Source organism: Suricata suricatta, chromosome 5, assembly GCF_006229205.1.
Source record: "Suricata suricatta isolate VVHF042 chromosome 5, meerkat_22Aug2017_6uvM2_HiC, whole genome shotgun sequence".
In the NCBI taxonomy this organism is placed as follows: domain Eukaryota; kingdom Metazoa; phylum Chordata; class Mammalia; order Carnivora; family Herpestidae; genus Suricata; species Suricata suricatta.
The window spans coordinates 80,059,640-80,130,368 of NC_043704.1; the positions used below are offsets into that span (position 1 = coordinate 80,059,640).

The window sequence follows — 70,729 nt, forward strand, 5'->3', positions numbered from 1 at the left end:
GCAGGCTTCTTGTGTTCTCTGGCCCTGCCCGTGACCATTCCCAGACTTACCACTTCCATCTTGTGATGGACTGCTGCTGCTTCCCCAACTTGGTGGATTTGACAGAATGCAGCTCTTGATGGGTAAATCTGGATACTTGGTCACTTCATGTCCCATGGGTAGGTGCTTAGTCTATACCAGGGTTCACTGGCACATGGGAATCTCTTTTCCAGAGGATTCTCTGCTAAAGAAGAGTCCTAAAGGCTTGCTTCAAGACCCTAGGGCTTTATGTTGTCCTGCTCTTCTCCACATGACATCTCTTCTCACCACAGATAACTCGGATACCACAGAATCTATGTTGCTTGTAGCCCACTGATTGTATTGCCCCAGCGGCAGGGATGCTTGCACCTCAGCCTGGATCTGCTGAAAAACCCTTTTCTGCTGACAAGTTTCCTTGTCACTAAGTAAATGAGAGTAGTTATTTCTAAATATGGAATCTGCTGCCTCCAGAAACCAAAAGGACTGCCAGGCATTGTGCTTTCTTCTCAGCTGCGTGAGATGTGAGATAGTTTGTCCTGATTTGGTGCGGATGGGAGAAGATGCACCAAACTGCTGGATCTCTAAGAACTCCGCGGATGGGGTGATCCCCTGAACCTGCATTTAGCTTTTTTTCTGTCCTCTGGCTTGCATATGTCTTACCCAGTCCTCCAGTACCGTTGCCACCTGCTCATGTGATCATTAATATAATAGATGAATGTGGTCTTTGCAGAATGTCCAGATGGTCCAGGTCCTTAAGGCTGTACTATGTGAGAGGGCAGATTTATCATAGATGAAAGGCAACCCTTTCATGTCCTGTCCCACGTGAATGTGAGCTGCTCTGACCATCCTTCCTAATGAGGATCGAAAAGAATACATGTATGAGATTGATGACTATATGCTATGTATCCAAGGCCATTTAAATATGACCTATCACAGAGACCCTGTCTGGTTCATAGCTGCAGTGGGAGGCTACTGCTTGGTTGAGTGTTTGGCAACCTACTGCAATCCTTTAGGATACATTTAGTGTTTGTAGGGGACATGCCGATGAATGGAACAGACCTACGATAAGGACCATTCCTGCCTACTTCAGGTATTTAAGGGTAGCACTAATATTTGCCATATCCCTTCATATGGTATTGTTTTTGATTCACTGTCTTGGCTGTGAAGGGTCGTTATTTCAGAGGGTTCTACTTGGCATTCTCCACTATGATAGCCCTTCCACAACAGGCCAAGGAACCAGTGTGCGTTCTGCCAGCTCCTAAGCATGGCCATTATTATTATTTTGGCAACCAGGGAAATTACCAGCAGATGAGTGTATGGAGCAGGTGGACCTGCCATGAACCAGACCTGGGTCAGAACTCTATTTATTACCCTACCCCTCATGCTCCCCTCTCCAACAGGGGAATTACAAAGATGCTTTGGGTCCCTGGATCTCTCAACTCAAGACCAGGCATCCAATAGACCTGAAAGGCTTTGATTCCTATTTCTTTCAGTGTAGTTGTATGAGTAAATGGCTTAGGAGAAGGACTAAGGAAATCATAGTTTTGCCATGGTGTTTGCAGGGTCCTCTTTTTTGAGCTTCTCTGTCAGTAAGTGGGATTTAAGTTGGAAAACTGGCTTAGGTCTGGAAATGGTCATGATGGTCATGACTGGTTAGCCTCCTGATCATCCATGTTGGATTTATTTTGGTTCTACAGATTGAGCAATACTCTCATCGGCTGTTCATCTGTCATGTCTCTCAGGATGCTATGCTGTATTAACCACCTCCCCAGCTCTCTGTGACTCAGACCTCTCTGCCTCTGACATTGTCACTCATGATAACAGTTGTACCTGCCTTGCTTTTGAGAGTTAAGTATTGCCATCTGGCTTCTGTTTTGGACTCTGTTGTCCTCATTGTTATCAGAAAACCCTGTTCTGCCCCAGAATTTTCTACCAGTGGTTTTGGCCTACAGGGGACAGTAGAGCTTCTTACAGCTGCCACCGAGCTTCTTAACAATACTGAAGCTCCTCTCAACCAGCACATCTCTTGTCACTTTGAGGAACTCTTTATCCTAAGAACAGAGGACGCTAATAGTGTTTTGACCTTAACACAGTACATCCCAATCAGTTGTCTTGATTTCTCCCTCCAGTGTTTGCCACTGGAGTCCACCATTTTGATAGTGTGGGTCATTCATTGCTTTTTCCAGGTTTCCAAGGACAGCCAAATACTGTCACCTGGACTCTTGGCCAAGATATCAAGTCCTGTGCCACAGGGTTCTGTCCCTTCTCCATCCAGTGCAGCCCCAGCTGTTGTCTCCTGCTTGGTCAGTTTGCGTCACCCAGTCCTGCAGCTCTTGCAGCAGCTAGTCCTTCTCTCCCATTAGCCGGCCTAGCATTCTTATCCTGGCTATCACTCGGGTGGTCAGCAGTGGAGAGTGGGGTGGTCCACTGAGGGTAAGGGAAGGTATGTGTTGTGTTACAAAGCAGAAACCTCTACATCATCAAGCTTATTCATATATCCACAAGAGAAGAGCATCAGCCTTTAACAGCAAAAAATGGGCCACCTCTGTTATCAACAACATTCAAGGAAATATGGAAATTTATGACTTCCAAATGTATCAGCCCAAATGACCCTGTTTCAAGTCTCAGCATCTCATTTTTTTTTCCCAATCAGGACCTTGATGTGGGAGACTAGACGGAGTTGAGAATTTAACCTCCTCTGGAACTCATACTCCTATAATTTAATTTTGGGATCTGGCCCGCAGTTTGGGGGGGGGGTGCGCGTGCGCGCGCGCGCGAGTGGGGGTGGGGCAAAGAGAGAGAGGGAGAGTATCCCAAGCAGGCTTTGCACTGTCAGTATAAAGTGCGACTCAGGGTTCCATCTCACGAATCATGAGATCATGAACTGAGCTGAAATCAAGATTCAGACACTTAACCCCTTACTTAACCACCTGAGCCACCCAGATGCTCCACACAGATTTTTTGTTTTATTTTTTGCCCTCTGGCTGCAGGATATGTGATCATTTTATATGCTGCCAATTCGACCCTCTGGCTTTCACACCTGGTCTGGTACTAGCCATGAGTCACCTTCAGCCTTTGTCTTTTTTTTTAATTAATAAGCCTTCCCTCCCCCAAAATGACCATCCAATTCCAAAATTCACATAATTAATATTTCCTACAATCCCAAAGATATTGCATCAGTTGGTGTACTCGTTTCCACTGGGATCCCATTCCAGTTCGCCACTGGGGAAAGTTCTAACAATTGCCACAGCATTCCAGGGGCTATCAGTGCTCCATTATCTCCAAGGATGGTTCTCATCACCACCAGGCTGGCAGGTGATACAACTATAAAGTTGCATCTCAGAGTTTTTTCTAGGACTACTTCTTATACCCACCATCATGAATTGGACTTAGAGGATACAGATTTTGAGATCTGAATGCAAGTTTTTTATTGGCTGGTACTCACAGGACAAAACCTGAGAGGGCTCAGGGAAACAGGACTGAGCAAAAATACTGGGGTGCGAATGCAACGGAGATCTGGAGGTGGGACAGTCCATGAGCTGTGCCACATCAAGGCAAAGAGTTTAAGCTTTTATACCCCTCCTAGACTAGTCCTTGAAAGTGGGCTACTCCCAAGGAAGGAATGTGATTTTGGCCACAGTGGCTCTGCGTGGCTGATGACAATTTCTGGAGTGGACTCAGCTGAGAGCTGTCTGCTCTCGGCATTCCCAGCAGCTGGAGGAGGGAGTGTCTCAGTCCTGACAGGTAGCAACCAGAGCACGCACTGCACCGACATTTCCTGTTTTCAAAATTGACACTGTCATTCACTATTTAATCCTTCCCACTCCTAGCAGCAATCTTCTTTTATTTTCCACCCAAGTCATCTTTTTCTAGTGGCCCGATAAAGCATGATCCGTGTACAGCTGTCTGTTTCAGAAGGGAACACACTAAGTGGAGTTGTACTCAGCTTTTAAAAGCCCTCTTTTAACATTAAAAAACTTCACAAATCTCCATATAATACTGTCATAGTAAATGAGTGAATAGCTATTTTAAAGAAAGCAAAAGCTATTATAAACTTATTAATTGGTTTATTCATGAGCACCCATGTATACTACAAACAAAGTGGTATGTAATTATATAAAGACTTCTTGTTCAGTTGACAGAGACAGTGCTTGGCACACACATAAAATTATGAAATGCTAGGGGCACCTGGGTGGCTCAGTTGAGTGTCTGACTCTTGGTTTCAGCTCAGGTCATGATTTCACAGTCGTGTAAACTCTGTGCTTACAGTGTGGAGCCTGCCTGGGATTCTCTCTCTCCTGCTTTCTGCCCCTTCTGAGCATGCTCTCTCTCTCAAAATAAATCCATAAACAAACGAAAAAATCTGTCTATTCTAAAAAAAAAATGAAATACCTATGCTACCTATAGCTGTGTTCAGGAATGAAATGGTTGGCTAGGAAGGCAAGTGAGGTTGAAATCTGGCCCAGCTTCTAATCACCAAGTTTTTCACCCCATCAAGGAGCTGAATATATGAAAGGAAATGGCACATTTTTAAAAACCCGTTGCCCAAGCAAGCTATCATTTGGGTCTCTTTTTTCTACTTATGACGATGGCACCTCTGTGCCAGCCCTGAACTTGCCCAGTGACTAATTATAAGCCTTAACTCTTAAGTCAGACAGTCCTAGATGTGGATTCTGGCTTTCTTGCTTATTTGCTATTAACCTTATCCATCTAAGCTTTGGTTTCTGTATCTGTAAAATGAGAGTATATTTCCCTCTGTGTGATTGTAGTGTTTCTTCAGGTAGCAAATGAACACCACCTATCTTCACAGATCTTTATCAACTTTATTATAGAGGTATAATTTACATACAATAAAATGTACACACTTTCCTGTTAGACATTGTAAAAAAAAATTTTTTTTATGCTCCCCAGAAATTGCACTAGGCTCTGTGAGAGTTAGAAAGTAGTATAAAGGATACTTAATCCGGTTAACCCCTTGATTCTGTTAGGCTTGGGATATATGTACCCAGAGCCCCACACTTCCTCTTCCTAACACACATCACACAGTTACCCTCCTAGGTTGTAAAGCTACTTAAGAGCAAAGACCTACCTTGATTCCTGATGTATCCCCAGGACCTAGAAGTGTCTAGGCACTTTGTAAGCACTAGTTAAAAGACAAATGAATAAATGTGTAAAATTAACAATGAAAATCCTGTTGAGTGTGTACCAAACAAAATTTATAGTCATTCATTTAGAGAAGACTCATCAACCTTATGGGTTAAGGGAAAGGTCTGACGCAAAGGTAGCATTTAAAAAGGACAGATTTCAGTAAGATGTAGGAAAAATTCAGAACTAAGAATGAGTAAAAGATAAAGACTTGCCTAGGGCCCATAGGGCATGTGTCATGGTGAGGTTAAACATTATTATCAGTCTTTGACTTTTATCAATCAATGACTTTCATTGCGCATCTGCACCACAAGATTTCTGGGCAGGTCTCAGGGATATGACCATAGCAGCTGCATGGAAAAGTGTTCTCTCTCACCACCAGCCAGGTACTAAGGCATAAACCACATGCACTCAAAAGGGCAAAGACCTCAACTTCAGACTTCTGATGCCTCTCCCTTTATTTAAAAAAAAAAATTTTTTTTAATGTTTATTTTTGAGAGAGAGAGACAATGCAAGTGGGGCAGGAGCAGAGAGAGAGGGAGACCATCAGAAGCAGGCTCCATGATATGAGCTTTCAGGACAGAACTGCCTCTGGACAGCAACCCACGAATCCTTGAGATCATGATCTAAGCCGAAGTCTGATGCTTAATTGACTGAGCCAACCAGGGGCTCCTCTCGCCGTTTTTTTTTTTTTTAAGTCTGAGAGAGAGCGCGCAAATGGAGGAGGAGGAGAGAGGAAGAGAGAATCCCAAGCAGGCTTGCATCCTCAGCTTGCAGCTCAAAGCAGGAACTGTGAGATCATGACTTGAGCTGAAACCAAGAGTCCGGAGGCTTAATGGACTGAGCTGCCCAGGCGTCCTGGTCTCCCTTTTAAACACAAAGTTTGCCAGGCAACCACCGAGGTAGAGTAAGAGGGCAGAATAATCAGCGTGCCATCTTTTGGACAAGGACCAACTCTTCCGCCCTCCCCAATCCCCATCTTTCATTGAGGTGAACTAGGTTGCTGGCCAAATTGTGTCCCAGCAGACACGGCAGTGAGACGCCGCAGGGCTGCCAAGGAAGTTCGCGGTGCCGTACTGGGTCTGTAGACCCCCGCCTAAAAGGAAACCGGGCCTCCCGAGGCCCTCCGCGGACCGCAGGTTCCGGGGAGGCCCACGCCCCGTCCGGCCCCCTCGAAGGAGCCGCCACAGACCCCTCCCCGCCCACGGTCGCTGAGCATGCTGGGTCCGCGGTGTCCGCGGCTCCCTCCGCGTCGGTCGCGCCGGGTTTCCCTAGCCCAGCAACCTCCAGTCGGAGGAATGCACGGGGACAGCGCGGAACTTCACTTACACCTCCTTGTCATTACTGCTTCAGTCCGTGCGACCCCCAAAGCCTGTCACATGTGCAAAATAAAACGGGTAGAAGTTAAGGGCTCCGTGGATCCGGAGCGTGCGCAACGAGCCGGAAGTGACGCCCTACGTGCCCGCGTATTCCCGCCCTGCCCTTCGGCGGCCGTTCCGTGGCGGGAACCTGGGCGACCGTGGTGACGGTGACTACTGTAAGTATCACCCGGTCTGGCGGCTCGGGGCCTCCTAGGCCTGATAGCCTCACATTGGGGAACGGAGCTAGGACTTCCTGGCCACCTTGCCTCTTCCCTGTCCCGAGAACCTCGGGGAGGACCCTGCGGCATCCTGTCCCGGAGAGGAGTGTTTGAAAGGCGCAGGCAGTGCCCCGGAGCAGGCGAGCCAGGGTTAACAGGCGACCTACTGGAGAAATTGCAAGGGTGACCTTCGCTTTTCTCAGCTTCTGGCGTGCTTGATGTCCCTATGATGTCTTCCCCCACCCCTCGCTCCCGTTAGCAAAATGGTAGCTCAGTACAGCATTTTGCAGAGCCCTGCTTTGGCTTGTTTAGTAATTAATGCAACCTGTGGCAATGATGAAGCGATCCAATAACGTTAAAAAAAAAAACTTGGCTGTTTACAGTTACTATTTTTTTACCGAGTATTTACTCCTATGCCAAGCACAGAAGTTTGTGTATGCAGAAGTATGCTTTTTCTATGTATTTCTTTTTTAAAAATTTAAATTGACATACAGTATTAGTTTCAGGTGTACACGAGTGATTGAACGTTTGTATATATTGCGAAACTATTGACTACATCCCCTGTGCCGTGCGTTATATCCTGTGACTTCATTTATTTTATAACTGGAAGTTTGTATTTACTAATCCCCTTCATTCATTCATTCTGCCCCTGTCCTGCTGAGTCTGGGTTTTTGTTTGTTTTGTTTTTTAGATTCCACATGTAAGTAAAATCATGCAGTATTTGTCTTTCTCTGTGTTTAGTTAGTAGAATATCTCCAAAGCCCATCCATGTTGCCACAAATGGCAAGATTTTTTTTCTTTTTTATGGCTGAGTAACACTATGTAGGTGTATCACATCATCTTTATCCATTTATCTGTTGATGAACACTTAAGTTGTTTCCATATCTTGGCTGTGATAAATCATGCTGCATTGAACATAGAAGCACATAAATCTTTTTGAATACCGAGTAGTGGAATTGCTGGATCCTACGGTAGCTGTTTTCTAATATTTTAAGGAAACTCCATACTGTTTTTCATAGTGTCTGCATCAATTTAATTCCCACCAGCAGTGCATGAGGGTTTGCACAATTCTTTTTATTTATTATTTTATTAACTGCCTTATGGAATAGGCCTTAGCTCCTTTTAAAGAAGGGAAAGCTGAGTCTTCTAAGTGGTAGTTCAGTCACCAAACGTTATGGAGCATCTATCATGTACTAGTTACTGCTCTAGACACTGGGAAGAGCAGTGAAAAGAATAGAATTTTCGGGCACGCTAAATGATGCTCTCCTATCCCTAAAACAGCCTTCTGCTGTTTGTAAGAAAGGTTATCTGAATGTTAGTAGTTATCTTCTGGGTGAGAGTTTCGCATGACTGTTTAAAACAATTCATGCTTTCTCACTTTGTTTTGGTGTCTTCAAATGAGCATGTTATTAAGCAAAAGAACTGTTTCCATTTTAACAACAGAGTCCCAGACCCAACCCTCCCCACCAAACAGCCTTTTCAGAGTCAGTGGTAGTCGTGGACTCTGCCAGTAAATCAGGTCCTTGAGTGGAGCTCTAGGCCTAAGGAAAGAAATGAAGTTCCCCTGTGTGGTCCCAACTACCTATTGCTAAGTCCGTCCCAGGGTCTGAGCTGAAGCTAGGCCGTGACTGAAATGGAAGAGACCGTAGAGGCCCATGCATAGTTTGGCCATTAATGACATCATATTTGTCAAAAAGTGTGGTATTCTTCAAAAAATTTTCATTCATAAGTTTTCTTTGTTCTGTAACTCACTATAAATAAATTATAAGTCTCTTAAGCGCTTTGGCCAGTTGTATTGTCCTTGAAGTTCTCAGTACCATAGCTTTAGGGGATGCTAGGTCATTAGGTGATGTCTTTTATTTGGTAACTAATTATTGGGATATGTTGCACAACATCACATGTGCTCTCATGCTGTACGTCCCCAGAGTGATTTCAGAAGAGCTTTTCCTTTTCTGTCTTGCACCGGATCAGGGCGAAGTAACCATGCAGGCTTTTCTAAAAGGCACATCTGTCAGTACTAAACCGCCACCGAAGGATCGAGTAGCTGCCACAGCTGGAAGCAGTGGAGAGAACAAGAAAGCCAAACCTGTTCCATGGGTGGAAAAATAGTAAGAAAGCTTGTGGTTTTAGTGAAATCAATAGATTACCTCTCTAACCAGTTTTGATCACTTTTTTTTTTTAAACTTAAGTGGAAGGGGTTGCTTTGTTTAGATGTCCTTAAAAATTACCCAATTATTGGGGCACCTGGGTGGCTCAGTCAATTGGTCCGACTTCAGCTCAGGTCGTGATCCCACAGCTTGTGAGCTCGAGCCCCGCATCAGGTTCTGTGCTGACCACTCAGAGCCTGGAGTCTGCTTTGGATTCTGTCTGTCTGTCTGTCTGTCTCTCTCTCTCTCTCTCTCTCTCAAAAATAAACATTAAAAAAAAAAAACTAAAAGTCACCCAATTATGTAAATCATAGAGCCTTGCGGCTGAAAGTACTGTAAAATGACCTAGTTTAATTACTGTATAGATGAACTAAGGTCTTTTCTATAACTCAGGTCTGTGGTTTTAGGGATTGAGATACAGCAGAAGAAAACAGTTTCTAGAAGGTGGCCATAAGCTCTTGGCGTTCTATTTAAATCCAAATAATCTGCTCCCCCCTTTCGTTACTGAGAGGTGGAATTGTTGAGTTTTTGTTTATACATTCTTGGCAAAAATACTTGAGGTGGCTCTTAAATTTCAATCAGCTAAGAGATATGACAAGTCCTTGTAACTCCTGGTGTTATAATTATATAGCCTCGATTATTACCAAAAGTTTGTGGATTACTTAGATTACTTATAGGTCAAATAAGATCCTCATATGCTTTATTTAGCACCAACAATGGTTTTTAAAATGGGAGATTTCACATTAAAATCTAGATTTTTAAGTAAAAAAATAAATTATACCCAGGGGGAGGGCAGGGGAAGGAAACCCTAGATTTTCAGCTTCTCAGGGGATTAGGTAGCACTAGATGCAGATTCTCACTTGACACCAGTTAGGTGGACCTGAGTACTGCTTCTCATTCTGAAAGGTCATAGGCCATACGTTCCTCAATTCACAATAGTTTTTCTCTTGCCTTACATTCTGCCTTCTTTACTCTCGCTTTCTCTGTGGCCCCTGCAGGTATTTGCATATGAAATCCTGGTGTATAACATATACTGGCTTCCCTAGAAAACATTATCTGACATAAAATTCCCATCCAGCATTGACCTGATTAATTAGAAATGTATAAATCAAAGAAGAGCTTTTAGCCAACTAAGCACAGTACCTAATCTTAGGGTTAGGAGTGTAACTTCCAGTGCCTCTTAAAATCACATGAAAATTATATGTTGTTATGCTTCATTTTGGTTAAGCTTGTTCTTTTGTTAGCTCTCAGTCAAGTAAATAGGTATGCATTTTCTCTGCAGTTGGGTGATGGATGAAATTGGTATTAACCAATTAACTATGTTAGCTGTGTTTTAACTATATTAACCAAAATAGTTGCTTATTCTCTTACTAAATAGTTCTCCCTTTTCAGCTTAAGTGCATGATATTATGAAAATACATTACATTCCAGGCCATTGTTTACTTTAAATTTTTAACCAGTGGACAGTTGCGGTATAATAAAGTGAAATCTTTTTACTTAATTCTTATAAGCATTATGGATGCAAGCAATGCACGTAAAAAGGGAAAAGTGATTTCACTCCTTCAGTATGTATTAGCGTAAGGTAAATACAATTGGGATTTTCACCTACTTCCAGTTATGAAAGTTTCCCATGTTATTACCAATAATGAGAATTGTCATTGGTATTTTAGCAGGAGGATCCCTGAGAACATTCCTGTGGTTGCTATAATATACTAAGTAATCTTTGGGGGTTTTTTTCCTAGTCGCCCAAAATGTGTGGATGAAGTTGCTTTCCAGGAAGAAGTGGTTGCAGTACTGAAGAAGTCTTTAGAAGGAGCTGATGTGAGTAGCAGATGATGTTTCACATCATTGGGAGATTGAAGATTTAATTTACCCACCCTTCCTCCCTTTTATCATTGCCTGCTCCCCTAAAATACCAGCTGTACATACAGTGTGCCCTGAATAAATATTCGTACAGTGGCTGATTGGTTCACACATCGATTGAGCATCTCCTGTTCTGTCCTATGGCATTGTTATGTAATACTCAAGGAGAGACCGCTGAACGAGACACTCTGGGTCCTTTGGCCCCTGAGCTTTTATCTTGGTGGAGAGTGACAGAATAAATCTGGGAGCCACATAAAAGAATCAGTGTGCTCTAAAGAAGAGTCAGAGATTCTCTGTAAGTATAAGCGCTCACCAAATGTTGGGATTCGGTTTGAACTATAATACAAGAAAATGAGTATGTAATTCTGTTTATAGTATTGTGTCTCCTGCTGTGATATGTGGGATTAAAAAAAAATCTTTACGGATGTGAGGGTGATCTGACTGTGACATTTGTCACCCCATTGATCGCCAGGGTTGATTCGGCTGGTCTGTTTGGCTAGGCGGGTGTCCCCGTCCTCCCTCACCACGCCCATGTGTGTCCCTCCCGAAGCTGTGTGCTCAGTTGAAGAGGATGACCTTCCCCAATAGAGGAAGACCATTCTTTGGTCCAGGGTGTACAGGGAGCTGCGCCCCCAGGCTAGAGCCTCCAGGCAAGCTCTCGGGCTGCATTTGTAGGAGAATGCAGGGTCGTCAAGCATCCACGACTCCAGACACATCCTAATGAGGCACTGCATGTGGCAGTCTGCCTTTCTTTAAAAAAAAAAAAAGGTAAATCTTTGAATGACTTGTATTTTAGATTATTCAGAGGCAAGATAATTCTGTAAGAAGAATTAGTTTAAAGTTGTATATGATGAAGTGCTTTAAGAACTCGGTGAAAGAAGGGGAAAAGTTGCAGGTGAAAGTGGAATGTGGTTTTTACTTTTTTCATAAGGAAGACTTGCTGCCTTCCTCTCAACCTGACTACTTTGAATTAGAGGTTCTTCTGGCTTTCACTGCCATTATTCTCTTCCTGGAATTATACTACAATAGTACGTATTTTGAAAGAAGGTACTTTTCTCAAACTATTTAAAATCTTTGCCAGTTTTTGTTTTGTTTTTATTTGATCTTGATCCAAATGCCTTTACCTTTTAATTTTGGTGTGTACAATTTTTTTTTTAATTAAAAAAAATTTTTTTTAGCATTTTTTCATTTTTGAGAGAGGGAGACAGAGCGTAAGTGGGGGACGGGCAGAGAGAGAGAGACAAAAAATCCAAAGTAGGCTCCAGGCTCTGAGCTTGAACTCACACACTGTGAGGTGATGGCCTGAGCTAAAGTTGGATGCTTAACTAATTAAGCCTCTTAGTGCCACCCCTGGTGTATACGATTTTAATTGCATAGTAATAACTACGCACATTGCAGGACAAGATATGTTTTAAATATATTTAAATATACAGAATTCTCAACTCTTTAGGCATATGTAGTGGGATTATGATCCAGTTCTTGACTTTATACCATCTATCTTATAAGGCTGAATTAAGAACTTTCTTTTTTAAACCTTTATTTAATATCTTATGTTTGTTTACAGACTAAGTTTTGTAAAAATAAAGATGAAATAAGTTTTTAAATAAATATTTTTAATGTTTGTTTATTTTTGAGAGAAAGAGCATGAGTGGGGAGGGAAAGAGAGGAAGACACAGAATTCAAAGCAGCCTCCAGGCTCTGAGCTGTCAGCACAACTCAAGGTGGGGCTTGAACTCACAGACCACGAGATCATGACCTGAGCTGAAGTCAGACACTTAGCCAACTGAGCCACCCAGATGCCACAGATGAAATAATTTTTAAATTCTACAGAGTTAAGAAGTATAATTCATACTTTCATTTACTTTAGTGTATGTACTGCTGAAGTGAGCATTCATTCCTTCATTTCGATCAAAAGTTTTTAAAGTAGAATTAGATGTTTTTCAGACTTTTTTTTCTAGTTTATATATTTATTTTGAGAGGGAATGTGCAGAAGAGGGTCAGAGAGAGAGGGAGAGAGAGAATCCCAAGCAGGATCCATGCTGCTAGCACAGAGCCCAGCCTAAAGCTCAAACTCAAACTGTGAGATCATAACCTGAGTCAAAATCAAGAGTCAGTCACTTAACCAACTGTGCCACCCAGGCACCCCCAGAAATGAATTTTAAGCGCTAATATTCCACTTACAGTTCTTGAATGTACCATATATATCAGACTATTATATAATGTAAGGCTTAATAATTTTACCATGTTTCAAAGAATTTAAGTTATTCTATGTGATAGGTACATGGATGAATTATTTTAAATATTGAAGTATGCATGAATCAAAATAATAGTAATAACCTTAAAGGGGCACCTGAGTGGCCCAGTTGGTTAAACATCCAAGTCTTGATTTCTGCTGAAGTCATGATTTCATAGTCCATAGAATCAAGCCTTGTGTCAGGCTCTGCACTGACAGCATGGAGCCTACTTGAGATTCTCATGCATGAACATATGCACTCTCTCAAAAATAAATAAATATTGGGGTGCCTAGGTGGCTCAGTCGGTCAAGCGTCTGACTTCAGCTCAGGTCATGATCTCACAGTTTGTGAGTTTGAGTCCCACATCGGGCTCTGTGCTGACAGCTCAGAGCCTGGAACCCACTTTGGATTCTGTCTCCCTCTCTCTGTGCCCCTCCCTGCTCGCACTTTGTCTTTTGCTCAAAACTAAATAAACACTTAAAAATAAATATTTTTTAAAGAGTTATAATCTTAAAAGACGAAGAAGCCCAGGAATATTTTTTTAATAAAATTGACATACCCAAGTTGACTAGCTACTAGAAGGATCGCAATAATAATGATTAGGGTGGAAATAAATGAAGTAGAAATAAAATAAACAAACAAAACAGTAGAAAAGATCAGGGAAACCAAGAGCTGTTTCTTTGAAAAGATAAAATTGATAGACCTTTAGCCAGAATCCTCAAGAAAAAGAGAAGACTCAAAATCAGAAATGAAAGAGGAGAAATATCAAGTGACACCACAGAAGTACAAAGAATTAATTATAAGGGAACATGGTGGAAAAGTGTATACCAACAGATTGGACAACCTTAAAGAAATAGATAAATTCTAGAAACACATAATCTTCCAAAACTGAATCAGGAAGAAATAGAAATTTTGAATAAACCAATTACTAGTAATGAAATTGAATTAGTAATCCAAAAACTCCTAGCAGACAAAAGTCCAGGACCAGATGACTTCATAGGTGAACTTAACATTTAAAGAAGAAGTAATACCTGTTCTTCTCAAACTAATAAAAAATGTAGAAGAGGAGTAAAAACTTCCAAATTCATTCTATGAGGCTAGTATTTCCTTGACTCCAATACGAGTCAAGAAGCTTAGGAGGTTTTTTGGTGTTTGTTTTTAAGTAGTGAAACTCATAGCTTGTATCTTAAAGTATATGTTACTAATGTAACAGTAACAGCCTTCAATCTATATATTTGTACATCTGTTTGTTTATTTGACACGTGTTGAGTACAGTACAAGATGCTGAGAACACAGGTATGAAGAGAACAAACTTCTTGACCATGTAGTGAGGTAGATGGGTATTTTACAATTAAACCCAATCACTAAGTAAGTAACAATAATTGCAAATTCTTGTATATAAATAAATAATTGCAAAGTGGAGTAAGTCAAAGACTGATAAGAGCACAAGAGTTCCACTTTAGACTGCGTGGTCAGGGAAGGCTTCTGACTTGTAATGCAGTAAGTTGGGTAAGCAGGAAAAACAGACCCTCGTTCATGGGGGACACATAGGCTGTAAAGTGTTCAGTTGTTAGAATTCACTGTAAGAAGGTGAGAGAGTTGGTGAGCAGATCATGGATGTCCTTGTAGTATAGGTTGGTTTTGTTTGTCTAAGTGGAGTATGAAGTCAGTGAATAGTTTTAAGTAGCAAGCAGAGTGGCATCTGATTTGGGTGAAGGGTGGATGGGAAGGCCGAGGGCTAGACAAGCGTGGAAGCACGTGAATCGTGCTGCCGACTTCCTGTGTGCGGTGATTTCTGTGTGAAAGGACATGTTGAGGAATGCAGATGTGTAACAGAGCTCCTTAGATTTTTGTGCATTTATCAGTTACTCGTGTGCTTGATAGGAGCCATGTAGCGAGATTTAACATATTCAAGAAGATAAGATATTCAAGAAGATAGTGATTTAGTCTTAGCCTTTCTTCCTCTAGTTAATTCTCCCTGATATATTGGGCATCCCTACACAGAATATAATCATGGTATAGAGTACAACCTAGCACTTACTAAATGCTTTCCCCCCCTACTCTTGGAACATCAGCTTATCGAGAGTCCTGATAAGTCTTTCTCATTCCTCTGTCCTGTGTTAGCCAAATCCAGGTTCTCCTTTGGTCTGTTTCCCCTTTGAAGCAACTGATACGTCTATAAAATATAAAATCTTGCCCAATCCTGAGCAAAGGGGTGGGATAGAGCACTGAAAGAAGCCTGAGATTCAAGAAGTTTTGGGGAGTCTACTAGGCTCAATCAGTAGGATGTGAGACTCTTGATCTCAAGGTTGTGAGTTCAAGCCCCACGCTGAGTGTAGAGATTACTTAAGAAATATCTTTTTTTTTTTTAACATTTATTTATTTTTGAGAGACAGATCATGAGCAGGGGAGGGGCAGAGAGAGAGGGGGACACACAGAATCTGAAGCAGGCTCCAGGCTCTGTGGTGACAGCTCGAACCCACAAACTGTGAGATCATGATCTGAGCCGAAGTCAGATGCTCAACCAACTTGGCGCCCCCAAGAAATATAATCTTTAAAAAAAAAAAAATTGAAGAGGTTTCTAATTCCAGCTTTGAAAGCTTCACCTAAGTATATTGGGAGTAGAGCAGTCATAAATACTGATGCAGCTTAAGATATTAGAAAGACATTTTGGAAAAAAGTACAGTATTATGTGAAAAAAGGAAAAGGATTTGCAACTGCTAATACTGTGATATGGGTTATATTAAGAAATATTTGTATTCATATACGTGCCCTATTAGGGAAGTCATTGCCCTGTTCTATAGACATCTTCAGACATCATTTTCATCTATTTATGCCAGAATACAGTTTTTAAAAATTAAAATTTAACTTCTACAGCTCCCTAATCTCCTATTTTATGGGCCACCCGGAACTGGAAAAACATCCACTATCCTGGCAGCAGCTAGGGAGCTTTTTGGGTAAGTTGAAATCTCTCTCTCTTTTAAAAAAGATTTGACACAAAAATCTCTGCTTTTCTTTCTCCTCTGGATAATGAGGCCAGCTCCTTGCCCTCAAATATCTTGAGCGTGAGCACAGTAGGTGGTAGTTGATGCCATAGGAGTCCAGAAAAACTGTGAGCCCATTTCTTAGATTCTTCTTTCTAGATGGACTGTCTTAGCTTAGCCAGCCATTTTAGAGCAGGCCTTTACCTAGAGTTAGAAGATCTAGATCAGCCCAGGTCTGATACCCATAAAACATGTACCAACATAGCAAAGGCTATCTTGGATTTCTCCAGAATTTCTATATCAAGCATATGATCAAAGGGTACATCTGAAATCCTACATGTGAAAATAATCAGATAATTAGTTCTATTGAAATGTAAAGGAACAAAAATAGGGAAGCTGCCATGAACCTAAAATTTTATTTATTTGACAGCAACTTTTTTTTCTCAAGGAAATTATAAAGGTTCTTTTGGTTATTCCACAACTCTGATCCAAACTGAACCAGCCTTAGTGTAGTCATAATTAATTTAAGTACTTTATTATTAGTTTTTTTTTGAGTAGTTCAATCCAAATTATACAACTTTTAAAACATCCTCTTAAAAATAATGTTTGTCCTTAGTGAACTAAAAGAATTTACTTTAATTATGAATTCCACATTTCATAGTATATGTGGCTTTAAAATAGAAAATTTATGCACAGAATTTTGTGAATGTTTATGCCTATAGAAAAATGCCTAGGATCTCTTGCTGTTTAGAAAAAATAAAAACTAAATCCCAGCTTTTTAAATTAAAAATTATAAATGTGTATAATACAAAAGGGCAACCCATTTTCAAAACAGTGGCATGGTAGGGTGTTTTTATTCTTTTAATTTTTTTTTATTTCTCAGATGATCCAATGGTGAGCTACCTTTTTTAAATATTTTTGAGAGAGAAAGAATTTGAGAGAGAGCACACGTGAGCAGGGGAGGACTGCGGGGACAGAGAATCTGAAGCGGGCTTCTGTGCTGACAGCAGAGAGCCTAATGCAGGGCTCAAACTCAGGAACCAAACCAGGAGATCATGACTTGGCCTGAAGTTGGACGCTTAACCAGGTCACCCAGGCCCCCCTGGTGAATTCCTTTTAAAAATGTATTTAATGGGGCGCCTGGGTGGCCATTCGGTTGGTTAAGTGTCCGGCTTCAGCTCAGGTCGTGATCTCACAGTTCGTGAGTCCTGCGTCGGGCTCTGTGCTGACAGCTAGCTCAGAGCCTGGAGCCTGCTTCGGATTCTGTGTCTCCTTCTCTCTCTGCCCCTACCCTACTCATGCTGTGTCTCTCTCTCTCTAAAATAAATAAAAACATTAAAAAAAAATTTTTTTTTTTTAATGTTTTTAAAAACTCACTTAAAAAAACTTCATGTACTGGTTCAATAATAGCCCTGATAGCAAGCCACCTTATGGAAACAATAGAAAACATGCTCTGTTGCAGCAGGATTTAAAATTGAACATATTCAAAACTATCTAAATGTCTAACAATGTAAGATTAAATTAAACAAATGGTGGTACAGTCAGGCTAGAGCATCTTACAGCTATTAAAATGATATCGACAGTGGTTCTGATGACAGGGCACGATGTTCAGGATATAATCCTAAGTGGGCAATTGATTTAAAACGTTATAAATTGTATGATACCATCTTTTTCCCCACATCTCCTTTTAAACTGCTTGTAAAAAAAAAAAAAAAAAAAAACCTATGTCTCTGCCAAAGAAAAAATACAAAAGCGATTGCATGCCTTCTCTCTATAGTGTTTACTAGGTGGATTTTAAAATACTTCAAAATGTGCAATTTTTAAAATATGGTTTAAACCTTGGTTATTTATATGCTCTATGATGTTTCATATTGGTTTCATTTTGACATAGGCCTGAACTGTTTCGATTGCGAGTTCTTGAATTAAATGCATCTGATGAACGTGGAATACAAGTAGTTAGGGAAAAAGTGAAGAATTTTGCTCAATTAACTGTGTCAGGAAGTCGTTCAGAGTAAGTAAGCTCACTTTCCCTTCTTCATACCATGTCATTGCATTTAAAATATTGCTCTGCCAAATGTCCAAGTACTTTTTCTTTTTTTTTTTTTTATTTTTGAGAGACGGAACACACGTGGGGGAGGGTCAGAGAGAGAATGAGACAAAGAATCTGAAGCAGGCTCCAGGCACAGAGCGTGATGCGGGCAGGGCTCGAACTCCCAACCCGGGAGATCATGAAGCTTAACTGAGCCACCCAGGCACTCCTGTCTAACTCCTTTTTCATGTTGGATCATTATCTTTTTAAGTAATCTCTATACCCACTGTGGGGCTCGAACTTACAACTCCAAGATTGAGTCACATTCTCTGCTGACTGAGCCAGCCAGGAGCGCAATTATCTAAATGATTTAAACCCACATGTGGACTTTCCATCATAACAACTAATTTTAAATTGTTTAGCTGTCAAGAGTTTTTAACTGATGTTTTGACTAAGGAGTATTTATTAATCAAATTTGATAGTTTGGTGGTAAACTCATAAAAAATCCTAATTTTTGTTATTGTGTTATTAAAAAAGAATTCAGGTATCTTAAGCTTCAGTACATATTTCCTAATTAGGGTGACCATATAAGTTCTTGTCCAAACTGGGACCCCTTTACCCTAAAAGAGGACGTGTTATTAATAATTTAAATAGGACTGCCCTGAGTTCAACAGTGATGTTTAGTCAGCTCCTTGTACTGTTTAGATGGCAAAGTCCCAAGATTAAATTTTTGGAAGGTGGCATGTATTTAAATTTGTATCAGAGCACACTTAAGAATTTGTAGAACGTGATTTTTGATATCTGCCTTGGCCTGACAATGCTTATAAATCCTACATTTGATAAGGGACTTGACTTAGATCAAAAATATATAAAGAACTCTTAACATTTAATAATAAAAAGAAAACCCAATTAAAAAGGCAAAGGAACTGAATAGACCTTACATCAAAGAAGATACAGTAGTCCCCTCCCCCTTATATATTCTGTTTCTGTGGCTTCAGCTGCCTGCACTAACTGAAGTACAGAAGCAGATGGTCCACCTTCTGACATAATCATCAGAAGGTTATTAGTAGCCTGACATCACTTCGTTTCATCCTGTAGGCATTTTACCATCTCACATTATCACAAGAGGGGTGAATACAGTCTAATAAGATACTCTGAGAACACATTCACATAAATTTTATTACACAATAATTCTAATTCTATTTCATTATTAATTACATTATTGTTAATCTCTTCCTATACCTGACTTATAAATTGAACTTTTTCATAGGTAAGTATATAGGGAGTATGTGTGTCTATGAAAAAACATGGTATATATATTTATATGCTATTTGGTACTAGCAAGGGTTTCAGGCATCCACTGGGGTCTTGGAATGTATTCCCTGTGGATAAGGGGGTGGGGACTACTATACAAATGGCCAGTAAGCATGTGAAAACATGCTTATAACATCATTAACCACAGAGAAAGGCAAATCAAAACCATGATGAGATACCACTGTACACATACTAGGATGGTTATCAAAAAGAAAATAATTCGTATTGGCAAGAATGTTGAGAAATTGGAACCCTTATACTTTGCTGACTGGAATGTAAAATGGTACAAGCATTTTGAAAATACTTTAGCAGGTCCTTTAAAAGTTAAACAAAGCATTACCAGATGACCCAGCAATTCTAATCCTAGGTATATACCCACAAGAAATGAAAATATAGGTCTATTCAAAACACGTACAAAAATGTTCATAGCAGTATTGTTCATAATAGTCAAAACATGGAAACAACCAAATATCCATTAACTTATGAATGAACGAATAAACTGGTATATCCCTTTGCCATATTATTTAGCAATAAAAAGGAATGAACTAATGAGACACGACAACATGTATGAACCTTGAAAGCAGGCTAAGTGAAAGAAGCCAATCACAATGTATTATTCCATTTATATGAAATGTCCAGGATATACACATCTGTGGAGACAGAAAGTAGCAATCCATGATTGCCAGTGGCTGGGAGAGTTGGGAGAACAGTGACTCCCAAAGGGGATGGGACTTATTTTTGGGACCATGAGAATGTTCTAAAATTAGCTTGTGGTGGTGATATGTGAATTATAACTCCTATTTCTCTGAATCAGTGGGAAGCCATGTCCTCCTTTTAAGATTGTGATCCTGGATGAAGCCGATTCTATGACCTCAGCTGCTCAGGCAGCTTTACGACGTACCATGGAGAAGGAGTCTAAAACCACCCGGTTCTGTCTCATCTGTAACTATGTCAGTCGGTATGTGTATTGCCCTGAAGATAGATGCTAGGCAGCCTTATTTTGATAACTCCAATTAGGAAGAGAAAAACGTTAAATGTTTTAAGGCTACAGTAATTTCCCCTCTATCAAATCTTGATTTGTTCTTGATAAAAAGTTCTTTGGAGGAAATTCTTCTTTAGACACTGACTTTTTTCCCCCCAATATTTTACAGAATAATTGAACCTCTGACCTCTAGATGTTCTAAATTCCGCTTCAAACCACTATCAGACAAAATTCAACAGCAGCGATTATTAGACATTGCTGATAAAGAACATGTCAAAATTAGCAATGAGGTAATTTCTAATTGTTACAATTATTGCAGTTACTAATTCCTTTGATGTATTCATGTAAAGAGGTCCTGAAAGCATCAAATGTGTTGCTTTAATTTCTGATGCCTTTAGGCAAAGTCAAGCTAAAAGTGACAGTTGGAATGTCTAGGAATTATAGCTTCAGCCTTTTTGTTACTATTAGAAGTTCTGTTATTATATAGTTAATAATATAGTTACTATTATATTTCAGAGACCCAGAACTGGGGCAGATTTCCTACACCTAATACAAATTCTGCAACAAATCTCTGCAGAATGACAAGAATTTAGTGTCCTAGCTAATGTTTCACTTCAGGAGAAAATTTGGTGATGAAATTCAGGTACAGAGAGAGACTATATAGGCCTAATTCATTTTAACAGAATTTAACCATAATTGGAATCATTTTTGTTTCATGTATTAAATGGAAAATAGGATTAGAAGCGTGGAACATCTCTGTCTCTGCAAATTTAGAGGCAAAAGATCTCTATCCTTCTATAGGACTGATGCTATCTTCATGAATTCTGCCATTATAGGACTGATAATATTCCCATAAAAGGGAAAATAAAATTTTTCCCCACTAACTCTAGGCTAAAACATAGTGTTTTCCCACTTTCATTAAACCCAAAAAGTCGTAATTGGCTGTCCATCACCAGTAAAAAAAAATAAATAAAAATTTTTTCCCCCCAGGGAATAGCTTATCTTGTTAAAGTGTCAGAAGGAGACTTAAGAAAAGCTATTACATTTCTCCAAAGCGCTACTCGATTAACAGGTGGAAAGGAGATCACAGAGAAGGTGATCACAGACATTGCTGGGGTAAGAGTACTAGATATTTTGAAATTCTTATTTGGCTTTGTGGCTTCTAGAAAATTTTCATCAAACAAATATATGCAGAATGCTTAATATGTGCTTGTTTATTCCATTTGGGCAGCTCTAACAAAATACCTTAAATTAGAGTGGCCTATAAATAAGAGAATTTCACAGTTCTGGAGGCTGGCCTTTCTGAGATCAAGTGTGTCTGTGTTGAGTATCTGGTGAGGACCAATTTCTTAGTGCTTAGACTCTAGTTTGTGGACTAGACTCACTGCATCCTCCTCTGGCAGAAAGGCATATGGGCACTCACTAATCCCCTTCATGGGGGTTTCACCCTTTTGACCTCATCAACCTCCCAACGGCCTCATACCTTCTTAACATCACATTAGGGATTTTTAACAGGAGTCTTGTGGTTATTAGTCTATAGCATCTGCCAAGTACTGTGGTAGAAACTGTAATGGAATGACCTGGAAGCATCAGAACACTTCAGGGATGTGGTATTGTATAGACGTAATAGCTGTCCCTGTTCTTGTAAATCTGACAGAAGGGTCATACGTATATAAAGGGGTAGTATCCCACTTACAGGAATCATTGGTCTCTACTAAGATTACTACTATTCCTACTTTTAAGATTAGTTTCCAAGGTATTTTTCAATACCATAACCAAATTGATAGCATTAATCCCTTTAATTTTCTGGGTGCTCTGGGCATTCTCATAGCAATCTCTTGTTAGTGGCATCTTTACTGGGAAAGAGGGGGCACCTTCCTTCAAAGTCCTTTAAACTACTTGGCTTATTTGAGCCACTGGGGTATAAGCCAGTATTCTAGCCAGTGGGTAGAATTTTTAGCTGCTCACCCACTGCCCAGATCAGCTCTTCTTATTCCATCATGGGCTCAAACTTGAAGTTATCAGGAGCAAAGGAAATTTTGTATACTGCAGAGACATTAAGGGATTTTTAAAAGCAAATAGCAACTGGACTAATTTAAGATGGTCCTACTCTGGGTAAGAGGTCATGGCCCTATGGAGAGCTGATTTCATTAGCTTTCTGATCTGGAGTTCACAATATATGCCATAAGGGGCTTTCCAGCTCCGCATGGATTTAGTTAGGGCACCAGCTCTACATCCCATGCAAGGGCCACCTTACAATGAACTACCACCCTTCCCAGGCCTGGGATAAACGTGGGTTAAGGCATGTTAAGACCTAGAATCTAAGTCTTTAAAACTTTTTAGGTAATACCAGCTGAGACAATCGATGGACTATTTGCTTCATGTCAGAGTGGCTCTTTTGACAAATTAGAAGGTGCAGTAAAAGTAAGTCACTTCACTAATAACTGGGGAAGGGGGAAATTAAAACAGTCCTGCCAAATGCTGTGATTTCTGTTGCAGAATTTAGTAGATGAGGGCCATGCAGCAACTCAATTTGTCAATCAACTTCATGATGTGGTTGTAGAAAATGAGAACCTTACCGACAAACAGAAATCCATCATCACAGAAAAACTTGCTGTAAGTAGGCACTTGATTGCACATTTCACCATAATGCACAACAGTAGTGAAATTTGCCTAATCTTTAATTTTTTTATAGGAAGTAGATAAGTGCTTAGTGGACGGTGCTGATGAACATCTACAACTGATCAGCCTCTGTGCTACTGTGATGCAGCAGTTAATTCAGAATTGCTGAAATGTTTGTAAGATAACTTTTAAATAAAATGACCATAAACACCTTTAAAGTGAATATACAATTTTATTTAACATTCAAACTTCATTAAGACATGTGCAATATGGCAATTTTACTGGGGGTTTAACCCTACCTAGGATATGATTGCTTGCTGGGGCTTAGCAACAGGGTCCAGTTCACACTTAGCACTAATTAAATACTTTATTGAATAAATACAATACCAAACAAAATGCATTCAAATGCTTTCTAAATAAAAAAAATTAAAGGCCTTTCTATTCAGGCTAATGACAAACACAATAAAGGCAAATATGCTAGTTTAACATAATTGGCTGATTTTATACAGCACTTATATCTTTTAGTCCACAAGTATATTATTAAATGATAGAGAACATCTAATACAACCATTTCTACAGAACTAGGAAATAAATTTCTAAGAAAGAAAGATTTTACAGACCCCATCTTTTATACCCAACCCCAACAGTCTAACTCTAAAGAGGATAAAGCCAATGCCTTTCCTCACAAGAGCTCACGACTAAAAGTCGCTTTGCTATCAAAATCTGTATTTCTGATCCGTTATGAGCATTGAGACAAGATTCAAATATTCCCAAAGAAAGAAGCACAATGCACGTTGTGATCGCCTATTCAGCAACAGCGAGCACCGCATTCAAAACTATCTCATCCCAGGAATTAAATAAGGTCAGCCACATTCATTGGCATTTCCTCCACTGTAGTATTGTAGAAAGTCTCAATGTCACGAAGAATCCTCTTGTCTTCTTCAGTAACAAAGTTTATAGCCACACCTTTCCTCCCAAATCGACCCCCTCTGCCAATTCTGTTTAAGAGAAAAAAAAAATCAGCAATTAGAATGTTTCTTCTCAAATGGGAATGAACTACTGAACATGATGATCCACTTGTTAACCATCAGCTGCTGTTTACTTAACAAGGTTATAGTTCGTGCTTCTAATTGGAGCACTAGCTGCTAATCAATATCTAGAGAAAAAAAATCTTCCTTTGCAGTTAGTGCCAAAAGGATTCAAGGCTTGTCTGGCTGCAAAATGAGATTTTATCAGGTGTCTTGAGCACTACTTTTAAAGCAGATGACAGTATTGTGTTTGGGGTAGTGAAATTAAAGCCCATACCAAAGTGGGCCAGCCAAGAGCAGATGTCAGCCTGGGACAGATGTGAACACCAGGGATAAAACAAAAAGAACAGTTATGTAATCCATTTCGACGCACCTCTGGAACTGTAAGACTGCAAATACAAATGCTGCAAGGTTAACTACTGCCTACAACTTACAACTTTTTCCAGTGGGAAAACAAGTATTTGGTATGGTAACCCAAACTTATCACTGCTTTTTTGCTCAGTTTCACACGTTGGAACTCAAATTACTCAAAACGTGTTACCTCCAAACAGCTTTCTACCTTCCTGATAGAAAAACCAAACACAAACCACCTACTAGACTAACATACAAAAATGCCTTGGCTGGAGCAACTTAAAAATATCAAATAATCATGACAAAAGAAAAACAAATATAAATACCGACTCGCTCTTTATTCAAACAGTGTGCTGTTTCGCTTATGATTCCACGTCCTAAATTACGTCAACGCCGTTTCTGAGCGCCATCTCGTCATCAACTGCTGCTATCGACTCCTGTATTTTTTAAAAAGTCTTTTTTTACATCATATAACAAAGTACAGTTCAATTTACTTAGGGATAAAGCCACTATAACTAAACCAGGGACTGCTCAAATTGCTACCAGACAACACCAAGAAAATCCCAACTACAGAGGAATCATCGAGAAAGCACATGGACACAGGAACATCACTAAAAACTCAAAAGTAAGCTAAGACCAACAGATCTAAACAGCCAGATTTGTAGGTATTAAGTCCACGATTTGGGCAACATTTATAACTGTTTTCCCACTGTAATATGACTAGTCTTCCCAAGTACAATTTTACTTACATCTTATCAAGTTACTAAGTCTTTTTAACTTCCCTGACTTGAAGTTACCTTTCCAACAAATCAGTCAGTAGAAAAGGCATACATGAATTTCTTTTCCCAATAGTCAAGATACCACCTACTCACCTGTGAATATAGTTTTCACGATTGGTAGGTAGATCATAGTTTATAACCAATGACACTTGTTGCACATCAATCCCACGAGCCTGAAATGCAACAGTAGAATGTTCAAATCTAATTAAAAACAACTAGACAGCTATGTAATGTAGGCCACAAAATAGTAGTGAACTATGTTAGGTAGTATAGCCCACTGTGGAGTGTGGTCTTTTTATTCTCCCAAAGAGCCCAAATTGGTAAAGGTTATTAAAAAACCTTCCCCCCAAAACAAACTTTTGGTAGTGTTCTTTTTAATCTAGACACTTACCAACAAGTCAGTAGTGATCAGAACACGGCTTGACCCTGATCGGAATTCCCTCATGATAACATCTCTTTCCTTCTGGTCCATGTCACCATGCTGCAAATTAACAAACCTTAATTCAAGAATCACCAGTCAAACCAATATTTAACTTCATTGACATGTATGAGACCAAGCGTCCCTGGCTGCTACAGGAGTATAGCAGACAGGTATAGTTAAGAAACAACTTTATTTTGAGCAGGGGGAACGACAACACAGCACTTAACAGCTATATTGTAGTCTAAATCCTGCTTTAATGAAAATACAAACACTGTAATCACCACTGCTAGGTTAGAACACCTCTTACCAGAGCAGAAACTGTGAAGTCCCTGGCATGCATTTTCTCAGTGAGCCAGTCCACCTTGCGCCTTGTATTGAGGAAAATAACAGCCTGAGTAATTGTCAGGGTCTCGTACAAGTCACAAAGTGTATCCAACTTCCATTCCTACAATATTTCGAAGTTAATTATTAAAACCTAGTCTCCAACTTGCCTTCATTAGAAATTGCTAGGTGTAATACATATAGCACCAAATCTTAAGACAAAGGACACTGGACATTAAGAAAGAGGTCCACCCCAGTCTTTACAATCTAGTGCAGTTATTTTTCTTCTTGTGTGTACTCTGCTAGCATTACTACAGAAACTAACACAATCTTAGTTTCTGCAATTTTAGCACAGTGCTTATACAAGAAGGTTAAAAAAACCTACATCTTAATGTTTATTAGTAATTAGATATATTACCTCTCTTTCAACATTAATATAGAACTGTTTGATTCCTTCAAGGGTCAATTCTTCCTTTTTCACCAGAATTCGAATTGGATCTCTCATAAATTTTTTGGTCACTTCCAACACATCAGTTGGCATTGTGGCAGAAAGCAACACAACCTTAAAAAGACAATGCTTATGTTTATCACACAAATAACACACTTTTACAACACTCAAAGACCAACCCTCACTATGAAATTTGTATTACAGTTCTGCACCATTTGCTTCAAGGGAAAGGACAAACATTTCAGTTGTACTGTAACCTACATTAACCAAAAGTCACAACTACTATAGGAGAGTGAGTAAAATTAAAGCTCACCTGAATACTTGTATTTAATTTTTGGAAAATCTCATAGATTTGATCCTTAAACCCTCGGCTCAACATTTCATCTGCCTCATCCAAAACAAACATTTTGATCCATTTTGGAGCTGACAAAGAAAGCCATACATACGATCAGCTCTAGATCCACAAGAGGATTGAACATTTTAATTGGCAATAGTGAAAAACAAATTATACTCAATAGACAATACTTACAAAGGTATCTTCTGTTTAACATATCAAATACTCTTCCTGGTGTACCAACAACAATGTGTGGTGCTTCAGCCTGCAGTTTTTGCATTTCATTCCGAACATTGGTTCCACCAATGCAGGCATGACAAGTTGCTCCCATATAGTCTCCAAGGGCCAGAATTACCTTTTGGATCTAAAAGCCAATATGCTTAATTATTATTCAACAGAATTAACAGGCTGTGTGACTAAAATTCCAAAGCATAATGGCAAATACTGGTCTGCAAATAGCTTCTATGCATGCACAGCACTTAACTACGACTTCCAAGCTTAAAATGCAGACTGATCTAACTGCTTCATGATAAAATTCCCTTAAAGTGTGTTCCTTATGGCTTGTCAAACTTGGAATCTTGTTGCCCCAGATACCGGCTAAAGAATTTGAGTTAAATAACTTCCTACTCGCTGTTCATTGTGTGGGAAGATGTAAACAGTGAAATGATCTCTGCAATTACATCTAGGACAACATGTGGATACTTTTAAGTTTTCCCAAAGTACTGGAACTTGTCATCTTGACAATAAAGCCTAGTTTTATTAGCAAGGCTTTGCTTCAAAGCCAGTGTAGCAGTGAGCTTTGAAAACATAGCATGCAACAGATGCATCACAAACTACTGAGACAGTCAAAGAACATGTCACTGCAGTTTTCATGTTGCACAACTGCATTCAAACTTAAAAATGGGAACAGATCAAGTCCACCCTGAAAAGAGAACTTTGGTTTCTCTAATCTCTTACACAACCCTGCAAACCATACCTGCACACCCAGTTCCTATTCTCACCTTTCAACAAAAGCTCCCTGCATGCATGGACAATTAAAAGGAGGGCTCTGATAGGACCAATTTATACTAAGTGTTAAATTCTTCACAGTTGTGAAACCTGAAACCTATGCAACACGCAAGCAGTTTTTTTGAACTACACTATCAATACCTGTTGAGCCAGTTCTCTGGTGGGGGCCAATACTAGTGCTTGGGTCTCCTTGAACTCAATCTCCAACTGTTGCAGGATGGAAATAGCAAATGTGGCTGTCTTGCCAGTACCTGACTGAGCTTGAGCAATCACATCATACCCTAAAAAAAGTAGGATACATATTTACCGATCCCACATCAAACCGCCACACCATGTATTCCGTTTGGAACATTAATTATGCCCAAATAATCAAGTGATCAGCAATGAGTATTCTCTTCATTTCAGGTCAGTCCCGAAAGATGATTGCCATCATTTCACTTTAAGGAATACAAACAGGTGCTAGTCCCCCAGAAGTTATTTTCCCTTTTATGGTCCAGGTCTACGTAGAACAGTTCATTTTTAGAGTGCTAACTAGTTCTTTTACCTTTAATACAAGGAATAATAGCTCTCTGCTGAATAGCTGAAGGCTTCTCAAAACCGTAAGCATAGATGCCCCGAAGTAGAGACTCCTTTAAATTCATATCGTCAAAGTTATCAACAATCTCATTCCAGTTGCTCTGTAAGTTACACATAAAAAAAAAAAAGACTGAATAAATGGGATGAACAAGCTCACCTTTCCACCGTTTCGAAATCAACACACGTTCCTTACCTCGATGACACCATCGGGGTCCATTCCCTCTGGGCCTCCATGTTCTCTGCTGGCAAGAATACTGCAGTTAGAGACCTTCCCTTTCCCAAGTCGTCTCAAGTGCACGTCACGGACGGCCCTATTCTAGGCGACCTCCTCGGGCTACCCTCCCCGGCACGTGTACACCCCCTATGCCGTAAAGGAAGCTGGTGGCCCAGGTCACACGAGGTGCGGTGCGCGCCTGCCCGAAAGCTGGGAACAGGACGCCCGGAAAGGCCCCACGGAGGCCGGCCCTTCCCCCCCAGGCCCGAGCGCCAGGCGCTCCCATCTCCGCGGCAGACCTTCTCGCGAGAGCTCCACGCGCCGAGCTCCGCCCCTTACACTGCGCAAGCCGGTGTGATTGACGCGGGCCGATGACTGCCAATACCTATGCCAACGGTTCGTAGGGACCCCGTTGCCGGCGCGGTCCCAGCCGCCTTGTGGTGGTGGCGAGCGGGCGCTGCCGTCACCCTCGCCCCCACCCCACCCAAAATCGAGCACTGCAACTCGCGCCATCCGCCGCCAATAAAGCTTCGGGGGCCCGTTAGTGTACCGACTGCGGACTGCGCCACCACTTTAACTAAACGTGCTCCGTAGCAGGGGAACCGGCCGGGTTTTGAAAGCGTCTGGGGGGGTTGGGAAGATACCCTTCAACACCGTTTTTGTACCCTAGTGTCCCCACAATCCAGGCCCTACCCATCATGGAAGCTTCTCGAAGGGCAGGGGAGTACAGCACCCGAAGGAAACGCCCATGAACCCAGAGCCCCCTGCCTCCACGCCGTCCTTTACAATCTCTGCTCGCGTCATACAACCTTCACTACAAACTACCACCACCGAGAAAGTGCCATACCTGTTATAATCCGCGGAGCCACCAGACATGATCCGAAGAACCACTCAGCGCCCGACTGGAAAGACAGCGGTACCGCGCCACCCGTTTTTTATAGGCTCGCGGCCGGAACCCGTTTTCTGCGGAGGAATTTTCTTGGGGCTCTTTGGTCATCCACCAAATTGTGATTCTGGGGTCCTTACCTCCGAAAATATCCTAAGCAAGTGGGTAGGAAAATCCAAATTTGGTGACTTCTGGGTATTACAAGGCCTCTGGAAATCCCAGGACCGTGGGGAAAGGTTGGGACTCTTTGCCTCGCGGCGGAAGAATATTGCAGCAAGGAGTGCCAAACCGCACTCCCGGCCCGCCCCGTTCCTACGGGGTTTCCGCGTCCCTGAAGCAGAGACGGTCTGGGGAGCCGAGCTGGACCGGGAGGCGGAAGCCTGGGGCGGCTGCGTGCTGGGCAGCCGGCGTCTCCCCGCCGGCCAGTGGGGCCGAGTTCCTCGTCCGCCGCCGGCGCTTGGGGCCCGCGGCAGGGACGCGGCCCTGCTCTGCGACTGAGGGGGTGGAGAGGAGAAATTCGGGTTCTTCCGCCGACGCCCGCCGCTGTTTGACTCGACCGTAAAGAGCCTTCGGGCCCCTAGCTGAGCGTCTAACATCTATTCAAATATTAAAAGTGTGAAACTTCCTGCTAGGGAAAATGTCGGCCACCCATCTCGTCCCAGAAAACCCGGTGCACTGGAGTACATTGTGCCAAACGGGGAAAAAAATGTATCATGTCATTTACAAATGTCTCTGGAGTAGGCAACTCTGTTTTCAGGTTGCCTTTGGTCTTTTCTCATTCTCTTTTTAAAATAATAATTTTAACGTCTGAGGAATGCCCGATAAAATCATTGTGAACTTTTGCAAATGGTAAACAGCTAACGAATGAGTAATTTTCCTGTAATGCAACAGTGTAAATAGACGCTTCCGGCAGCTACAGCTCCATGCCCCTTTGGGACTAGATTTTTTTAATGTAGTCTATATTGGTCTTTTTGGGGTTTTTTTTCCCCAAAAAGCTTTGAACTTTAATTGTTTAATACCCTGTGCTTATTGACTTAATGGAAAGTGAGAGCAATGCAGCACTTGCTGCTTAAATAAACTGCTTGATTCTTTAAGCCCCAGAGGTTTTCAACTGTAGCCCTAACCCAGGCCCGTTGGAAAAAAAAAAAAACAATGTAGTCATTTAACTTTAAAATGCTATCCATACTGTAAGATAATATCAAGGGAAACATTTTTCTCATTAATTCAGACAGCCACCTCAAGTCAGCTAACAAAAAACTGACTCTTAATTTTCTTTACCTGTATATGATAGTTAATTCTGAATATTTTTTTCAAAAAAAATGTATTTGAAAATTATTGACGTGCCAGGAACTGTGACAAAAGCTAATACCAAGATGACAAAGTACAGTTGGGTCCCAGTTTAGGACTGCTGCTCCTTACCCGTCCCCCTGTAATAATGATCAAATTCAGATTTGAGTTAATGCCAGACATTTTCTGAGAAAGGGTCAAAGATCCTTACGGTCTCATCTAAAACCTACTAAAACTCTCCAGGGATCTAAGAAACCCAAGGAAATACTAAATCAGAAAAATGACCAACCGTTTAGTTTCACTTGAGTCCTGAGGGTGAAACCAATGAATCACCGGGTGAAATCAATCAACAGTAAACACCTAATTCTTGAGTGTTTTCTTTAGATTTAGCACTACTGTTACATGCCAGTGGAGGATTTCCAGAATCTCTTAAAATAAAGGCTAGATTCTGGTTTAGGTCACAAGTGCTGAAGGGGTTTCAAGGTAAAAAAAAAAAAAAAAAAAAAAAGGCTTCCTAATCAAAAATCCAGTGAAAATCCAGAGTCAAAAGCCAAACCCATAGGTGCCTACAACCTTACAATGTATTTCTAATAAATGCTGTGCTGACTGAACATTTGCACGTGCTTACTAAATACCGTTAAGTAATAAATGAGTTAAAGATCCAAAATACACATATTCACAAAGTTTGTATGCCAACACAGAGCATATTTATGGTTATGATAAACTTTCTACTTATCTGAGATCTAAAATGAGATAGCCTTCTCAAGGTCAACTGCATCTGCTTCGTTGCTAACCTGGATGGTGTGAAGCCATTTATACTCTTCAGTACCCTCAACTGACAATTCTAAATTCCAGCCAGCAATTGTAAGCCAGTGTTCACCAGAGGAAATCCAGGAATTTGTCAGTGCCACAACAGAACCTTAAAAACGGTAGGCTTTATGTTGATGGTGATAGCTTCTTACAGAAAGTACCAGGTATTCTCCTGAGGTTCCTACACTATGTCCCGTCCATCTGTTCTTAAGTGATAGTTACACATTTAAAGCAGTGTCATGACAAGCTATTGATTGCAGAAGTTTGTTAAGGTGTGTGCTTTGGATCTTTAACACATTTATTGCTTGCTAATGGCAGTCCTTATTTAGTAAACACACAACATAATACATACTGTCCCTACATCTGTCATTTCACTTAAGAAGAGTTGCCTTGTGCCAGGTAGGGACAGTAGTGCTGCTTACCTCTTTATTATTCAATTGCTGGAGGAAATAAGAGGCTAGATCCTGCCTGAATGTAGGCGTGTTCACTGAAGCAATTTAGAGGGCAGGGCTCATTGACACATTCTTCACAATAACTTTGAAAACACTTTGCATAAAGGTAAGTAAAGATTAAGAGAGTTGAAGGAAATGGAGAAAATCAAGGAGAACCACAGAGGGACGGTGGGAAAGACTGGGTTTAAATCTGTTAACCCACGGTCCTTAAATTCTGTTGTGTAACCAAGATATGGAGAGGTGTGTGTGTGTGTGTGTGTGTGTGTGTGTGTGTGTGTGTGTGTGTGTGTCTTTTAGCTCTACCTTCATAAAGACTAAAACAAAAATAATTTATCATACATCAAATCAGTACATCTAAATCTGTAGCATACATACAGATAATGGGAAGATCTACTTGAAATGCTGATACAAATGGGCTCCGCCCTCCCACCAAGATTCAGGAGATCTGATCTGAGGTAGAGCCAGATTTTGAAAATCTTGAAACCTAAAGAAGAGATGCAAGATGAAAGTAATGAACATCAAATATTGTGTCACACTTATCAATTGATAACAGTTTACTATATTTGTTGTCTCTGAGTTTTGTCTGAACTTTCTGAAAGTCACAGACATAGTAGTGACACTTGACTCCTAATACTTCTGCAGTACATCCTAAAAGTATATTCTCCTTCTATAAAACCAAAGAAATATTCTATCCCCCAAGTTTACTATTACAATAATATCTACAAAACTATCAATATTCAATATTTCTCACACATCCCAATAATGTACTTTATAGCCTTAAAAATAAAATCTAGGACTCGAACAAGGGTTACACATTGTATTTAGTGATCCAGTCTCTTCAGTCTCTTTTAATCTAGCACAGTATCCCCCTTTGGAGAAGGAATTTTCTCATCAGAAATTCTACCACTGGGGCATCTGGGTGGCTCAGTCAGTTAAGCATATAACTCTTAATTTTGGCTCAGGTTATGATCTCGCAGTTCCTGAGTTTGAGCCCCAAGTCAGGCTCTGTGCTGACAGCATGGAGTCTGGATTCTCTCTCTCCCTCTCATTCTGTCCTTCCCCCACTCTTGTACATCCACGTGAGCATGCGTGTGCACTGACTCCCTCGCAAAATAAACTTAAAAAAATTCTACTACCTATATATGTATAAGGGTTATATATGTATGTGAATTTGGTTGCACTTCCTGTGACCTCGTTAATCTAAGGTGGCCGTGTTTCTTGTCTTCTATCACATTCAGTTTTTGAAGATTCCAGACCTGCTTGGGTTTTTTTGTTTTAGAATGTCCCACACTTTGAATTTTTCAGATTGTTCCCTCATTGTTAGATTCAATGTCACCTTTTTTTGGCAAGAATCTTACATCTAGGTGGCAAGGCAGCCTCTTCCGTCTATCATAACAGGAGATGCATGGTGTTAGATTTCCCATTACCCCCAAGTGGTTCTGATTCAGGTTCATCTACAGACGACATTTTGAAAAACACCTTACAAAAGCTTTTGAACTTTTGTGTGTTATTTGAAGTCCTGAGGTTTGGCCAGAATTCTGCATGACCAGTTCTAATCCTTTCTTGGAAGTCCCAAAACTATTAACAGATAACTCTTATGGTATGTAGCATGGGCCTGGGCCCTTGCAGACATCAGGAAAATGCAACAGGCATGATTCTCACTTTGGGACCTATTGAGAAAGGAAAATTAGCACATAAGAACAACTTAAGAGAACATTTCTCAATCAGATGATCAAAGATTAGCAAATTTGACAATACTCAGTAGAAAAACACCGACTCTTTTGTTGGTTGGAGTTTAGCATAACATTTTTGAGGATATTTTGACAATATAGTGAATTAAATTGCACATGTCCTTTGATCGAACAATTCCAGTTAGGAATTTTATCCTATGCATATAATAGCACAGGAGCCCAGAACTCTGCCCTCTCCCAATTTCCCACTCCCCACCCAGCAAAGAACGAGAACATCTATTCCTTTTGTCATTTTAATAGCATAAAACCTGGCAACAATCTAAATGTCTATCAAAAGGAGACTGGTTAATGAGTTGTATGCCATGCATATTACTTAGCCATTAAAAACCAAAGAGGTCCACTTTCTCTTTTAACAAGATGGAATAGACACACTTTTCTCTATTTCTCCCACAGAGTACAACTAAAAAACCGGGCACGTTACGTATAAAGCAGGCACAAGAAGACTTGAGAGGTGAAGATGAGGGCAGGCTGGCTAGAAACCTTGAGATGGACATGTTGTGAGGTCCCTGGGGTTTGCTCTTGCCTCACATGTCCTGGATGGAGCTAAAGAAGTCAACAACCCTGGAAAGCTAATAGGCAGAGATCAAAAAAAAAAAAAAAATGCTCCAACAACCTTGTTTGGGCGGTCTCAAAGTGGCCGTGCATGGCATCAGGCTGTCGGTGACTGAGACCAGTGCCACCCTGCAGAAGCGCTGCTCATGTGCTCTGAGCTGCTGGCCAGCGTTTTAGGTGGGCCCAGCCGCGTGGGCCTGGAGTCAGGAGGGGCCAAGCACTCCCATAGGCACTGCCTGGGCTCCCCAGAATTCCCCATGCTCTGGGGTCCCTACAAAACCAGCCACTGAGCCCACATGGCTCTGGGTGGTAAGTATTTGGGGTCCAAACATCTGCTTGGCCGTTGGCCGCCCTGAGGGTGCCTGGCCCACCGTGTCTTCCCAGGCTGAGGAGCTGAGTTCTTGCGTGATGGTCCAGCTCAGCCCGTAAGGCTGATGTACTGGTCAGATGCTCTGCTCCTCTGGCTTCCATTTTTCTTCTTCATTGAAAACTATTTTTTTTCTTGAGCTGCAGAAAAAGCTGGTGCTTCTCTTCCTGGGGGGCCAAAAGCTTCTCTGGCAACTTCAGAATCTGTTCCTTGGTTTCCTCTGGTGACATTCTCCCCTCCAGCTCCTGTTTCTTCCTTTTCTCCTGCTCTTACTTCATCTTCTGCACCATCAGCCTGTCTGCCTCTTCCACCTTGTGTGCTCCCACACCACAGGCTGGGTGGTGCAGTGCCTTGACCATGGCGGTGGAAAGCTTGGAGCACTCTGAGACTGGGCAACTGGCTCTCTCACTGATGGCCATGCAGGGAGGCAGGCGTTCAGGAAGGACTGTCCCTGGCCCAAGGCAGAAGCCCAACCTCCCAACTATTGGTCCCCAGCACACTGTGGACAGCACTCTAACAGCCCAGCCTCAACCTTGTGCAAGGAAAAAACTTTGCTCTCTGAAATACTCTGTTAAATGGATGAAAAGACAAGCTACAACATGGGAGAAAATGTTTGCAAACCACATATCTGACAAAGTACAGTTGAACCTTGAACAACACGGGTTTGAACTATATGGGTATTTTTCAATAAACACAGTACAGTTCTGTAAAATGTATTTTCCCTTTGACTTTCTTAGTAATACTTTTTTTCTAGCTTACTTTATAAGAATATAGCATATAATATATATAACACAAAAATATGTGTTCATTGACTTTTTTTTTGTTTATTTTTTTATAAACTCTACACCCATGTGGGGTTCAAACTCATGACCACAAGATCAGAAGTCTCATGCTCTTCCCACTGAACCATCCAGGCACCCAGTTAACTGAGTATGTCATTGGTATGGCTTCTGGTCAACAGTAGTAATTAAGTTTTGGGGGGAATCAAAAGTTATGTATGGATTTTTGACTGCATGGGGGACCAGTCCCCCTAACTCCTGTATTGTTCAAGGGCCAACTGTACTGGTATCTAGAGATATTAAAACTCAAAAACTTGGGGTCCCTGGATGACTCAGTTAAGCGTCTGACTTCCGTTCAGGTTATGATCTTGCAGTTCTTGGGTTAGATCCCTGCATTGAGCTCTGTGCTGACAGCTCAGAGCCTGGATCCTACTTTGAATTCTGTGTCTCCCTTTCTCTCTGTGTCCCTCCCCTGCTCAAAAATAAGCAACATTTAAAAAAAACCCTCAAAAACTCAAAAAACACAAACAATCCTATTGAAACATGAGAAATAGACATGAAAAGACATTTCACTGAAGGGAATGTATAGATGGCAGATAAGCACGTACAGATGTTAAACATCATTAGCCATTTCAGAAATGCAAGTAGAAACCACAATGACTTATCACTATACGTCTAATAGAATTGGCTAAAATAAAAACAGTGACAACACCAAAGTCTGAAAAGGATGCAGAGAAACTTCCTCTCTCATACATTGCTGGTGGGAATGTAAAATGGTACAGCCACTCTGGAAAACAATTTGGCAGTTTCCTATAAAACTAAAAGAGCAACTATCATATGACACAGCAAATGTTACTTTTAGACATTTACCAGACAGAAATAAAGACTTATGTTCACACAAAGACTTGTACATGAATGATTATAGCAACTTTACTTACAATAGTCAAAAGCTGGAAACAATTTGGATGTTGTTCAATTGCTGAACTATTAAGTTGTACTGTATCTAGCCATGGAAGAATACATAGTAGTAGAAAGGAAGAACGTTTTCATTGATACACACACAACCTGGATGAATCTCTAGACCATTAGACTGAATGAAAAAACCCATTGTAAAAGGTTACATACTATATAATTCCATGTATATTACATTCTTGAAAAGACAAAATTATAGAAAGGGAGAGCAGGTTAGTAGTTGCCAGAGTTAAGGAAGGGACGGGAGAGAAGTGGGTGTGGCGATGACAGGACCTCAAGAGAGATCCTTGTGGTGACAGAGGAGTTCATATCTTGTCTGTTTCACTGTCAGTTTCCTGGTTGTAATAACGTTCTGTGGTTTTCCAAGTTACTTACCCTCGGAGGAAACTGGGGAAAGAGTACATATGTTATTTCTTGCAACTGCATGTGAATCTACAATGATCTCAAAATAAAATGAAAAGTTTAACTAAATAATAAAAGAATAATCACGAAATGTATCATGGATATTAGTATAACAAAATGACAGTGGAAAATAACAACAAGGAGGTCCCTAGATCTGTATGTACCAGTAAGGAAAGATTTTCAAGATATGTTGTAAATGGAAAAAGCTTGTTAAAGAACATTATATTTAGCAAGAGCCTATTTGTGTTAAAAATGCATAGATAGATGCATGGTTTTATGCAGAAAACCGTGCTCTCTCGGTCTGTTTGGGCTGCATAACAAAGCACCACAGCCTGGGTGGCTTAGACAACAGAAATTTATCTCTCCCCGTTCTAGAGTCAGAAGTCTCAGATCAAGGTACCAGCAAGGTGTGCGTCTAGTGAGAGTTCTCTCCTTGGGTGGCAAAGAGCAGGTTCCTCACTGGGTCCTCACATGGCCTTTCCTAAGTACATTTGGGTGAAGAAAGAGAGAGGAAGCAAGTTCTCTGGTGTCTTATCTATAATCATTTCAATCAAACTTTTCTAGAAGGAAACCGATTTCCTCTAGAGGAAGTACATAAATGAGAAAGAAGAAAATTTTATTTTTTACTTGACATACTATTGTTTGGTTTATGTTTTTTGTACCATTGGCATACGTTACATCTGTGATTTTTAAGACAATAATTGCTATATGATATGGACTGAACTGTGTTCCTCCAAGTTCATATAATGGAGCCCTAAGCCCTAGTGTGACTAGACTAGGAGACAGGGCCCTTAAAGGTTAATAAAGGTTAAATGAGGTCATAAAGAGAGGGGTAAAGAATTTGTTTCTTTGTAAGAAGAGGAAGACACAGAGGAAAGGCCATGTGCACACAGTGAGAAGGTATCTGTCTGCAAACCCAAGAGAGAGGCATCAGGATAAATCAAACCCATAGGCACCTTGATCTTCTACGTCCAGCCTCTTGAACTGCGAGAAAAATATTTCTGTTTTTTTTAAGTCGTTACATCTATGGTATCCTACCATGGCAGCTCTTGCCGATGGATAAATGTCACTCTTCAGGCTCAAAGATCTCACATACTATATGGGGTACCTGAGTGGCCAAGTTGGTTAAGCATCTGACTTCAACCAAGGTCATGATCTTGTGGTCTGTGAGTTTGAGCTCTGTGCTGGGCTGTTTGCTTTTAGCCCCAGGTCCACAGCCTGTTTCAGATCCTCTGTCCCTCTATCTGTCTGCCCCTCCCCTCTCGTGTGTGTGTGTGTGTGTGTGTGTGTGTGTGCACGTGCGCACACTCTCTCTCTCTCTCTCTCTCTCTGTCAAAAATAAACAAATGGTTTTTTAAAAAGATATGTTAGGGAAGGATTTTTTTTAAATTACAGCAGTGTTTCCTTTATCAAAGGACTAATAATAGGTTTATTCAAAAATAATTTTATTATGTGACTTAATTTGTAAGAGCTATGTCACTTTCTCCATCCTTTTATCTCTTTTATTAAAAAGTGTTCACTTATTTTTAAGAGAGAGAGAGAGACAGAGAGAGACAGAGCATGAGGAGGGGAGGGGCAGAGAGAGAGGGAGACACATAATCTGAAGCAGGCTCCAGGCTCTGAGCTGTTAGCACAGAGCCCAATAAGGGGCTTGAACCCAGAAACCATGAAATCCTGACCTGAGTCAAGGTCAGATGCTTAACTAATTGAGCCACCCAGGGGCTCCAATCCCTTTTATCTCTTAAAATTTACGTATCCTCTTAGGGTCAGCTCAAAAGGCTTTTCTTCCAACATGTCCTTCCAAAGTACCCTAAAAATGAAGTAATTTCCTTCCTTGGACTCCCATAGCCATTCTGTGGTACTTCTTTTACAATAGTCATCATTGTCTAGCTTAATAGTTTAGTTTACACATCTCATCTCTTCTAAATAAATAAGCATATTGAGAGAAGGGATTGTTTTATTCATCTTTGCATCTCCCACAATATGAAGATCAAAGCTTTGATGCTTACATTCGTTTCTATTGCTGTTGTAATTCATTATACAAACTTAATGGCTTAAACCAACAAAAAAAGTATTATCTTTCCATTCTAGAGCTCAGAAAACTGCAATGTATATCACAAGGTTAAAATCAAGAGGTCAGCAGAGCTATGCTCCTCCTTGACTCTCTAGGAGGAGTCTGTTTCTTGTCTTTTCCAGCCTCTAGAGGCTGCCCACATCCTTGGCTCCTGGGCACATCACTCTAGTTTGGGGGATGAGGTCACAGACATCTTTGCAGCGGTGGGGGGAGCATTATTTTGCCTGCTACAGCAACCAATCAACATATTGAATGGTGTTTAAAATAAGTATTCAGGGGAGATGGTAAACAAATTATTAGAATAGAATAGAGGTGACCCAGAAAAGCCTCTAAGAAGTTGTGAATTTTGGTCCAAAAATGGCAAAACAATTTTTTTGCTTCTTTGATTTGTAGGTCAAAGAAACTGATTAGGAGAAGAATTTTTCATTGCTGGCAGCAATTCCTTACACATATAGTAAGCACACACCTATTTTTTGAATGAATGAGTGAATAACTAGAAGAATGAATAGTAGGACTCATGGATGGAGGAATAGTATGTTATTTTCTATAGTGATTTATAATGCTGATATTCTGTTTAATTTCTTTTAGAGAGTTTATTATTCCTTGTATGGAGAACTATCCACATTCAAAAAGGACACATCCTGATGTTCCCTCCAGCTTCTACACCAAGTTTTATCCCCTGAAGTCGTGATGATTTACATAAAGTTGCATTCAACAAGGAGTTGTTTTCTTCTTAACTTTTTTTTAATGTTTATTTATTTTTGAGAGAGAGAGAGAGAGAGAGAGAGAGAGAGAGAGAATATCAAGGAGGCTCTGTGTTGTCAGTGCAGAGCTTCATCCAGGGCTTGAACTCATGAACCATGAGACCAAGACCTGAGCTGAAATCTAGAGTCAGCCACTTAAACCGATGGAGCCACCCAGGTACTCCAGTGCAGACAATACCTTAAAAACAATCAAGGACATTTAAAAAGTGAAATTTCTCCTATCCCGACTACATTAAGAAACAAAGCTCGGTGCAGCAGATCATTTCCTGCCATTCACTGCCCCACCTGGTTGCTTTGGTATTGTCACTTTTGCCAGTGTTATTTGTGAATTCTGTAAGGAGAATCTGCCCAGAGTGGAGGCTGGATCCGGAGCATGGGCTGGGTGGTGGTGGTCCTTAGATCCAGTCCTTACATCTGGATCTGTGGTGCAGTAGACATGGAAGCGAAGCAGGAGTTTACAGACCCTTGTTGCCTCGGTATAAATCCAGCCATTCAGTTCTTCAGGCTTCGTGACTGTTGCCATCCTTGAGTATGATCTGAGTGCCATTATTTACCTAGTATTTTGCAAGTTGACTTGCATTTACTCCACTTGAGTGAAATCATAGGTTTAATTTGTTGTGTTTCTAATATTGATTAAAATAATGACATAACTATCAAAATACATACTGTATGTCAGTATACTCCGTCTGAAAATTCCTGACTCTTTGGGGATACACTGGGACAGACAGACGGGGGCCACCTGAAATCCAGCCAGATTCTGGCAGAGGCCAATTCGATCTTGGTTTCCCATGCTGAATTCTGAATGAGAATCCTGCTGAAGTCTGTGATTAGCCAGATAAATATTACTTGTCAGTTGTGTTTGGTGAAAACTATTTTTTATTATGTCAATAGAACTTTATCAAAAGAAAGCAAAACAAAACCAAAACCTCCTCTTCCCGACAGCCATTGAAAGGCTGAGGCGGAACCTAACTTACTGGTGCTGAGAGGGTTTCTGTTTGAGGTCTTTTTTTTTTTTTTTAATGTTTATTTATTCTTTGAGAGAGGGAAAAGGAGAGAGAGAGCAGGAGAGCGAGAGAGCGCACACATTCAGGGGAAAGGCAGAGAGAGGGAGACAGAATCAGAAGCAAGCTCTAGGCTTTCAGCTGTCAGCACAGAGCCCAACACAGGGCTCAAACCCACAGATCCTGATAACATGACTTGAGCCAAAGCCAGATGCTTAACCAACTGAGCCACCCAGGCACTCCTGGTCTTCTTCTTTTTTTTTTTTTAAGTGGTCTCTACACCCAACGTGGGGCTTAAACTCACAACTCTGAGATCAAGAGTCATATTCTCCACTAACTGAGCCTACCAGGAGCCCCTTAGGAAGATCTTCCAGTCTTCCCTGAAGACAGAAGAGAGTCAAGGGGTAGCACCCCCTTGCTGGAAGCTTTTATTTTTATTTTCCTTTAAAATTCTTTTGAAAAGTAACTTTAAAATTTTACTTACACTTGATCTCAATAAAAATAAATTATATAGGTTATAGTGTCATTTAATAAGCTTTGGGGCAGGGCACCTGGCTGGCTCAGTTGGAAGAGTGTGTAACTTTTGATCTCAGGGCTGTGAGTTTGAGCCCCACATAGGATGCAGAGATTACTTAAATAAATTTTTTAAAATACCTAAACAAATAATAAGCTTTGGGGCAAGCCACCTATGGTAAGTTTGACCTATTACATCAAGTACTTGAAATTTTCAAAGTACTAGGCTTGTCATTGTCTTCCACAGTAAGTTAAGAAACTAGGGATCAAGAATATTTAGAGGGGTACCTGGGTGGCTCAGTCCGTTAAGCATCCAGCTCTTAATTTTGGCTCTGGTCATGATCTCACAGTTTGTGGCTTCAAATACGGCATTGAGCTGTGTGCTGACAGCATGTAGCCTGCTGGGATTTTCTCTCTCCCTCTCTCTGCCCCGCCCCTGCTCACACACATGCTTTCTCAAAAATAAACAAACACTAAAAAAACATTTAAAGAATATGTACAATCTTGTAATCTCAGGAATAGGGGGTCAGAAAGGTGGAGAAAAGTACTGACTTAATTGTAATTTACAAGGCTCTATCTCTTGTAGTCAATAAGAAATACTAAAAATTTTCCTGAGATGTCTACTGCTATTCACATGAGTTTCTTTCAATCGTCCGTCATTTCACCTTCCTTCCAATGCAAAACAAGTACAATGTTGCAGTGTTTCTTTAATCTACAGAATATGCTTGCAGTAGGAAATGGAATTTATTCACTTAAATTGGAGTTGAATTTTGGTAGCCTTGATTTATTTAATATGACCAATCTTTCAACATAACCTGACATCTCTTCTGGTAGTTGATTAGGAAACCTCAGACCCTGTGTCTAGCTGTCTTCTAGCTGGCTGTGCAAGTAAAATAAAATGTTGATTCTAATAAGTGTACATCTAAACACACCTTAAAACCTGAGGCTTGGACAAGATGGGGCTACTCCATTTTTACGCTCAGCCACAAGCTGCTCCAGAAGGCAACGGAGATGCTCTAGATGGAAGTCCTGACAAACCACAAGAAGTGATCCTTTGGATACTCGAGCAAGAGTCTTCATTTGGGATGGGTTGCTGAACCTGTAGGACTCACTGAAGTAGGTAATGAATGGAAAACCTATCAACCAAACTAAATGAAGCTCCCAGGTTAAAAAGTAAAGGAGCGCCTGGGTGGCTTGGTTGAGCTTTGGACATTGACTCAGGTCATGACCACATGGTTTGTGAGTTTCACGCAACTTGTGAGTTCCAGCTCTGCAGCTCAGAGCCTGGAGCGTGCTTCACATTCTTTATCTCCCTTTCTCTCTGCCCCTCCCCTGCTAACACACTGTCTATCTCTCTAAAAAATAAACGTTAAAAAAAATTTTTTTAAGTAGAGCCAGGGAGTGCATTCCTGTATGAGTTTAGACTAATCAGATCAAAGGCTGTCTGGTAAGACAGAGGATGCTTGTGGGACAGTGGGAGTCCCTGAGGGACAGACTCTCAGCAGGGTACAGATGGAGGCATAATTACTAAATTTTCTTGGGGGGGGCCTATTTTCCATCTTTGGAGGCCTTCCTTCTTTGCAGGGACCCTGGTTCCTAGAGGTAAAACCCTGGAGGGGGTTGGATTGTACAGAGATTTAAATGATTTGTCTTGAAATGCTTGCATTTGAATGCTTTGCTTGAGTGGAGGGAGATAAGAGTTCTCCGTGGACAATCCCTTAGGCTAAACAAGTATGAAGTGAGATTTCAGAGCTTCCCAGGGAACTCTGAATAATTCCATTTGTGAATCTAGGTAGATTCTTTAGGTCCCCAGGGGCATTAACAGCCCTATCTTTGCTCTATCATGACCTCCTCCTTCAAAAGGGACTTTTGAAAAAATTATTTTAGTGTTTATTTTTGAGAGAGAGAAAGAGAGAGGGAAGAAGGGAGGTGGCGGGGGGGGAGGGGGGACAGAGAGAGTGGGAGACACAGAATCTGAAGCAGGGTCCAGGCTCCGAGCTGTCAGCACAGAGCCCCAAGCAGGGCTTGAACCCACAAACCGCAAGATCATGACCCCAGCTGAAGGCGGACACTTAGCCCATGCGCCCCTTCAAGAGGAACTTTTTGTCTCTACGTATTAAAGTCTTGATATTCAGTTCAAGTTGGAAGATGACAAGAGCTAACGAAAATAATGGTAAAAAGTCTGACTAAAAACAATAAAGCACTCAAGAAAATTGGGAATGAGACAACAGCCCACGAAACTTCTTAAATTGGAAAGCAAAAGGGGAAAGGATGACAAAATTAGCAGCTGGGAGAAAGCTTAGTCCTCCGTGGGGAGTGGGGAAAGCCGCGCAACCCGTATACATTGTAGAACAACCAACAGACTCAGAAATTGGAAACAGTGGCACCTGGGTTGGCTCAGAAGGTTAAGTGGCCGACTTCAGCTCAGGTCATGATCTCACAGCTTGTGGTGTAAGGACACAGGTCTGAACCAAACTGACTCCATGACAGGCTTCAAGTTTTCTCTCTGACCTTGGAGACCTAAGTGTCAGTTTCTCAGAATCGTTAGACAATGAAAGGGCACACATTGCCCAAGGCAGGAGGGACCACCCTTGTAACACCCAATCAGGAAAGGCCAGCTAACACCCTTAACATTCCTAAGGGCAGGCCTAGAGATAGAAGCTATAGATAATCACTTATTGCTTAAGGCTAGTTACACCCTATGTGAGGGTCCTGGGTCCTGGGTCCACTCTGTAATTGGGTAACACTCTAAATGTTGTGATTGGGTCCTGCCAAAAGTAACTAACATGCTGGACAATGTGTATGGTTAAAGTTACTGCCAATAATGTTATGCAATAATGATTGGATCACTGTACCTGTGTCTTAGTTTCCTGTAACTCCCCCTTCCCAAAGCCCATATAAACCCTACCTTTGTTTGGGGCTTTCAGCACGGATCCACTGCGCTGGTAAAGTCTGTGAGCCCGAGCTTAAGCCCGGCCAGCCTAAGCCTGTAATAAAACCGCCCTTTGCTTTTGCATGCGTGACTCTGTCTCCCTGGTGGTCTCTGGTTTGGGGGGATAATATTGAAATCTGAGCATAACAGTGGGTTTGAGCTCCATGTTGGGCTCTGTGTTCACAGCTCAGAGCCTAGAGCCTACTTCAGATTCTGTCTCTCTCTCTCTCTGCCCCTACCCCACTGACACTCTGTCTCTCAAAACTGCATCAATGGTAAAAATAAATAAATAAATAAATAAATAAATAAATAGAAATTGTAAACATCAGTTTCCTTTGGATGGAAGCAAAACTAAAACATGAACGTGAGTTAAAAATCCTTTGAAAAAGCAAAAACCTCCAGAACAGAGAGGAGCAAGCCCCTTTCTATACCAGGGCCCCTCCAGACTCTGCTGAAATGCAACAGGGCCCAATAAGTGCCAGCCCTGAATGTGAACCCTGCGGCTGCAGAGAAAACTCAGGAATGAAAACGGACAAAGTTGCACATCTGGCTGAAATTACTAGACACCTCCAGGAAGTGAAGCAGGAAAAAGAAACTCAGGGATCAGGAAATCCCACGGGCCCATTAATTAAACCTTAGAGTGACTAGGAAATCCAGAGTTTCCTACAACAATGAGATCTCCTTCAATGTGAACAAGTGAGGAAGAAGAAACACATATGGTCAAAAGCATTTGGCCAGGGTCTCAGGCACAGGGGCCTAAAGAAAAATGGCAACAATGTCTCCCGATGCTCATAAATTTGCAGGATTGGCTCTCTATTATTCACAAGGCCAATCAGAAGCCAAAGAGTGAACCTGGCCCTCTCTTTATGAAAAGGCCCTTCACAGCATCCTGGGGTACAGATGAGAGACCAACGGCTTCTCAGGTCCTTCTGTTGCACGAGTGGGTGACCTTCCACCTCTGGAGACCACCCTAGGCTCAGGCTATCCATATTCTACACGGTGAGCTATCTGGAGGGTCCTCAGGTACCTGATCGGGAGCCCTGGGACAAAGTCAAGCACATTCCTGTTTCCTGCCTTTCTCCCAACAGCCATCTGCCTCCTCTGACTCTGATTCAGATCCTGAACTTACAAGAAAATTAGAACCTGGATTCCAGCTCTGTCTGAAAGACAATGGATTAGAACAATTCTACATACTCACAACTCTTTCCCTTCCCAATGCAGTGAGGACTCATTAAGTGCGGACAAATGAAGAAAGAAAAAGCAGATCTCAGGAATTCCTCCTCCACTCCATGTCATTAGGCAGCTTTTCCTCCTTTGTATTGGGTAGTTTAGAGGTTTATTCTTCAAATATAGTGAAGTAGTAGGTTTCTGAATTGAGGGTCCTCATGAATGTACACTAGAAATTTGGGGGTTAATGCAGACAACTATGATTTTACTGTCTTGTACTGTTAGACTTGGGGAAGGGCCATGTTTACACTCAAAGGTCTACCTTCTACCCCACAGAGAAGGTTTGGCTGTGCCATAGGGGTTTATTTTTCTGTTCTCTTTGCTGCCACATCCACTAGGGCTTGCCCAGATCTACCACAGGCATATGGTGGATTCTGTTACTGTTGGCACCAAATCGAGAGTTCTGTTTGACATTCAAGTAGGGATGCTAACTAGGCAGTTGTATAGTATACACGAATCTAGGGACCCAGAGGTGGGCACATAAAAAATCAGGTCGTAAGATCTCCATATGATAGTCATTGGTATATGTAGGGCATTTACAATCATTAAACTGAATTGAATCACCTAGGGAATGATGTAAAATTATAAGCGACTGGGTGGCAGACTAAGTCAAGAGGCACTCAACATTTAAAGGTTGGCAAAGGAGCCAGAGTCCACCAAGTGGTGAGGAGAGGCCAGTGAAGGAGAAAAAAGGGAGTATGAAAAACCAAAGGAATGTAGGATTTCAACAAAATCATGTGCAACTGTTCAAACACTAATGGAAGATGGAGTTCATGATTAAGAATCAACCACTGCTTTGCAAGATGAATGCTGCTGGTAAGATTGACCAGAGCAGTTTCTAGGGGTGGAGATAAAAGCTTGATGTATGTGGATTAAAGAGAAAATGGGGGGTTAAGATTCCACATGTAGTGAGTTGATGGGATCTCACTATCCACCTACAACTCCCAGAAATGCTAGATTAATGATAACAATGATTATTTTACATTTATAGCTGAGCGGTGCCTGGGTGGCTCAGTTGGTTGAGTGTTTGACTCTTGACTTTGGTTCAGGTCATGATCTCATGGTTTGTGGGATCAAGCCCTACATCAAGCTCTGGGCTGACAGCATGGAGACTGCTTGGGATTCTCTTTTCCTCTCTGCCCCATGCCTGCTCATATTCTCTCTCTTCTCAAAATAAACTTAAAAAAAATAAATTTATAGTTGAATTTGGAAGGATAAAAAGGTATTGCAGACATCCAAAATGAAGAAGAATGTAAAAATGGGACCAGTAGGCAGACAAGCTGATTCTACAGCCTCCTAAGTGTTTACGTGGGGACTTCATTGTTTAAAAATGAACTTTTAGGTGAGTCTGGGTGGCTCAGTTGGTTAACGGTCTGACTTTTGGTTTCAGCTCAGGTCATGATCTCATGGATTTGTGAGTTTGAACCCCACAATGGGTTCTGCACTGACAGTGTGGAGTCTGCTTGGGATTCTCTCTCTCCCCCCCTCTCTCTGCCCTTTCCACATCTCTCTCTCTCAAAATAAATAAATAAACTTAAAAAAAATTTTAAGAATAAATAAAAATAAAAATTCTCTTTTTATTTTGGGCTAATTTTAGGTTTGTAAAGTCTCAAAGATACTACACAGAGTTCCTGTCCATTCCCTTTACCTGGCTTCCCCCACTGTTTACATCTCAGAGTCCAGCTCCTCAGAGAGGTTTGGGGTTTGAATTTCCTTTGACAATGAAGTCCCCCAAACCCCAAATTGAGAACTGAACATGAGAGCCTGTCCAAATGAGTGGCTTCCCAAGGCTCTTGGCAGAATCAATGGAGACTGGACCTGCCAAGACTCTTTCTCAGCCCGGCCACAATGGGTTCTCTGGGGAAAAAGCAATCTTGGCTACAGATGAGCTCATAATCAAAAACATGGACACACATGGAAACAATGCACCATGCCCGAGAGTGTACTTAAAACAAGCAATAGGATTCAGTGGCCATAAACTTCAGATAATGGAAAGGCTATCTGGAAGAAAACATGAAATAAGAACATTTAAAATGACTAATACATTGATGGAATCAAGGGTGTTATGCTAAGTGAAATAAGGCAGAGAAGGACAGATACCATATGTTTTCACTCCTATGTGGAACAGGAGAAACTTAACAGAGGACCATAGGGGAGGGGAAGGGGAAAAAATAGTTAAGGAGAGGGAGAGAGGCCAACCCTGAGGGACTCTTAAGTACTGAGAACAAACTGAGGGTTGATGGGGGTGGGGGAGAAGGGGAAAGTGGGTGATGGGCATGGAGGAGGGCACTTGTTGGGATGAACACTGGGTGTTATAGGAAAACCAACTTGACAATAAACTACAAAAATAAATAAATAAATAAATAAATAAATAAATAAAATGAATCAAAGTATAGAAAATAAAATAAAATAAAATGACTAATACATAGTCCACTTGAATCCCTAAGCAAAGAAGGAGACGCTAGACAAGAGAGAAGAATTTAGAAGTGGGCTGGATGGGTGGAGAACAGGGCTCCTCATTGCTCTGTGTCTCCTCTTCTCATCCCCTCCCCTCATTTCTTCTTTTAGCCACCACAAACATAAGAGGAGAGCCAAAAATCGTTTTCTAGCTTAATAAAAAAAAATCACAAGTATTTATGTCTTTCAGAAAAAAAAAGAGACAATAATTTAAGTCTTACGGTCAGACTAGTTGCTTGCTAAGAATAACAACCAGGAAGAAATCAAACTTTAGAGGATATGAGTAACTTATACAAGGAGTGCATGGGTGGCTCACTTGGTTGAGTGACAGCTCTTGGTATCAGCTCAGGTAGTGATCTCAAGGTCTTGGGACTGAGCCCCGCATTGGGTTCTGTGTGGAGCCTGCTTGAGGTTCTCTCTCTCTCCCTCTCTCTGCCCCTCCTTCCTCAAAATAAAGAAATAAACATTAAAAAGAGTAACTTATACAAAACATGGCAATAGTCTCTGAACTATCATTTTCCAGCTCATTATACAGTTGTCAGGCCCTAATTCCCCTGGAGTCTGCCAGTGGGTTTATACAGGTCCCAGGCCTCAGGGGAGTATTTAATTTGGCAGCTTCCTGTTGCTTACAGGTTTCCATCCTTTGAACTTTCAGTGTTACACAGCACGTTGGAGGGTCCCCTGATGCGAAGGGTTTGCAAGTGTCACTTTCACTGGGACAGCTTCATCCTTTGTGTCACATTGAGTTCTGTGTTTCTGTGGGTGAGTTCACCTTCATACAATCCCTCTGGCTGCAGACCTGGAGTCTGGAGACTAGCAGATTCATCAACATTCTCCCATCAGTAATTTCTCACTCAACTTATCTCCTAGTGACATCGCTTTTCCTCACTTAGCTGCACTTTCATCTGTGTTGGACAATTCTTTTTTTTCATCATCCATTTTTGTAAAATGTCATGTGGGTTGATCACTGGGAGACACAGTGGCAACCGTGGTCTCTTCCAGTTGGATCGGGGCCACCAAATGGGCACTCCAAACCGGTGGAAGGCAGCACAGGCAGTGAAAGAATTCATCCAAGGCTGAACAAGGGAGATACATGTTTACTGAACACACCCCACAAGGAAGCTGGGGGGTGGGAGGGAGGAGGGGACAGGGACAGCAAAGCACAAACTGTCTGCATTGAGGTGGGGGGGGGCTCTGGTTAAGTGGGGAAGGTGAGGAGGTATGAAAATATATGGAATTGTCCTTTTTGGGTACCTGCATCTGGCTGTAAGTAACCCATTGGTCAGCTAGGGCGTATGGCCATTTTGAGGTGGGTCACCTAATGTTTGTATTCATCCTGGGGACTGGGGGTCACCGTGGGTCCTTCTACCTCACTCAGGTTTCCATTGTTCATCTTGTTGCCCGTAAGCAGCCTCTACAGAACCATATACCTGAAAGACTGCATGAACTGAACAAAATAACAGATGCACTGTGTTGAGTCATCAGCAGAGTCAACAGGAATCAATGAGATTAGACACTAATCAGGATGCACATCTGTTATTTCCCTAGTGTCTGAAGGACCGTGAAATTTGTATAATGTAATTACTCACAGGTAATACACTATGGTAACTGCAATTTACACTGTATTGTTGAGGGACTGGTCTTTAACTAAACTGCTGTCACTGAAATGTGTGCCAAGTAATGATTGCAGGTTCTCATTTCATGTCCAGAAGATGATCAAGTCGGTTTCTGGCAGAAGAGGTTATCAATAGAGAAGTTCTATGTCAATTAGTTCTATGTCGAATCAGTTCACTTGGGTCAAAAGGTGGCTACGGTCAAACTTGATGTGTGGGGAAGTGTGTCAGAACTTAAGAGAAACCAAGTACAGGGGACGCTTGGCTGGCTCAGTTCATTGGAGAATGGGACTCTTGATCTCAGAGTTGTAAGTTCAAACCCCACATTGGGCATGGAGATTACTTAAGTAAAATTTGACTTAAAAAAAAAGAGAGAGAGAGAGAGAGAGAGAAAGTACATACAGTCAAATTCCTTAGAAAAAAGTTTGAAAAGGGGTGTCTGGGTGGCCCAGTTGGTTAAGCATCCGACTTGGGCTCAGGTCATGATTTCACGGTTCATGGGTTCGAGCCCTACATCAGGCTCTGTGCTAACAGCTCAGAGCCTGGAGCCTGTCTTCGGATTCTGTGTCTCCCTCTCTCTCTGACACTCCCTTGCTCACACCGTCTCTCTCTCTCTCTCTCTCTCTCTCTCTCAAAAAAAAATAATTTTTTTCAATTAACTGGATATTTAACAGAATTGTTGACTAGTGAAATGTGATCAAGCAATGAAACCGACAAACAGCCCCCTCCAGCCATAATTTAAGCAGTCCCTTAAGGCAAACCCACAATTCTGTAGCATCCTGCTTTTTTCATTACAAATACAAATGTGCCTTCTAGTACATACATCTGAAAATTTAAAAATCTTCAGAATATAATCTAGCTATTTTGAACATTTGGAAGAATATATGTGACAAAAAGTTAAGACCTGAAGACAAAAAAAAAAAAAAGACCAAATTTTGCTGTGAACAGAAAGAAACCGTATGTTCGTGTTCCTACTAGTGGCTTGCTTTTTGAATCAAGTAGGTTTTGAAACATCATTTAAAAGCTCACAGGAAATCAGTATAAAGTTATAGTGTGGTTAATAGTATTATATTATGTATTACATTGCATTATAATTATACAATGTCTACCATTTTATTATACTGTAGTGATAATTTCTTAGTTTTGATAACTGCACTATCATTATGCAAGATGCTAACATTACAGGAAGCGGGGGGAAAGGTGGTTGGTAGACAAGGGCTATCTTATTATTTTTGTAACTCTTCTGTCAGTCTAAAATCCTATCACAATTTTAAAAGCTTAGAAAAGCTCATTGGAAGAAGAGTATTCTGATATACACATTTACACATTTAAAAACATATGTGTCTCTAGAAAACTACCTGAGTTTCCTCATTTACCACTACAGCATAGTTCAGTTCTTTCTACTTTCCACAGGCTCAGCCCCCTTCTGAGACAGGGTATGCGGGCTTCACTGGGACACCACATGAACTTAGGGGGAGCTCTCCGCATGCATACTGGTGAGCTTTTTGAAAACGGTAACATTTACTATTATCTTCCTCTTCTAAACATTTTTATTTTTATTTTGTGAATAGTAATATAGCTTAGGGTTCTTAAAAAATGTTTATTTTCATGAGAATGCGAGCAGGGGGAGGGGTAGAAAGAGAGAGAGGGAGGGAGAGATGGAGGATCCGAAGCCAGCTCTGTGCTGATGTGCACAGGGAGGCTGATGTGGGGTCCAAACTCAGGAACTGTGAGACCATGACCTGAGCCTCACGCTCAACCCGCTGAGCCACCCGGGTGTCCCCAGATTTACAGCTTAAAAGGCACACAAGTATATACAGGGAAGAGTCCCCTCTCACTGTTGTCTCTCTGCCATCTAATTATTCTCTTCAAATCTGACCAATTAGGTGAATTCCTTCTGTATCCTTTGGATATATTTGTTACCGCGTAAGCAAGGAAATGCATGTCTATTTTACAGAAAATGAGAGATACTTTACTTTCTTGCATCTCTCTCTCTTTTATTCCTTATTGTATTTGGAGGTATTATTTCCATATGAGTACAGAATCTCGATCCTTTCTTCAGTCTGCATTCTGCTGTATGGTTACACATTCGTTTCGCTGACCCCTGTCCAAGGACACGTAGACATTTCGCACCTGCTGCTATTACACGTGACGCTGCTATGAACCGCCCTCTGCACCCGTCACATTTGCACACGTGCAGATCTGTCTGTAAGAAGTGCGATTCAAGGGGCAGGTGTGTGAAACTGTCACGTAGAAGAGGGTTACTTTATTATACCCGCTTCTGGATGAGTAATAATATACCCTGTACAAAATGCACAAGAAAAGATTGAGTGGTTAAAAAGAAGTCTTTCTCATACTCCTTTCCCCTCCAGCCGCTCTCCCCGGAGGTCACCACTGCTACTTTGCTACCTATGTGTGGTATTTCTGGCCATTTTATTTTTTTAAATAATTTTAATTAAAATTTTGTTTAATATACTTTTCTGCTAACTTGGCAAATAAAGGAAAGTAGCAAAAAATTATTTTGAAAGTACTAGAAATCATTTCATCATATTTGATCTTTCTTTTTTTTCTTTTATAGTTTATTGTCTGGTTGGTTTCCATGTAACACCCAGTGCTCACCCCGACAAGTGCCCTCCTCCATGACCCTCACCCCCCTTCCCTTCTCCCCCTCCCCACATCAGCCCTCAGTTTTTTTTTTCAGTATTCCAGAGTCTCTCATGGTTTCCCTCCCTCCCTCTCCCCAACTGTTTTCCTTCCTTCCCCTCCCCCATGGTCCTCTGTTAAGTTTCTCCTACTACACTTATGAGTGAGAACATATGGTATCTGTCCTTCTCTGCCTGACTTATTTCGCTTAGCATGACACCCTCGAGGTCCATCCACTTTGCTACAAATGGATTTCTGGCCATTTTACTCCATATTTTTTCAAGATCCTTGGCCAGTGGGACATCCTATAAGTGCCCAGAGCTTCTGAATTTGGGGTTAAGTTGTAGACATGGATAATACATGAAAAAATAGCCCAAAGGAACTGCACAGTTGATAAAAATAATAGAAAGGGTGACTGAGATTTTTAAACAGATATTTTATAACAGCCATTCCGAGGTTAATAGTGGACATATAATCCTTTCAGCAGTGAGGAACTTGTGTTGTTTTCACACTTGTATATGATGATGAAGTACTCAAAAACATCACAAGGATCAGGATCAATATTGGCACACTCGTGAGACGTGAGAATATACACCCAGAGGTGTGACAACTTTGGCTACCATGATGGAACCCAGTTAAGGCAAAGAAATTTTACCTGCTTTATGCTGACAGCACATGACATGCCCAGAGACCAATTTCTTTTTCCAAACTGCAAGTCATCTCTCCTCTGTTATAATAAAAAAAAAAACACATTAACTTTGATATAGCTCTGATATGTACACAGTCATACATGCACTTCTATAGTCATAGCAATTGAAATGACTACACTTAAAGCTTTAAGACTCTAGGTTTTAAAACAACTTTATCAAATATATTATAATTTGATGTCTGTGTTTCTTTTGTCTTAATTGGGTATTCTGAAGGAAAAAGGTATTCATGCATAAATAAGAATACATCTCTAAAAAGCATGCTTATGTGCTATGTAGGAGTTATATGTTTTATTTTTTATATCTCTGTGTTGGGAGACAGGCCTCCATGGGTTTCTCAAAATTCTGCACATCTCAAGAGTAGAGGCAATGGCTAACTTTGTTCTGGACTCTCTTTCAAGGATGTTTGTACAATGAACAGCCCTGGGAGTAGATTGTGTCTCCTGCCAGAGCAAAGGGCAATTTTATTTACTGTCCATTATAATAAAGAGAATGTCTCCTTCCAGCACAAAGGTCAGGCGGGCTTACTGCTTATTATAAATTTTTCTTCCTGAGAACTCGGGGGTCCTCTCCTGCTATGCAATCCACTGCGTGTGTAATGCAGGGATCAGCTGACCCCCTCCGTGTCACCCTGTGACATGCAGGGATTGCTCTGTGTCACATTGTCTCTGACGCATGTGTCATATATCTTCCGCCAGGATCATGGCACTGTGAAGGCTAAGTTGTTAGCTTGACACTAGAGTAAAATGTTAGATCATCCAGTTCTTGGCACTCTGAACTTTAATATTTTTAAAAGTCCCTGGTAAAGGTTGATTATTAGCTAAGTATCTCAATACAGTAGTAGTTCAAGCTTCTAAAGACAACTGTGGGTTAAAAAATATTAAGTTGGCATTAAAGTTCAACATAATACTGTTTTTACACTTTTATCACAGAGATGTCATATCTTCTAAATTTACACACAGAAGGTAGATAGAAGAACACTGCAGGTTCTCATAAATTGCAGTGCTGTCTGAGACTGGTTTCTGATTGCTCCTGTTACTCAAATAAACGTGAAATCCAGTTGCGTGCCCATATTTATGTGTATATATTTAAAAATATTAGTGGAAGCATTATTTTATAAGCCAAGTGTTTGGAATCTTGAGACTTGCCTTTAATTTACCATTTTGGAAAATGCTAAGCTTTTCACATCAAATTATATGTTATGTTTTTGACTTTTTATTTCTCAAATGGCAAAATGAAGAGAAAAAAATATATAGCTATCTTTCACATCCAGAATATACAAAAAGATTGGGGCACCCTGATGGCTTAGTCGGGTAAGCGTCTGACTCTTGGCTTCTGCTCAGGTCATGATTTTGCAGATCGTGAGATCAAGCCCGCATCAGGCTCAGAGTCTCCTTGAAATCGTCTTACTCTCTCTGCCCCCCAAAAATTAAATAAACATTTAAAAAATGATTTATCCAAGTATTTGAGTAGTATTACATAAACTTGGCTTATATTTACTTTTATTCTTATATTTTAAAAGTAAAATGAAAACCCTATAAGTCTTAATTAAGAAGATTTCTTAGGGTCTTCTCAGTTGGAAGCTGTGTCCCTATGATTAATCATTTTACAAATGAATTTGTCTTCTTCATTCCCTTTTTATAGCTACTAATTGTTGGCTCAATGTAAATTTGCCTATTTATTTTCTATTTTATAAATGAGAGGGACACCGTCATTCAATGAAAGCTAAATTTTCCTTTTTCTCATCTAAAAATGTTTTTGAGAATGTTTATATTAGAAAACATTTGATATACTGTTTAAAATTTTATTAATACTTTAGTTATCTTAATATCATAAGTCATAATTTTTACCCTTATTTTAATCAGATATAGTATTAATTCTCATCTAAACCTAAACTTTTCTATTTGGAAGTCACCTTCTCCTAGAAAAAAATCCCGTTTAAGTTGCGATCTTCTGAAGACTAATTTTAGCTTACTTGATGCATTTCTACAAGCCACACTTATAGAAATTTTCCTGCTGGGCACTGAGTCACAGCAAAGCATTTATTTGCCTTCCCTCCCAGCCTGGAGACATTTTTTTCCTTCAGACTTAATACGTCACTTTTCTTGAGAAACTTTAGGATCCTTTCTGCTAGATTCCTATAAAGTCTTAGTGGTCTTTTGAAACCAATTGTAGGAGTCCCATTGAATTTGAGATACTTTCCTGGAAATTATTTTCTAATTTCCTCCATGGTTGAGTTATCCTAAATAATTCTAAGGCTTCTGCCAATGGAGCCTCTTCTTCTCAGGGGGCTGTGGCATATCCACACCAGCCATCCAGAAACAAAAAGCTTTTCCTGCCACAGGCTTCAGAAAGGCCTTGGTGAGGGATACAGGAGCGCTGATGCACAGGGGCACATGTACCCCAGTGTTCATAGCGGCACTTTCTACAATAGCCAAAGCAAGGAAAGAGCCTAAATGTCCATCAACGGATGAATGGATCAAGAAGATGTGTTTATATATACATTGGAATACTACACGGCAATGAGAAAGAATGAAATCTGGCCATTGGTGGCAACGTGGATGGACCTTGAGGGTGTCATGCTAAGTGAAATAAGTCAGGCAGAGAAGGACAGATACCATATATTTTCACCCATAAGTGGAACAGGAGAAACTTAACAGAGGACCATGGGGGAGAGGAAGGGAGGCAAACCATGAGAGACTCTTGAATACTGAGAACAAACTGAGGGCTGATGGGGAGGAGGGTAGAGGAAGGAGGGTGACAAACATGGAGGAGGGCACTTGTTGGGATGAGCACTGGGTGTTACATGGAAACCAACTTGACAATAATCTATAAAAGAAAAAAATAAAAATAAAAATGTATGATACATGGGAAAAAAAAGGCCTTGGTGATGCCTTGGGGCACCTTGGTGACTCAGTCAGCTAAGCGTCTGATTTTGGCTCAGGTCATGATCTCTGGGTTGATGGGTTCGAGTTCCATGTTGGGCTCTATGCTGACAGCTCAGAGCTCAGGGCTTGAAGCTTACTTCAGATTGTGTGTGTGTGTGTGTCTCTCTGCCCATCTCCCACTTGCACTCTGTTTCTCTCTCCCTCTCAAAAATAAACACACACACACACACACACACACCCCCCCAGAAAAGACAGGCTGGGGTCCTTTCGTGAGTTCGGCATCCTCCTGGATATATATATGGACTTCATATGGGGGAAAGTCACTGCCATGTAATAAAAGGAATTAGTAAACTCTCAGGCAAGTAGAAATTGTACAGGAAAATTTACAGTAACTCCATAAGAACAAGCAAAGAAAGGATAAAAATGTATTCATTAAAAAGAGAGAGCTCTTTCTCCCAGCAGCCTGGGGTTTCCTAGAAGGACCTTCACCTACGCGTTTGTCCTCTGGGGGGCAGCAGTTCCCTGCAAAGGAGGAAAGACAACCTTGGAAAAAGAGCTTGGGTGGAACCCTCCTTCACCCAGCTTCCCATTTTACTAGGGAGGAAAACTTGCTTCCTACCGAGGTTGGAATCTCACAAAGCATCCTCACTCACCAGAATCAAATTTAAGCTGAATCACCTCTCAAGGGTAGAAACACTTATTCAAAAAGTGAAGACCTTAGGTTCTCCTTCTGAGTCAAGCTACTAATAGACTCTCCACCCGTTTTACAGGTCCATCTTTTTTGTTACCAGCCACAGCCCAGCACAGTAACAGCAACAAGTACCATACTTACTGGATGTTCTAACCCATTGCAAGTTTTTGACAGTGTATCACAAAAGGTATTTGTGTATTTGGGTGGGTGGTTGCTTGGGGATGCGGGGGCGGGGGGGGGGTTGGAACAGATCATTCTTGATTTCTGGGTTAGGAGTTTGAGCTTCATTTGCAGTATAGAGATTGCTTAAAAATAAAAACATCTTTAAAAGATGGGAGGTGGGCACCCGGGTGGCTCAGTTAAGCCTCTGACTTCGGCTCAGGTCATGATCTCACAGTTCGTGAGTTCGAGCCCCATGTCAGGCTCTGTGCTGACAGCTCAGAGCCTGGAATCTGCTTCAGATTCTGTGTCTCCCTCTGTCGCTGCCCCTCCCCAGCTCATTCTCTCTCTCTCAAAAAATAAATAAACATTTAAAAAATACTTTAAAAGATATTCAGGGGTGCCTGGGTGACTCGGTTAAGCAACCAACTTAGGCTCAGGTCATGATCTCGCTGTTCATGGGTTTGAGGTCAGCATTAGATTCTGTGCTGACAGCTCAGAGCCTGCAGCCTGATCTGATTCTGTGTCTCCTTCTCTCTCTGCCCTCTGCCCCACTCATGCTCTGTCTCTCTCTTAAAAGTAAACATTTAAAAAATTTTTAAACAAAAAATAAAAAAATTTTATCTTTATTATAATTATGAAATAATTTATAGGAATCAAATCTAAGGACGTAAAAAATGGTCATGATATATGTTGAGTAAAAAATAGAGATTATATACCACATTTACAGCATGGTTCTCATTTTGGAATACCCACACCTACGGACATTTGGAGAAAACATTTCTAGAGAGTTATAATCAAAATTCCTACAGTAATTTCATTTGGCTGGTGAGATTACAAGAGCTTTTACTTTCTGTTTTACATTATTCTGTATTTTCTTTTTCTTTAAGTATATTTATTTATTTTTGAGAGAGAGAGAGAGAGAGAGAGAGAGAATCAATCCAAAGCAGGCTCTGCACTATTGGTGCAAAGCAGGACACAAGGCTCAAACCCACCAACAGTGAGATAATGACCTGAGCTGAAATGAAGAGTCGGACGCTTAACTGACTGAGCCACCCAGGCTCCCCTTTTATTCTATTTTTTCCCTAAATTTCCTACATGAAACATTAAAGTCCTATATACTACAAAATATATAAAAAGAAAGAACACACAAATGAGAGAAACATTCATAGGGGATTTCAATCTTTAAATGAATATTTAAATATGAATAACTCCAATCTTAGTCCTACATTTTCCTATCATATGTCCTGGCTTTCACTCATTCATATTTATGTGGCACGTATATGGAGCATAACGTTGTTTTGGGGTGGATACGGTTTCAGAACTGAGAGCAGTAGTAGATGTTCAAAATAGACTAAATACCAGACAGAGGCATCTGCTAAATATTCTTTGAGGGCAGCTCTGAGCAAATTATTGCCCGTATCTTTCTCCTTCTCCTCTTGGTCCATCAGGTTCTAGATAGTTTTGTCTCATAATTCTAGACTCTTAGAGGAAAATGGGCCACAGCTGTCATCTTGTCCACCCTCCACCCCAGCTAGAAGTCCTTCCCAGAATACCTCTGATGTCGGGCCTCTACTTCAGCACCTCCAGGGACGTGGAGCTCAGTGCTTCCGCCTGAGATGCTTTCCCCGTTTGCCTGCGTCAGCACTTCTACTCATCATTCAATATTCAAACCAGGCGCGCTGTTTCTGTGAGGCTCCCGTGGCACAGTCATTGGTGGTTACGAGCGTGGGCTCTGTGGTCTGAAAAACCTGGGTTCAATCTTGCCTCGCCTACTGTTGCTTGATCTGTGACCTTAGCCAGCTTCATCTCACCTCTCTGAGGCTTGGTTTACTTACCTGCAAAACAGGATTCACAGATGTGATCATGTGTATGGGATCTTCGGATGGTAGCGCATAGCAAGCAGGTAATGAATGCTAACTACTCCCATCTGGCACATCAGCGGTTTCAACCCTGACCTACAGGTTAAAATCACCTGCAGAGCTCTTTTTTTTTTTTTAACTGATTTATTTAGAGAGAGAGAGAATGAGTAGGGGAGGGTCAGAGAGAGAGAGAGAGAGAGAGAGAAAGTGGGAGAAAGAGGATCTCAAGCAGGCTCGGTGATATTAGTGCGGAAACCAGTGCAGGGCTTGACCTCACGAGCTGTGAGATCATGAGCTGAGCTGAAATCAAGAGTCGGAAGAGCCACCCAGGTGCCCAACTGCAGAGCTTTTAAATATGATTTAACAGGTCTGAGATGATGCTCCTAGCACGGCATTTTTAAAAAATGTTTATTTATTTTTGAGAGAGATACAGAGACAGAGCAGGGGAGGGACATAGAGAGGGAGAAACACAGAATCCAAAGCAGGCTCCAGGCCCTGAGCTGTCTGCACAGAGCCTGATGCAGGGCTCGAACTCACAAACCGTGAGATCATGACCTGAGTGAAGACAGGCACTTAACCGACTGAAGCTCCCAGGCACCCCAAAGCATTTTTAAAAGTTTTCCAAGTGATTCTTATGTGTAGCCAGTCTGAGAATAGCGGTTCTGAAAGTATGGTCCCTGAACTCTTCTGGGACCTGTTAGAAACTCATCTCCAGGCCCCCACCACAGACCTACGGAATGAGAAGCTCTGGAAATGGACCCCGGCAATCTGGGTTCTAACAAGCTTTCCAGGCGATGCAGATGCGTGCTCACAGTTGTGAATCATTGTGTTAGGTTGTGAGCTAACTTCATGAGCCTTTGTCTTGTTCAATGCCACGTTCCTGGGCTCAATGCTGTGCCATATGCAAATTGAGTTCAGTTTCGTTCCATGCAATTTTCAAGAAATGTTTCTTCTTTTTCAATTTTTTAAGTTTGTTTTGACAAACACAGAGACAGTGTGAGCAGGGGAGGGGCAGAGAGAGAGGGAGAGAGAGAATCCCAAGCAGGCTTCGCACTGTCAGCGCTCAAACCCACAAAACCATGAGATCATGACCTGAGCCAAAACTGACACTTAACCGATGGGGCCACCCAGGTGCCCCAAGAAGTGTTTCTTGAGCCCCAGTCTTCTGTTAAGGATCTATGCCTTGGTCCTGGGAATATGGTGCTATAGGAGACAGGACCTTGCCCTATAGCTTGCTTACAGTCTCAGACTTGACTCTGCCTTCTGGATCTCTCTCCTGTAAGCACACCTCTACCTACCATTGTCATCTTTATGCTGATTGATATCTATTCTTAGATCATAGGGAAACAGAACCACCATAAGTGTTATGGTGCAGGGTTGTGTCTCAGGGATCAGACCTTACACCCTTGTGGGAGGGGCTAGGAGGGTAGAAAAGTTAACCGATCAGGCTTCCTCGGGCGCCGGGCTGATGGACAAATCAGAGCTCTTAGGGGATTCTGGGGGAGCACATCCGGCTGCAGAGGGCCTGTGAAGGGGAGTTAGTGAAGAAATCTGGGGAAGACTGTTGCTCTGCTGGTATGGCTGAAGGCCATCCTGGGCAGAGGTGGGAAGAGAGCTACAGGCAAAGCAGAGGAGGAGGAGGAGGGCTGGAGCCCTTCAGCGGCCCTGTGTCCTCACTCAGGCATCTCGCCCCATGGCATCAGAGAGCAGTGGCTCATCCACCTTCATCACTCACGAATTGCTCTTTGGAGCAACTCTAACCTAGAACCACAGAAAGAAGGGGCTTCTTGGAAACATGATTCCTGCCTAGCCGAGTTGACCCGGCACTAAACCACCCAGCTGGTCAGTGGTGCTTACCTAAAAAGCTGGCATTTACATATGTTTCCAAGAGCTACTATTTCATCCATTCCTGCACCCCACCCCCAATATTTATTAATAACCTCATTCACCTCCCTCTTTCCACCACCTTCGCTACAAAATAGCAGTTAATAGTTGTCACCTGTTTAGAGTAGTAATAATTTTTAAAAACTGTTCATATAGGTGCCTTTCAGACAAAGATGCCCCATGTTAATTGCCCAGCAAGTTTCTTAAGGAAAAACCATGTGATTGGCATAACGCTGAGCACAGTTAGAGGTTGGAGAGTCTTATAAACGTAAGAATGAAAGCAAGAAGATATGACTCATTCCAGAAGGAAAGCAAAGCTATAAATACTAGAATAAAAATTCATTGCTATCTATCCTGGGAAGTTTTGGCAATTCACTGTGTGGTTCCATTTAGTAAGAATCCCAAGTGTCAGAGACTTGAAGTCAAAATACAAAGGAAGTCGGGCCCCTGGGTGGTTCAGTCGGTTGAGCGAGTGACTTAGCTCAGGTCATGATCTCGCGGTTCGCAGGTTCGGGCCCCGTGACTGTCACTGTGCTGACAGCTCAGAGCCTGGAGCCTGCTTCAGATTCTGTGTCTCCTTCTCTCTCTGCCCCCTACCCCATTCATACTCTGTCTTTCTCTGTCTCTCAATAATAAATAAATGTAAGAGAAAATTAAATTAAAAAAACTTTTTAAATACAAAGGAAGTTACTGATTAATACAGAAAGTACTCGCCACTTGGTCTCTGACCTTTCTGCAACAAACAAAAACCCTTAGCTAGATCCCTCCCTGAAAATCCTCCCTCGTACTACTAACACATTATCTTGGGCAAGTTACACTCAGTCTCAGTGACCACACTGCTTCTGTACTTGACTGCCATACCTTCTCCATGTCTCCTATTCGGCATTACACGTGTCCCCAACTACCTACTAATGTTTCCACCTGGTGTTTATGGGCAGATTACATATACAGAACCCAAGCCCTTAATTAATGGCATGGGCTGCCTTTCCTTCAGGGCTTCCAAACTTTTCCTTTATGTCATTCAGGACGCTTAAGTATCTTTTCTTTAGAAAATCCCATCCCTACTCACCCAAACCTTCTCCCAACTGTACATCCTCTTACTCTGCTATATTTCTCTTATTTTCCATCTCTCCTGCCAGAAAGTAAGGCTCATGAGGACGTGCACTGCTATTGTTCTAGGACCAAGAACAAGGCAACATAGCAGACACTCAACAGTTTTGATCATTGAAATCAGTCAGTCAATCAAACACTAACAAACAGTTATATGAAATAAAGAAACAAAATAACAACAGACTGTTACATATGCTCTGAAGGGAAAAATAGTGTGGGGTGTTGTGTGTAAAGACAAAATTAGTGTGGGGACTGGTGAAAAGATAGAGAAACGTCTCTCTGAAATTGTAACTAAGACTTAAAGAATGGAAAGGGTGCTGTCTTGCTTAGAGTGGGGGAAACTCCTTCAGTCCGAAGGGACTAGGAAGTATTAAGGATCTACTGTGTGAAAGAGCTTGTTCAATTCCGAGAATTGTTGGAAGACCTTTGTCACCAGAACACTGTGACTGAAGAGGGGAGTGACTTGGGATAAGGATGGAGACATCAGTAATGGTTACAGGGGCTCTTGGACCCAACAGTATGGGGTTTTAGTATCATTCTTAGTGAACTAAAACCGCTGTAAAGTTTTAAGTGTGGGAGTGGCAGGATCTTGTTTTTTAATTTAGTTTTTTTTTAATTAGGTTTAAAAATTTTAATTCCGGTACAGTTAGCATATAGTGTTACATTAGTTTCAGGTGTACCAACAGGTAATTCAACAATTCTACACCTAACTCAGTGCTCATCATGATAAGTGTACCAATTTCATTGATTTTTCAAAGTTTATTTATTTATTTATTTATTGAGAGAGAGAGAGAGAGAGAGAGAGAGAGAGAGAATGCACACTTGAATGGGGGAGGGGCAGAGAGGGAGACAGAATCCCAAGCAGGCTCCGCCCTGTCAGCACAGACCCTGACATGGGGCTTGATCCCAGAAACCACGAAATCATGACCTGAGCGGAACTCAAGAGTCAGACTCTCAACCGACTGAGCCACCCAGGAGCTCCTCATCTATTTTTAATAGCCGTGAGAAAATAGCATGATTGCCACACACAAAATAGGAGACCATTTCCCCATGTCAGATAGAGAAGATCAAAGATGGGAAAGCTGTTGTAACAAAGGTCTTTTGCTAGAGTTGGGCTTCCGGTTCACTAGTAGAAACAGATGTTAAGATTACTTTCAGAGAATAATTTCTTTCCTTTCTTTTTGCTAGAAGGAGTCGTGTGATTACAGTTTTCACAGGCTTAGTCCAAGCGTAGCTAATGATACTCCCCTGGGCATATGGCAGGGGCCACAGACATCAGAGTAACTGATGTAGTGTGTTAATTTCATATCTTTATTCAGCCATTGAAATATCTTAAATTATGTGCCTTTTGGGTCATTTCTTTATGAGTTACTGGAAACCACAAAGCAGCTCCCCATTTCCATACTTGTGTCAATGACATTACCAGCCCCTTAGACACGCTAGACTGGAAAACTTTTTGTCGTTTTATTTATTCTTGTCCTTCATTTTTCATACTTAGTAAGTAATTTGTTTGTAAGTTTTGCAAATGCCACTTCTACCCATCTTGTACTCTATGTTCTTATTATGGCAATCCTAGTGCATGTAATACTTACAGTTATCTGTCCATCCACCCATCTGTCCCTTGCAGGTTTCATAATCCTCCTGTTTTCAAAAAGATTTAGAAGAGTTAATAAAGTGGAACAATGTAAAACTGGATAGTTAAGATTAAAAAGAGAACGGGGGCACCTGGGTGGCTCAGTTAGTTAAGTATCCGACTTCGGCTCAGGGCATGATCTCACAGTTCGTGAGCTCGAGCTCCATGTCAGGCTCTGTGCCTCCTTTTCTCTCTGCTCCTCCCCCACTCGTGCTTTGTCTCTCTCTCTCTCTCTCTCTCTCTCTCTCTCTCTCTCTCAAAAACAAATAAACATTAAAAATTTTAAAAAAAAGAGAAGAGAGAAGGTCAAAATCAATTGTTGTTACCACTGGATGCATTACAATCAATGGAGAGCATCTGAAAAATAGTGATACCAGGAGATCTGGGTTCATGTTGTCCAGAGCTCTCGAGGTGATTCTAGGGATTCCTGCAGCCGAGGTTCAGAACATGCAGAATCTGGCTGGAAAGAGTAGATGTTACCAGCCACTTGATAGGAGCTGATTACAATCTTTGCATCCTGAGTATCGCTGCAAAGGCAGAATGGGAAGTATGCTGTGTTCAACCCCTCTCATTGTCTGACAAAACAGTTGCCCTAAATATGCAATAATGGCCACCCTTTATTTTTTATACTAATCTCTGTACCCAGTGTGGGTCTCGAACTCATGACCCTGAGATCAGAAGTGGCAGGCTCGGCCAACTGAGCCAGCCAAGTGCCCCTGAGAGCCGCCCATTATTGAGTGTTTGCCAAGTGCTGAGCATTATGCCAATTAAAGGAACGAGCTGTTTTTAGCCTCACAACACATCTATGACATGAGCATATTATTAACGTAATCCTTCAGATAAGGAAACAGGGGTCTGGAGAAATTAAATAAATTGCAGCTTTTGGACGTAGGCCATCTGAATGCAGAACTCTGATTCTTGACCACGTTGCATACTGTTTCCCATGTGAATGCACGGGGCAATTCCTCCAGTTAAAGTTTTGCAAAAGAAAGAATGGTGGTCAGATGGAGATTCTTGTAAAATGAAGGCTGAAGGCAAATAATGTAACAAAAGATGTTGAGATAATACTTTGCTTTCTGAGGGACTTACTCTAGGGAAAGATACCGGGACTTTTCAAAGAGGGGGTTGGTATCATGTCTTCTGGATCCTCTCATGTTTTCTCGACAGGGCCTTGGGGAAGTCTGGTCTTCCCCACAAGGCCAGGTCACAGAGCAGCAGCACAGGGCTGGAGCATGGGTGTAGGGCACACTGGGATGAGACCAGCCAGCCTTAAGTCTTTGGGAACCAGGCTGAGAAGCAGGAAATGGAAGAGGGGGTAAAAAGCCAACAAGGACATCTTGCTTGAGCTGCTAGGCCTGGACGACGTGAGGAGCGTGGACTGGGTGAGAGGAGGTTTCCATGCCAAAGACCACATGGTTCTAGAAGCGAAGTCGAAAATGTGGCTGTGCCTTTGACTCAAGAGTGGGAGGAAGGTGCAGAAATTTTAAAGAGAGTAGAAGATCGGTGCTGGGTCACAGGAAACTCATTATTACTTTATCTTTAAAAACGAAGTGGACCTACTTGGTGTTGTTGAGTAAAATGAGAACAGTAGGCTTTACGTGACAGCCCTGAGCAATCGTTCTTCCCATTAGGGCATGGCTGACTGGAGATGTCTGGGGGACTGCCTTGAGTCCAGTCGGTCTCACTCTGATCTGGGCACTCCAGAATCTTCTGAATAATGGGTCTTAAACATACTTCAGCACATCTTAGCTCAAGAAATGTAAAAGGCACTTCATGGCTTAACTCCCAACTGGGCATCATTTTCTCTCTCCACACGGCTTCCTGTCACATTAATCAGGCTCACGCCCTGTTCCACAAGTAACTGTGGCTTGGATTAAATGTCTGTCCTATGCGTATTAGTCTTGACTGCCCAATGTGATTGCAAGCTCTTTGCGGGACAAGATTTGTCTTTCAAAATTTCTCTTCTTCTTGCGACCTCATGCTGAGCATGTGGAAAATAGCCAATGCCTGGCGCCTGCTTTCACACCTACCACAATGAGCTAGTTAATAAGGGGTCTGGGGTTGAGATAATGATTGTCTTGCAATCAGGAATGATCCTCATGTGTTTTTTTGTAATGACAATGTTGATAATAAAGCCTCATAATAACAGGGTGTAGCACAGTTCAAAAGCTCTGATTTTGAATGCCTGCTCTGTCACATATTAACTGTGTGACCCTGGGCAGGTCACTGAGAGCTACAGTTTCCTCATTGTGAAAGAAAGGTGATCACAGGGACCTCAGCGAGGTTGTGAGGATTAAGTTACACACCAAAAGGAAATGGTCTAGAACAGGAAATGGCTATAATAGGCATTCAGTACAGGAAATTTTAAATCTTTAATGCTTTAAAAAAATGTTTATTTATTAAGAGAGAGAGCATGTGCACATGCATCAGAGGGGACAGAGAAAGGAGGGAAGAGAGAATCCCAAGCAAGCTCCTCACTGTCAAGACAGAGCCCACTGCAGGGCTCGAGCCCACAAACTGTGGTATGACCGGAGCTGAAATCGAGAGCTGGACGCTTAACCGACTGAGCCACCCAGACGCCCCTCCATCACTTTTCATCCTACTGGCTTCCTATTTTTTCCTTCTCTCAGATCAGAAAGATAATTTTTAAATTTTTTCAAAAGCTGTTTTGAAGTTAGGTATTTTTTGATAATGAGAAGTTGGTAGACAGCAGATTAACCAAATATTTTTTTCTTTTTTGGTAATTATCTGGATCCTAAAAACCAGTAATAAGACAAATCACTCCTAGGGTTAGGCTGGGAATCAGGAGGAGGAAGGAGAGGTTGAGGGAGAGAGTCCTCAGATTGTTGGTAGAAACCTGACCCGCTAACCCTTTATTTAGCAGCCGTGGGGAGGTCTTGGGAAGAAAGCCTCACCTAAGGGATTCCTGCCTCCGTTAGCAAGAACGCTCTAGAACTGGGTGATGAGTTTCCACAGCAAAGCCGTAACACTGGCTCTCCTGTCTCCTGGGCTTTGCTCTGGGTGGATGTGGCCAAAAGAAGACCACCAGGAATTCACTGGGAATGAGAGCTGCAAGACTGAACTTTATTTCACCCAGCAACAGAAAACGCAAATGGCATTCTTCTCTTTACATTTTATCCCGTCTTCTTGTCCTTCCACGCAGGGCTGGTGATAGAGGTTGTTGGGGCTACTGTGCCGGGTGTGAAGATTCTGCCCACCGGTCAAGAGACCTCACTCCCAGATGCTGGCTGGGGCCCTGCCTCCCGAGGTCGGCCCGTGTATTCGCAGGGCCTTAGATGCCTCTGTAAGCATAGTAAAACTCTGTTAATCTGCTATCATTCAATAAAAGGCGAAGCCACCAGTTGGCAAGATGAGACTTTTTCCTTACGTCATCGGTTCTTTATTTAAAAGTACAGATAATATTTGAAATGAAATAAAAACCCAGAGGTTCAAATGTATCCAAGAAATCAAAGTAGCAGGGACGCATGCATCCGCAGGTAAGTGTAGCTGTTTAAAGCCTTATTTCCTTAAGCAAAAGCGTAGCAGGGGTAATAAAGTATATGCCTCTGCATGTTATAAAGCACTTGGAGATAATCATATCTCTTTTGCAAAAATCAGTGCTCTTCAATGTCACAGCAAAAAGATGATATGATCATAAAGTGAGGCCAGACAGGAATTTCCTCATGAAATTTCTCAATGGAATTTGCATCACATCTTATGATATTCCCTTGTCAGTTATTTAAAAAAAGTTTTCCTTGGCAAGACTGCCTCTATATTACGTCTTCTGCTGTCCATCTTATTATTAAACTCAGAGCTGCTAAAAACTAAGGGTGGCCCAATCTGGCCTGGACAACAACAACAACAAACAAGCAGAAAATTCCTATTTGAAAGCCTCGTTGCAGAGACTACTTAATGAGCAAATGAAAATTATGGACTTACAGGAAACAATGTCACCCAGAAAGAGAATTATCAGGACAGCTTTATTAAGTGGGAGTAACGTAACTAGTTGTTTTGGAAACAGAAAGTCTGTTTATTTACTATCCCCCATCCTTTCTTTGGCCACTCTGTCTTTCTTGTTCCTCTTTAACCTCTGGGAGGTTTTATTATTATTATTTTTCCCATTAAGAAATTCAGCATTCAATCTCTTGAATTCCCTTATTTTCACGTGTGTTCAGGGATCAGATACCACATTCTGAATGTCAAGAATCTATATATGAAAATCGATGGCGTACATTTTAAGGCACACATTCATGATCAGAAAAGCAAATTGCCCTAGGCCATAAGGCACATCAGTTTGTCCATTTTCTGTGCTAGTTAAGACAACTTCTGAGGAGGTCCCAGAGAGGATTTAGGATTCTGCACCCAGTTTTATATCATCCATAGAGACTGAAGGTCCCTCGCTGGGAGCCTCACCCCTTCTCTCTAGACTGCTCTTAAGCTTCATGGCTCTCAGTGCATTGTATCAGGATATTTAGACAACGGGGGGAAGGGACGATGACATGTTAAAGACTCATGGCTGCATAAACTAATACAAAGCATCAGAGAGATCAAAATCATGAAATTCTTTCTTTTCCACAGTTGGATTCTTTCCATTAACTGGCTTCCAGGGGCGTCCAGGACATTTGGGGGAGCTTTTTTCTGGGAGGTCAGGTATCAGGTTAAATGAAAGGCCACTTTTTTCTATCTGGATGTCAGGGATCCAATCATCATCACTCTCTGTGGGAGCTGGTGGTGTGTTAGACATCCCAGTGGCAATGAGGTCTGAGTCCTGAAAGTCAGGCAAGGTAACTGCGACACCTGGCTGGGCTAGGAAAGGGAGGGGGGTTGTTGGCCCTTCTGTCTTCTCTTGTGTCTGGGCAGAAGAGGTAGTACTCTCTTCAGAAGAACTTGACAAATGTTCTATTCTCCAGCCATTGTCCTTTTCATTGTCTTTTCTTTTATTTTTACATTTTCCATGGCCATGACCATGCTCACGTTTATGTCCATGGGCTAGGCCATGTCCCCTTTGGTGCCCATGGCCAAGGCCATGTCTCCCTTGGTGTTCAAGGTCATAGTCAAATTCCCGTTGATGTCCATGACCAAGGCCATGTTGCTGTTGACGACCATGGCCACAGCCATGTTGCTTTTGATGTCCATGGCCAAGGCCACGTCCCCTCTTGTGCCCATGGCCTTGGTCATGCTCATGTACAAAGCCATGGCCAAAACCATGTTTCACTTGCTTTCCATGGCCCCAGCCATGCCCACGAGTGTGTCCTTGTTCTTTTTCTGAATCCCGCTCTTCATCTTGTACAAGTGCCATGGAAGTGTGGGGTGGACTTACAGTTGTTCCTTCTTGTACTTTCTCCACCTGTACTGATCGGAAAGGTGAAAACCCTGGAGGCCTTTTCATCAATGAGGTCTAAACAGGAAATATTAAGATGAATGCATTACTGTGAAAACCATACTATCAATGAAGAAAGAAGGGACTGAATGTTGGCAATGCTATCTTGGTTTACAATGGGGCAAATCTTCCAGACATTAAATACTATATTAATATTCCAAGAGGGATGAAAATAAACATTTTTTCCTCTTTTGATTGATTTTATAATTTGTGGATATTGTTCTTAATACTCTAAGCTGGAGAGTTTTCTTTTTCGTCTGGAAAAGTTGGGTGGTTGAACTACACGATCTCTAGGGTACCTTCTAAGCCTCTGATTACATAAGCCACAGCTCATTATTTATTCATTGATACTGTTTCTATTAGCATAATTACTGTTTTTATCCTAAAAGCCCCTATGTGGGACATGTTCAAAAACTTGAAATGCAGTCTTTGTATAATGTTTGTGTTAGACTATATACATGCATACACTTGGCAAAAACTTTTATCAGAAAAAAGTGAGAAGAGGCCGTTTGCATTGAAGATATGGACTTGTGGGTTATTTCTACCTGCAATTTCACTACCTGTAAGAATGCGATGGTTGGAGAAAATGTTTGGTGGCACAAAGAGCAAGGTTTTGGGAGTCACAAAAGTCAGACCCTACAGTGAATACGGAGGGCTCTTATTTGATCTAGATTTGAAGCCGAGCATCACTGGCTTCACTTCTCCCATCTGTAAATAGGATAATAACAGCACCTTCCTCATAGAGGTATCAGGAGGAAAATATGTATAAAGCTCTCACTACAGTGTCTGGGACAGAGAATGCACTTGACAATGTTATTATTCATCCTATGACCTCAGCACTGTTGTCATATTTAGTATCACATCCTTGACAACAAGGAAAGGCTCACTTATCTTCCAAGGATCTTTTACAAATTAAAAAAACAATGCAAACAAATGCTGCCCAAACTTGAACATGGGTATGAGTCCCGTAGGGAGCATGTTAAAAATGCAGATTTTGAATCAGTAGATGTGGAGTGGGGGCTGAGATCTGCATTTCTCCAGCGCTCCTTGGATCTAAGCAGCGGCCACTGGAGAGCTGTGCCTCACCTCAGGCACGCCTCGAAGGCACCAGGCTCGTGCCAGCTCTCCATAGCAGGGTGTGCTCTTTGCCAAGAGAGGGCACACTGCCAATGGGGTGCTCACAATGCACGCCAAGTAGTTAAGAAGGCTGCTGCTCTCAGGTCTAGCCATAAAGAGATCAGCGCAGAAATGTGAGAGTTCTCCCCATTTTAAGAAGATAATCTCCCAATTCATTTAAATAATGGTATATTTCCAACCCCCAAATATGATTGCTCAGAATGAGCAACGTTGACCCAAGCTGACTGTAACAAGAATCATACCTGTCTCAGTGATTGACAGTGGACAGTAGGAAAAATTTTTTCCTCCCAAGGAATCACATAAACTTCAGCTTGACAGTCCAGAATTTCCTATCCGAGGAAACAGAAGTCAAAAGAGAGAATAGTGTTATTCATATGATATTTAAACAAGTCTAAGACATCAAAAAGGTTTCCAAGGGATGAGTATATGGTCGTGTTACTACTCACTCCAAATTTATTAGCCTCGCAATTTTCTGTCAACTTTTCATTACTTTCCTTGGAGCATTTGGTTTCTCTGGCCGTGAACTCGATAAAGAATTTCTTTCCAGCCACCACCTGGACAATTAGCACAAAGAATGGGCCTAATGAATATTGTATAATAAATCATGTGTTTTCACCCTAAGAACTTTTAGGGAAGAATATTGCCGTTTGAATTATACACTGGCCAAATGAGAGTTGCATGGAAAAGTACAAATGTTTGACCACAAAACTTTCAATCTGTATGCATGTGAAAAATATTTGGTTAATGGCTGGTCTCGTTTCCTTTCCTAAATGGGATGTGGAAGCAAGCTATAATTTCTATTTGAGTTTTATTGTTCAACCACTGCAAAATTCATGAATGACTCAAGGGTTCAAGCTGTAACAGAATCTAAGAAAAGCAAGAAGAAAAATTTAAACATTTTCTTTGAAATACATCTTATTGTCCTGCCAGGTCTAAAGTCAGAGAAATACTGAGTTAGTACCATCACAGAAATTATGTAATTAGAAAAAATTATTTGGATTTTTGAGTGTACTTCTTTTTTTATATTAAGAATTTATTTTTTTAAATGTTTATTTATTTATTTTGAGAGAGAGAGAGGCAGTGAGAGGGAGAGAGAGAGAATCCCAAGCAGGCTCCACACTGTCAGCACAGAGCCTGATACGGGGCTTGATCTCACACATCATGAGATTGTGACCTGAGCCAAAACCAAGAGTTGGACACTTAACTAAATGAGCCACCCAGGCACCCCTATTGAAATCACCCAGTGTCCGATATTTTGTTATGGTAGTCTAAGCAGACTCTGTGTGTGTGTGTGTGTGTGTGTGTGTGTGTGTGTGTGAGAGAGAGAGAGAGAGAGAGAGATTGATTGATTATGTAGCCATCAAGAGAATACATCATGCATATCTGTTGACCTGGAGGG

At 41.4% G+C, this 70,729-nt stretch overlaps 3 protein-coding genes and 4 non-coding genes across 11 annotated transcripts in view; 1 reads left to right on the plus strand and 6 right to left on the minus strand.

The window, feature by feature from the left end:
• Positions 1 to 6,635: 6,635 nt before the first annotated feature.
• On the plus strand, positions 6,636 to 23,135 carry RFC4 (replication factor C subunit 4). Its single transcript, XM_029939681.1, has 11 exons — positions 6,636 to 6,700; positions 8,714 to 8,850; positions 10,632 to 10,710; positions 15,864 to 15,943; positions 17,862 to 17,981; positions 20,128 to 20,271; positions 20,465 to 20,585; positions 21,286 to 21,411; positions 22,639 to 22,719; positions 22,795 to 22,911; positions 22,991 to 23,135. The coding sequence occupies exons 2-11, from the start codon at positions 8,726 to 8,728 to the stop codon at positions 23,084 to 23,086; spliced, it is 1,089 nt and encodes a 362-aa protein (XP_029795541.1). The 5' UTR covers positions 6,636 to 6,700; positions 8,714 to 8,725; the 3' UTR covers positions 23,087 to 23,135.
• Positions 23,130 to 29,349, minus strand: EIF4A2 (eukaryotic translation initiation factor 4A2). Of its 4 annotated transcripts, none has more exons than XR_003908728.1 (12): positions 29,245 to 29,344; positions 28,377 to 28,425; positions 28,152 to 28,284; positions 27,749 to 27,888; positions 26,795 to 26,963; positions 26,579 to 26,688; positions 26,236 to 26,379; positions 25,804 to 25,941; positions 25,467 to 25,556; positions 25,169 to 25,248; positions 24,627 to 24,733; positions 23,826 to 23,915 (listed from the first exon to the last, which is right to left on the minus strand). XR_003908728.1 is itself a non-coding variant. In XM_029939680.1 (11 exons), exons 1-11 carry the CDS (start codon positions 29,271 to 29,273, stop codon positions 23,771 to 23,773), a joined length of 1,224 nt encoding a protein of 407 aa, XP_029795540.1. In that variant the 5' UTR covers positions 29,274 to 29,349; the 3' UTR covers positions 23,130 to 23,770. The 4 variants fall into 4 exon arrangements, 2 of the variants coding, with proteins under 2 accessions (XP_029795540.1, XP_029795539.1); XR_003908727.1 differs by having other exon boundaries at positions 23,827 to 23,915; positions 24,623 to 24,733; XM_029939680.1 differs by lacking the exon at positions 24,627 to 24,733 and having other exon boundaries at positions 23,130 to 23,915; positions 28,377 to 28,422; positions 29,245 to 29,349.
• LOC115293087 lies at positions 25,305 to 25,441 on the minus strand. The gene has a single exon (XR_003909348.1). It is a non-coding gene; the product is annotated as a small nucleolar RNA SNORA4 (small nucleolar RNA).
• Positions 25,619 to 25,750, minus strand: LOC115293078. The gene has a single exon (XR_003909339.1). It is a non-coding gene; the product is annotated as a small nucleolar RNA SNORA63 (small nucleolar RNA).
• On the minus strand, positions 26,014 to 26,189 carry LOC115293109. The gene has a single exon (XR_003909369.1). It is a non-coding gene; the product is annotated as a small nucleolar RNA SNORA81 (small nucleolar RNA).
• On the minus strand, positions 27,979 to 28,047 carry LOC115293114. The gene has a single exon (XR_003909374.1). It is a non-coding gene; the product is annotated as a small nucleolar RNA SNORD2 (small nucleolar RNA).
• A 36,527-nt stretch (positions 29,350 to 65,876) lies between the features above and the next one.
• The window catches only part of KNG1 (kininogen 1), a 25,848-nt gene continuing 20,995 nt past the window's right edge, over positions 65,877 to 70,729 (minus strand). Inside the window, exons 8-11 of one of the 2 annotated variants that reach the window (XM_029939682.1) lie at positions 69,777 to 69,884; positions 69,573 to 69,659; positions 68,134 to 68,211; positions 65,877 to 66,115 (exon numbers count right to left, since the gene is read on the minus strand). In XM_029939682.1, coding sequence (XP_029795542.1) covers positions 66,035 to 66,115; positions 68,134 to 68,211; positions 69,573 to 69,659; positions 69,777 to 69,884 — 354 coding nt within the window. In that variant the 3' untranslated portion in view covers positions 65,877 to 66,034. The remainder of the gene's footprint in view (positions 66,116 to 68,133; positions 68,212 to 69,572; positions 69,660 to 69,776; positions 69,885 to 70,729) is intronic. The other variant, XM_029939684.1, reaches the window with a different exon arrangement.

What these genes read in the sequence shown, in the direction of transcription:
- RFC4 (XM_029939681.1), top strand. Translation starts at nt 8,726, where the DNA reads ATGCAGGCTTTTCTAAAAGGCACATCTGTCAGTACTAAACCGCCACCG. An exon ending in AATTAGAAGGTGCAGTAAAA is followed by an intron (nt 22,720 to 22,794) that starts GTAAGTCACTTC and finishes TTTCTGTTGCAG; the next exon opens with AATTTAGTAGATGAGGGCCA. An exon ending in TCATCACAGAAAAACTTGCT is followed by an intron (nt 22,912 to 22,990) that starts GTAAGTAGGCAC and finishes ATTTTTTTATAG; the next exon opens with GAAGTAGATAAGTGCTTAGT.
- EIF4A2 (XM_029939679.1), bottom strand. Translation starts at nt 29,273, where the DNA reads ATGTCTGGTGGCTCCGCGGATTATAACAG. An exon ending in GGCTCCGCGGATTATAACAG is followed by an intron (nt 28,426 to 29,244) that starts GTATGGCACTTT and finishes TATTCTTGCCAG; the next exon opens with CAGAGAACATGGAGGCCCAG. An exon ending in AATTAAATACAAGTATTCAG is followed by an intron (nt 26,380 to 26,578) that starts GTGAGCTTTAAT and finishes TGTCTTTTTAAG; the next exon opens with GTTGTGTTGCTTTCTGCCAC.